The 72,089-nt window shown below is 34.2% G+C and overlaps 1 protein-coding gene across 1 annotated transcript; it reads right to left on the reverse strand.

Annotated features, from left to right (window-relative positions):
- Positions 1-26,190: 26,190 nt before the first annotated feature.
- Positions 26,191-28,265, reverse strand: LOC132363548 (interleukin-1 receptor-associated kinase-like 2). The gene has a single exon (XM_059919230.1). The coding sequence runs from the start codon at positions 28,242-28,244 to the stop codon at positions 27,090-27,092; it is 1,155 nt and encodes a 384-aa protein (XP_059775213.1). The 5' UTR covers positions 28,245-28,265; the 3' UTR covers positions 26,191-27,089.
- Positions 28,266-72,089: the final 43,824 nt, after the last annotated feature.

Below are 72,089 nucleotides of genomic sequence, written 5' to 3' on the forward strand. Positions count from 1 at the left end.
GACTTTTTAAAAAATCATTTAAAATTATTACATAAATATGCTACAGTAATGTTACTGTCTTATAAACAAAATTCTGAATTAGTGTTTCTTAAGCTGTGCTATCCAAAAGCAAAGGATGAAATTTAACTAAAATTTTAATATTGAAACATTCCAACATTTATCATTGACTATACACCATTTTCTTAGTGCACGTTAATTTTGTATCCTTTATATTTGAATGTCACATGATAGAAAATAAAAATAAGACAAAAAGGAGACCTTCAAGATGGCAGAGGGGTAAGATGTGGAGATTACCTTCCTCCCCACAAATACATCAAAAATACATCTACATGTGGAACAACTCTTACAGAACACCTACTGAACCCTGGCAGAAGACCTCAGACTTCTCAAAAGGCAAGAAACTCCCCACGTACCAGGCCATGTGGCTGACAGGGTCTTGGTGGTCCAGCCAGGTGTCAGGCCTGAGCCTCTGAATGTGGGAGAGCTGAGTTCAGCACATTGGACCACCAGAGACCTCCCAGCCCCACGTTAATATCAATCAGCAAGAGCTCTCCCAGAGATCTCCGTCTCAAAGCTAAGACCCAGCTCCACTCATTGACCAGCAAGCTCCAGTGCTGCACACCCCATGACATACAACTAGCAAGACAGGAATACAACCCCACCCATTAGCAGAGAGGCTGCCTAAAATCATAATAAGGTCACAGAAACCCAAAAAAACACCACCAGACGTGGTCCTGCCCACCAGAAAGTGCATCCACAAGAACACATGCACAAGTCCCCTCCACCAGGAAGCCTACACAACCCACTAAACCAACCTTAGCCACTGGGGACAGACACCAAAAGTAACAGGAACTACGAACCTGCAGCCTGCGAAAAGGAGACCACAAACACAGCAAGTTAAGCAAAATGAGAAGACACAGAAACACACAGCACATGAAGAAGCAAGGTAAATAACCACCAAACCAAATAAATGAAGAGGAAATAGGCAGTCTACCTGAAAAAGAATTCAGAGTAATGATAGTAAAGATGATCCAAAATCTTGGAAATAGAATGGAGAAAATACAAGAAACGTTTAACAAGGACCTAGAGAACTAAAGAGCAAACAAACAATGATGAACAACACAATAAATGAAATTAAAAATTCTCTAGAAGGAATCAATAGCAGAATGACTGAGGCAGAAGAATGGATAAGTGACCTTGAAGATAAAATATTGGAAATAACTACCACAGAGCAGAAGAAAAAAAAAAAAAAAGACTGAAAAGAACTGAGGACAGGCTCAGAGACATCTGGGCCAACATTAAACACACCCACATTCTAATTATAGGGGTCCCAGAAGAAGAAGAGAAAAAGAAAGGACTGAGAAAATATTTGAAGAGATTATAGTTGAAAATTTCCCTAATATGGGAAAGGAAATAGTCGATCAAGTCCAGGAAGTGCAGAGAGTCCCATACAGGATAAATCCAGGGAGAAACAGGCCTACATGTATTAATCAAACTATTAAAAATTAAATACAAAGAAAAAATATTAAAAGGAGCAAGTGAAAAGCAACAAATAACATACAAGGGAATCCCTACAAGGTTAAGAGCTGATCTTTCAGCAGAAATTCTGCAAATGAGAAGGGAGTGGCAGGACATATTTAAAGTAATGAAAGGGAAAAACTTACAACAAAGATTATTCTACCCAGCAAGGATCTCATTCATATTTGACAGAGAAATTAAAACCTTTACAGACAAGCAAAAGCTAAGAGAATTCAGCACAACCAAACCAGCTTTACAAAAAATGCTAAAGGAGTTTCTCTAGTCAGGACACAAGAGAAGGAGAAGACCTACAATAACAAAGCCAAAACAATTAAGAAAATGGTAATAGGAACATACATATCGATAATTACCCTAAATGTAAATGGATTAAATGCTCCAACCAAAAGACATAGACTGGCTGAATGGATATAAAAACAAGACCCGTATATATACTGTCTACAAGAGACCCACTTCAGACGTAGGCACACATAGTGACTGAAAGTGAGGGATGAAAAAAGATATTCCATGCAAATGGAAATCAGAAAAGAGCTGGAGTAGCAATTCTCATATCAGAAATAATAGATTTGAAAGAAAGACTATTACAAGAGAGAAAGAAGGACATTACATAATGATCAAGGGATCAATCCAAGAAGAAGGTAGAACAATTGTAAATATTTATACACCCAACATAGGAGCAACTCAATAAATTAGGCAAATGCTAACAGCCATAAAAGGGGAAATCAACAGTAACACAATAATAGTACAGGACTTTAACACCACACTTTCACCAATGGACAAATCAACCGAAAGGAAAATAAATAAGGGAATACAAGCTTTAAATAATACATTAAACAAGATAGACTTAATTGATATTTATAGGACATTCCATACAAAAACAACAGAATACACTTTCTTCTCAAGTGCTGATGAAACATTCTCCAGGATAGATCATATCTTGGGTCACAAATCATGCCTCAGGGAATTTAAGAAAATTGAAATCATATCAAGTATCTTTTCTGACTACAACGTTATGAGACTAGATATCAATTACAGGAAAAGACTGTAAAACATTCAAACACATGGAGGCTAAACAATCCACTACTAAATAACCAAGAGATCATTGAAGAACTCAAAGAGGAAATCAAAAAATACCTAGAAACAAATGACAATGAAAACATGATGACCCAAAACCTATGGGATGCAGCAAAAGCAGGTCTAAGAGGGAAGTTTATAGCAATACAATCCCACCTCAAGAAACAAGAAACATCTCAAATAAACAACCTAACCTTAAACCTAAAGCAATTAGAGAAAGAACAAAAAAACCCAAAGTTAGCAGAAGGAAAGAAATCATAAAGATCAGATCAGAAATAAATGAAAAAGAAATGAAGCAAACGATGGCAAAGATCAATAAAACTAAAAGCTGGTTCTTTGAGAAGATAAACAAAATTGAAAACCATTACCTAGACTCATCAAGTGAAAAGAGAAGAAGACTCAAAACAACAGATTTAGAAATGAGAAAGGAGAAGTAAGAATTGACAGTGCAGAAATTCAAAGGATCATGAAAGATTACTACATGCCAAGAAAATGGACAACCTGGAGGAAATGGACAAATTCTTAGAAAAGCACAACCTTCTGAGACTGAACCAGGAAGAAATAGAAAATATGAACAGACCAATCACAAGCACTGAAATTGAAACTGTGACTAAAAATCTTCCAACAAACAAAAGCCCAGGAACAGATGGATTCACAGGTGAATTCTATCAAACATTTAGAGAGCTAACACCTATCGTTTTGAAACTCTTCCAAAATACAGCAGAGGGAAGACACTTCCAAACTCATTCTACAAGGCCACCATCACCCTGATAACAAAACCAGACAAAGATGTTACAAAAAAAGAAAACTACAAGCCAATGTCACTTATGAACATAGATGCAAAAATCCTCACTAAAATACTAGCAAACAGAATTCAGCAACACATTAAAAGGATCATACACCATGATCAAGTGGGGATTACCCAATGAATGCAAGGATTCTTCAATATATGCAAATTAATCACTGTGATACACCATAATAACAAATTGAAGGATAAAACCATATGATCATCTCAATAGATGTAGAAAAAGCTTTCGACAAAATTCAACCCCTTTTTATGATAAAAACCCTCCAGAAAGTAGGCAAAGAGGGAACTTACCTCAACATAATAAAGGCCATATATGAAAAATCCACAGCCAACATCGTTCTCAATGGTGAAAAACTGAAACCATTTCCACTAAGATCAGGAACAAGTTGCCCACTTTCACCACTATTATCCAACATAGTTTTGGAAGTTTTAGCCACAGCAATCAGAGAGGGAAAAGAAATAAAAGGAATCCAAATTGGAAAAGAAGAAGTAAAACTGTCACTGTTTGCAGATGACAGGATATTATACATAGAGAATTCTAAAGATGCTACCAGAAAACTACTAGAGCTAATCAATGAATTTGGCAAAGTAGCAGGATACAAAATTAATACACAGAAATTTCTTGCATTCCTATACACTAATGATGAAAAATCTGAAAGAGAAATTAAGGAAACACTCCCATTTACCATTGCTACAAAACGAATAAAATACCTAGGAATAAACCTGCCTAAGGAGACAAAAGACCTGTATGCAGAAAACTATAAGACACTGATGAAAGAAATTAAAGATGATACAGTTATGTGGAGAGATATACCATGTTCTTGGATTGGAAGAATCAGCATTGTGAAAATGACTATACTACCCAAAGCAATCTACAGATTCAATGCAATCCTTATCAAACGACCAATGGCATTTTTCACAGAACTAGAACAAAAAATTTCACAATTTGTATGGAAACACAAAAGACCCCAAATAGCCAAAGCAGTCTTGAGAAAGAAAACCAGAGCTGGAGGAATCAGGCCTCCTGACTTCAGACTATACTACAAAGCTACAATAATCAAGACAGCATGGTACTGACACAAAAACAGAAATATAGATCAATGGAACAGGATAGAAAGCCCAGAGATAAATCTGCACACATATGGTCACCTTATTTTGATAAAGGAGGCAAGAATATACAATGGAGAAAAGACAGCCTCTTCAATAAGTGGTGCTCAGAAAACTGGACAGCTACACATAAAAGAATGAAATTAGAACACTCCCTAACACCATACACAAAAATAAACTCAAAATGGATTAAAGACCTAAATGTAAAGCCAGACACTATAAAACTCTTAGAGGAAAACATAGGCAGAACACTCTATGACATAAATCTCAGCAAGGTCTTTTTTGGACCCACCTCCTAGAGAAATGAAAATAAAAACAAAAATACACAAATGGGACCTAATGAAACTTAAAGCTTTTGCACAGCAAAGGAAACCATAAACAAGACAAAAAACAACCCTCAGAATGAGAGAAAATATTTACAAATGAAGCAACTGACAAAGGATTAATCTCCAAAATATACAAGCAGCTGAAGCAGCTCAATATCAAAAAAAAAAGCCCAATCCAAAAATGGGCAGAAGACCTAAATAGACATTTCTCCAAAGAAGATATCCAGATTGCCAACAAACACATGAAAGGATGCTCAACATCACTAATTATTAGAGAAATGCAAATCAAAACTACAATGAGGTATCACTTCACACCCATGAGAATGGCTCTCATCAAAAAATCTACAAACAATAAATGCTGGAGATGGTGTGGAGAAAAGGGAACTCTCTTGCACTGTTGGTGGGAATGTAAATTGATACAGCCACTATGGAGAACAGTATGGAGATTCCTTTAAAAACTAAAAATAGAACTACCATATGACCCAGCAGTCCCCCTACTGGGGATATACCCTGAGAAAATCATAATTCAAAAAGAGTCATGTACCACAGTGTTCATTACAGCACTATTTACAATAGCCTGGACATGGAAGCAACCTAAGTATCCATTGACAGATGAATGAATAAAGAAGATGTGGCACATATATACAATGGAATGTTAGTCGGCCATAAAAAGAAACGAAATTGAGTTATTTGTAGTGAGGTGGATGGACCTAGAGTCTGTCCTACAGAGTGAAGTAAGTCAGAAAGAGAAAAGCAAATACCGTATGCTAACACATATACATGGAATCTAAAAAAAAAAAAAGGGTTCTGAAGAAACTAGCGGCAGGACAGGGATAAAGACGCAGACCTACTAGAGAATGGACTTGAGGACACGGGGAGGGGGAAGGGTAAGCTGGGAAGAAGTGAGAGAGTGACATGGACATATATACACTACCAAATGTAAAATAGATAGCTAGTGGGAAGCAGCCACATAGCACAGGCGGATCAGCTCGGTGCTTTGTGACCACCTAGAGGGGTGGGATAGGGAGGGTGGGAGGGAGACGCAAGAGGGCAGGGATATGGGGATATATGTATACGTATAACTGATTCACTTTGTTATATAGCAGCAACTAATACAACAATGTAAAGCAATTATACTCCAATAAAGATGTTTTAAAAAAAAGGACAAAGTGTAGAAAAGGCTTACCATTTTAAAAAATATGAAAATAAATAATTTTGAAAACAAAATAGATAAAGTAATATTTAGCTGCTATTTGTCACCCAAGTGTATCGCTCTGATCAATGTTTCTATGGCCATCCCACCACCCACTGAATTAAAAAAGGAAAAAAATACAAAACAAGTTTTTATTTTCAACAAATGAAGGAAACAGAAGTATTGTTTAGCTTACTATTCATTAAACCTTAAAATCTTATATGGACTTTCAAGGTGCATCTCCAACATATCAACTCCTATTTATCCCATGTTTAAATGCTAAATCCAATGTAAAGTTTAGAGGATGTGGTTGGTCTTTACCTTTTACAATAATCCTACCTTGGAAAACCTTTGCATACTTTGCCTGTTGTAATTCTGCTCTTTGAATTCACTAAAACACCTCATTTAAACATCATTCAAGAAGAATTAACTTTTTCTGTTTCTGTGCTCTGAAATTATTATTTTCCTATCTTTAGTAGAACATTGGTCTTTATACCAATGTGGAATCTATATTGTCTGTGTACATTTTCACCACTTGCTTTAGATTATAAGCTATTCAGTAGTTGGTTCGGTATTGTATGTAAACTTTGGATTATCCCTATCACCTCAATTATAATTACTATTTAGTAATATAAAAACAAAGAGTTAAAGTATAACATGTCTTTGCATCACACTAAAAGGTGGACATATCCGTTGCCCCAGTTACATTTATAAACCTCAAGAGAGACATACTTTTGTACAAGTGGTTTTTTTTTTAGTGTGCAGGGTATAACATGAAATAGTCATTAATTTTATTAAGGCATATAAAGGGAAGCTGTAACATAGCAAAGAGTTAGTTTTTAATAAAGTTCTGTTGATTCTAAGGCTCAATGATTTTTCTTTTAAATATGATATAAATATTGTCACATTGTATTCACAATCAAAAATTGAAAATTCTCTATTTTCATGAAAATTTTGTCACATAGGAAAATAAAGCAAATATAATGTGTCCTTTATCTAAAACATTCCCGTTTTTAAACAATTGACTAGTGTGATTTGTTGCAAAGACCAGGATTAGGATTCTTTCTATTCCCTCATGTAGTAGAATTCCATGAAATTTATAAGCACTGAATATGTGAATCCATGCTGACATTCAAACGTCTGGCAGGTTTTTTTTTTTTAAATGTTTTAGTAAACATTAATCTGGCCCTATTTTAGATATATATGATGTAAAGATGAAAAACATAAATTTTGTTTTATAGGAGTTTGTATAATAATGAGAAAACAACCACAAACAGAAGTAACCATAATACAGTGAGATTAAGTGTATAATAAATGAGTAAACTATCTGCTGGAGTAGAGAGTTTGAATACCAAATCCCCAGTGGACATACTGCTTAAATTACCTTTTAAGTGGAATGTGCAAGGTGACCATGGGATAAAATCTGGGGCAAAGTAGGTTGGAGAGGTCAGCAGTTGGTCTGATTCCACAAGCCCTGTGTTCTAAGCCAAGGAGCACAATGTCCTACTCTGGTGAATTATTAATAAATTTAAAGCAAGGGACTGGCATAATAAGCTTTGAATTTTCGGACAGTTCTTAGAGAAGCTACTAAAAAGGTGTGATAGTAAAAACCAAGGAATAATTATCCAATGCTTCAGTTTAGGAAATAGTATTGAATGGCTGAAGATATGATGTTAAGAATATGTTGGGGGTTGTATTGAAAGAAATTGGATAGCCTTTCTCTCACATGCAAGCACACACTGGAAGAGCCTATAAGTTTGAAGTTGGTTGTGTGATTTCAAGGCATTAAGAAGAGATTATCTATTCTGCTATTCTCTACTGTAATATCCTATGTGAGTCTCAAATTTGTTCACTTTTCATGCCTTGTCATTATCTGTATGTATCCCCATATCACTGCTTTTACACAGTTGACCCTTGAACAATGCAGGGGTTAGGGTGCTGGCCCTCCACACAGTCAAAATCCAAGTACAACTTATAGTGGGCCTTCCGTATCCATGGTTCTGCATCCATGGATTCAACCAGCTGAGGATCATGTAGTACTCTAATATTTGCTATTGAAAAAAATCCACGTAGAAGTAGACTTGTGCAGTTCAAACTCATTTTGTTCAAGGGCCAGCTGTATAACATGTCCTTATGATGCAGTGAGATTAAAAGCACATGTTTTTTCAGTAAAATTTTAAGATACAGTAATCTCCCCTTATCTGCGGTTTCACTTTCTGCAGTTTTAGCTACCCGGTCAAACATAATCCTAAAATATTAAGTGGAAAATTCCAGAAATAAACAATTCATAAGTTTTAAATTATACCCCTTTCTGAGTAGCTGGATGAAATCTCACACAGTCTGCTCCTTCCCACCCGGGAAGTAAGTGATTCCTTTTTGCAGCATATCCTGCCCATTCGTCACTTAGTAGCTGCCTCGGTCATAGGATCAACTGTCTCAGTATTGTACTGCTTGTGTTCAAGTAACCCTTATTTTACTTAATGGACCCCAAGTGCAAAAGTAGTTACGCTGGCAATTCAGATATGCCAAAGAGAAGCCATAAAGTTTTTCCTTTTAGTGAATGGTGAAATTTCTCCACTTATTAAAGAAAGAAAAAAATCGTATGGTGAGGTTGCTAAGACCTAAGGTAAGAACAAATCCATGTGTGAAATTATAAAGAAGGAAAAAGAAATATGTGCTAGTTTTGCTGTCAAACCTCAGATTGCAAAAGTTATAGCCACAGTGCATGATAGTGCTTAGTTAAGATGGAAAAGGCATTAAATTTGTGCAAGATATTTTGAGAGAGAGCACATTCACATAACTTTTGTAACAGTATATTGTTATAATTGTTCTATTTTATTATTAGTTATTTTTGTTATAATCTTACTGTGTCTAATTTATAAATTAAACTTTATCATACGTATGTATATATAGGAAAAACCAGAATATATAGGGTTCGGTACAGTCTGCAGTTTCAGGCATCCGCTGAGGGTCTTGAAACATATCCCCTCTGGATAAAGGAGTACTATGGTAACTCATCTGTCCCTTGACATTCTGTCGAATATAAAGATCTGGGTCAGCTGTCTCATTATACAGCTCCTGTATTGTTGCCTGACCATGTTGGTGAGGTGGGAAAAATATGGAACCATTCTAATTTCTTTAGCACGCAGTTGTCTTTTTCCCACAGAACCCTAACTCCCTGGTAAAAGTGTGGGTTCTTTCTCAGAGTATTTCATTAATCTCTTACTTTTTTCCTTCCTTTCTTCTAATCTAGCGTGTAATATCTTATGTCTTTTTTGGGCCATGAATTTGGTCCTTCTGAAACCTATAATCACCCACCCCCCCACACACAAATGTCTTATGACTCTACTACTGCTTTTGTAATCAAAAGTCAGAATTTTAGATGCCTTTTCTGGTTCTCATGTGACAGTCTGTCATGTGGGGACATGACAGATCTTAGTGTTGTGGTCAAAATAGGAGAATATAAAAACTTGCATAAATTGATATTTATAATGACATTTATAATGCATAATACCAAAATTATTAACTAGTTTTTATTTCTAGTCAGATAACAAATTTGTTGAAGTCATATTTTTCACGTCCCCAAATGCTTGCTTTGCATTTAATTCCCCGAAGTCACACAGTCAATAAACTGTAGAAGTTAGAAACAGAACAATCAATATTAACCAAGGAGTGAAACTGAAGATGGAAAAATATACACCTTTCCATGCAAATGACTGAAGACCACTAAAATACCTTCTTTTTATTCTATGCCACACTATCCCTCAAAAATCAATGGTGCAGTGCTGTCTGGACACCAAAATCACCCTCCACTACCATGCATCTTGATGAAGTCTTCATGATTCCACTGATAGGCTTAACATTCTGCTCTTTTATTAAACATCACAATAACTGTGTATATTATGTTGTCTCTCTTTTCAGTCATTCTCTTTAGCTCACTCAATTCTCACTCCTCTTTCCCCCAAGATTCCCAGTTTGACTTATGAAAATTTGGCCTAAAGATCAATAAAAACTTTCCCCAATCTCTCTCTCTACCCACTTATCTTAACTGAAAAATGATTCTACCCAGAGGACAATATTGCCCCTGTAAATCCCAGTTAAAGTTTTCTTTTTTGTTTTACAGTTGCTTTGTAGTTCTGATAAGCCTTGAGCTTGAAGTTAGTGTAGGGCTCCTTCTTTCTCCTTAATGTTATTTCCATAACATTCTTTCTCTTTCTCATTATACAATTATACAAACAGAGAGTGAGAAACACAGCACAAACAAAACACCACAGCTTTAAATTGCATGCCATGGAATGCCCTGATCTTCTCCCTCGTCCTTTTAATTTTTAATATACCAAACTCTTATCTCTGTCAGTCTTGGACAATAATAACAATTGACTTACAGACTTCTTCTATATCTAAAATCATGCCATTATTCCCAGACAATTACATGGGTATATCCATATGGATGGACATTGATATATCCACCCAAGCTGCTTCTTGAACTGCATACCACTAATGATATTTTCTCTGTTCACTATAAACACAGATTCCTATGAGTATGCCCTACTCTTGCTGATGTTAGAAATATCACTTAAAAATTAGTAATTAAAACATCTCCTCAACTGTTCTCCTCATACCAACCAACCATTCTCATGGCACTCTTTTAATCATTAATTCTTCCTACTGTTTTCACGTTCCTCCTGGTCTGGCAGAGATCCTTTGGTCCACAGATATTATGACAAATTTCCAAATACCCTGAACTGACTTGCTATATTTTACCAAACAAAACAAAACAGTTATTTGGACTCTCCTTACTTACAATTTTCCAATGGTACCACTATATTTTGAGTGTGAAAAACAAGGACCTTTTTCTTTCTTACTTAGAATAATATGCCACTTATAAATGAACTTGGACTAAAAAATTTCAGTTGGGTTTTACAGAATTTTGATTCAAGGTATTGTATTGTAGACACACACACATATATATGTGTGTGTGTGTGTGTGTGTGTGAATAAATATATATATATATACTAATTTAAATTAATATAAAAATTATACCTAAATAGGAAAGAACATTCTGGACTTGCACCAATTGTAAACTTACTGGATATTACAATATGTAATGTCAGTAAACAGAACAAGATAGATCTTTAAATTACTTAGTAAATAATTATTACCAGTATAGCCTTTAGAAGCATTAAGCAAACAAATCATCTGCATTTTAGGTAAAATTGTTGATTATATGATGTCAAGAAATATTAGTATTTCAAATGAAGAGTTTATTATGTAAACATGATCAATCTTGATGATTTTTGTTTGTGTTCTAGAAACGTTTTGTTTTACTGCTTCATATATGTCATGAAACTATGTTGTTTTATGGTTAATGCCCCCTCCCCATTTTCTTTCCTCTATAGCCAATTCTCTCATTCATACACATAATTATATATTGAAAAATTCCAAGCCATAACGAGTGTAAGATTATTAAACTATGCATATGAGGTTTAAAAAATACTCTAGATTGGCCAATTTGTCAAACAGTCACCACTACTTTCCCATTTGCAGATCTCAGCAAAACAATATGCAAATAAGAAATCATCCATTTTCATGAGTAAATAACAAATGCAATGTAATCTCTTAGTTTCATTACTCGATCCCCTCCTCATCACCTCAGTGTTATCCTTCAGTATTTCAAAGCTTGAAAAATAAATTTATTTTTGATCACAGAGCTTGCATCACAGAAAAATAGCTAAAGTCTAGAGCAGAATAGAAATGAGCCGCAGTCAATGCCAAAGCTGGTCTGTAAGCATTGTTTTCAGATTTCACTACCTGTCATTCTCCATTTTAAAAAAAAAACTTTTTTGAATTGAGGCACTGTCTCCAGAGGTTGCTACTAAAATGCACAAATGACACCTAGACTGCCTAGATAATATTACATGTTTTAAACATATATTAATTGATTTAATATATGCAAAACACTAAAGAGCACATATGTATAAATAAAGCCTGCTATACTAGTCGGAGGTTTTCAATTTTTCAAATAATCAACTTGTTCATTGTTTCATTCTTTAACTAAAAAAGTTTTGTATAAATATACATGCTTGCCATTACTCTCTGCTGTGCTGACACCAAAATAAACAAGCTATGAACTCTACCTTCAAGGAGTTGACAATCTGGAGAGAGAGATGGACACAGAGACAGATATTCCTGGCACAAATAATTATCACAACAAAATAAGCATGGATGCTTTCCTTGAGTCAATCATTGTTTGCTTTATCTTTACAATAGTACTTTAATTTAGGTTCAATTCTCATTGTCATGTATCAGAAAATGAAATTGAGGAATAGAGATTTATCTTGCCCTAGGTCATACAACTGCAGAATAAAAATGTGTGATTGCAATGCAATTCAAGTAGGATTTTTAAAATGCACACACAGTCAATACCTATATATATAATAACAAGGTGGTATTGAGTGTATGAAGAACTACCTACCTGGAGAGCTCATGGTGAATGAGGTTAAGTTAGGACATATCCTCTGAAATGTCATAAAGTTAGACAGTTAAGGAAGGGAAGAGAGTGGGAGAAGGGCTCCCAAGTTGTAGAAATGGCATGAGGAATGCTGTTGTAGAGAATGTCAAGCAGTTCAGAATTCTGGAGTATGAAAGTGGAGCAGTGGTATGAAGGGATAAGAAAGGGGAAAATTCTGCAGAAGCAGATCTTGGAGGTTCCATCTGCCAGATCAAAGAGGTCATATTCAACCTTCAAGAAAATAGGGAGCCCTGAGGTATTTTGTCTCAAGGGGTGACACTGTCACATTAGTGTTTTAGATGTTCAACCTGGCATCTTTTGTGAGATATTTTGAGGAGGCCAAGATGAGAGAATAAAGGAAAACCTTTTGTACATTGTTGTGGTAGCACTGTTGAATTGCAATACAACATGAATGTGTGAACTGGTAATAGAATATAGTGAAAAGAATGAAATGTAGATAAATTTGTGGGCGGAAATTGGAAAATTTAATTGAATATATGTGTTCACGTTCAGAGACTAGTGCTTGAGGATACTTTCTAGGTTTTGTTTTTTCCCATGAGTCATTGCTAAATCCTTCAACTGAAATTAAGACTAAAAGAGAGGTATGTAATATGGAGTTATGAGAAGGAAAAATATTTCCTTCTGATATGGAAAAGTAAAGAAAGTAGTGGCATTTAAGGAAAAGAATAAATCACCTGCAGGAAGAAATGGTGATATTATTGTGGGCAAAGGGAATACCATATTTTAACAAACACAGGAAGATGTCTTCTTCATTCAGGCAAGAGCAAGTAAACAAGGTTAGAGTAATGGAAAAGAGAAATGAAGAAGTGGTGGAAATAATGCTATAAGATAATTTGAGTAGGAGTAATGAAGATTTACATAGCTGTGTAGGAAATGTTTATATTTAGTTGTTTTTTTCACCAGAGTGTGTATTTTCTAATAACTAATGGTTAGTCTTTGGAAATGTTTAACTTTTAAGCCTAACTATAACATGAAAGCAGTAATCTAAAGTTTCTTAGGATTTAAGGATAACCACAATAAGGATAACCAAAATATTATTTGCATTCTATGTGGCAAGCTTCATATTTACTATTGATGCAATAAAATACTGAACAAGAGAGAGTATATAAATCAAGGAAAATTAGGGCTTAGGCTGTAAACAAGTAGGCAAATTTTTGTTTATGTACATCTATCTATATCTGTAGGTATAAAAGCACAGTTTGTGATAGAAATGTGTAATACACACACTGATGGGAACAGGCTGTTATGATAGAGAATAACAAAATGTAAGGGGTCTTCAGATTTTGGCAGCCAGGGAACCCACTGAGATACATTGTTAACTAATTGTCCAACTAAGAATTTGACATCTAAACTGAACAAGGGAGAATAAGTAGGTTTCAGTCACATGAAAAGTAGAGAGTACCTTCAAGAAGCCATAAAAGCATGTGCAAAGGCACTAAAGTAGGAAAGAGGTTAGTTTGCTTATGGGATAGCAAGCAGCCAACTGAGCTCGGCGCACAGTACCAGACAAGGTTAGAAAAATGGGCAGGGTAGGGATGATGTAAAACCTATATCTTATGTAACAGTCAAGTTTATGACATAAGATATGAGGAGGAGTAAGGCTCCCAGGAATAATATATTAGATTTGGAAATAGTAAAAGACAGAATAAGGATGTCTATAGACACAAAGGGCCTAAGAAATATAGCCATATCATGAAAGTGCTAAAGGCAGACATTTTCAACATGATCTGTACTTTTCACTTTGAAAGCATTATCCTTTTTACTTTTAAAAGATTATTTTTCTTTATTTTTAGGAATTGCATGTCACATTATCTCCCAAGGTGTGACTATTACCCATCACTGGCCTCCGGCAGGTAACATTTAAATGCATTGCTACAACAATGATTCTTGGCAGGAAAATTCAAAAGCAATGAGCTTCAGCTGGAAAATGTGACGGAGATATATATCATTTTCACATCTTGAAATTACTGAATGGTACTTCTACTGAAACCAAGGATGAATGAACATTATAGATATTGCCATTATTCCTCCAAAGTAATATTTTCTCAAAATATTGTTTTAAAGTTGGATGGGCTCTGTTAAAATTGCCGAAAGCTACATTTCAAAATCAATATATGCTCATAATCTAAAACTTAATAATAACATATTCTCTTCATCAAATTTCTCTTTACAGATGATGAGCTTTTTGCAGTTTAAAACAGCTCTAATTAAATCTCACTTCTCTAATGCGTATTGGCTCTATGAAATTCTACTGCTGGGTATGACAGCTAAGGAATAATTTTAATTTCTTAAAATAGTTTAAATATAATGTTTTCTGTGTTTTATTGGAGTTCCAAGCTTGCAAAACTGGAGTGAATATTTTCTTTAAATAAAATTACATTAAAATAACACTTTACATTTTAATGACACAATCTTAAATATATTTTATTCTCATCGATAATGGTCCTTTTTTCTTTAAAGACAACATATTTCATATAGTTGGGTATAATCAATGTGAAAGGCTTATTATGTATGTGCCAATTACATTAAGTTTAATTCTAAGTGTGATGAGATAACAAATTCTATCAAGCAAGCACAGTTTGACGGCAATCAGCTAGCTTTATAAGAGAAAAAGCCATGTTGTATATGTGGCTATTATATATTCTTCTGTTAGCCATATTTCATTCAACCATCAGCACTTTTCTAATTAGCATATTGGATAAAAAAGTTTTATATTGGTTAAACAGTGTCTTATTGATTAGCATAACAAATATTAGAAATGGGCTTAAGGTTCAATTAAAAGTATTCAGGAGTTTGGATTAGCTAAAATAGTTTAAAGATACTCTTCTAACTTTCAAGAATAGAATATAAAAATCCACCCAGATCTACTTCCTGAACATTTAAGGCAAGTACCTTCACTGGTTCTTTAACAAGTATTTTGTTTAAAAGGATTTCAGATTCTTGTATTAAGAGTTTGAAACCATACTTTCATGCTAGAATTCTAATCTGAACACCTAGTTATCCTATCTTGAGGAAATCACTCATTAAAGAATTTAGAACAGTTATTGGCAAAGCAATAAATATTAAAGTTCTCCTTTGATATTATAATAAATTCTTTGTAGTAATCATTAAAACTAAACTGAATATCACCATGAACTGTCATTATATAGTGACAGTCTTACTAAAAATAATTAGAATTTTAATGCAAAAACCAGTAATCGAGTATTCAAATTATGAAAACACATATAACCTACTTTGAAACTTCTCTTTCCTACCTGTACAATTTTGCATTTAGCACATGCCTTTAATTTGCTTTATATTCTACTCTCATTCTGCTTTTTTCACTTACTGTTTTCAAGGAAATAATCAACTGTATGCCTAAAACAGCATGAGCCAAAATGTTGTAGGATGGAATTATTTGACTTACCTATACTAAATTTAAAAACTGCAAACAATGTAAAACAAACAACATAAAAAACAAAATTAAAACTCAGGACACTGTTTTGTTTTTGCCACATATATAAATTTGAAAAAACAGCAAGACTAATCTAGGCTGTTAGAAGTCAGAATAGTAGTTACCCTTGAGGCAGTGGGTTATGAATGAAAGGTGACCTTGGGGGCTTCTGGATTTCAGTTAATGTTCTGTTTCTTGATTTGGTGCTGGTTACATGCATGTGTTCTTTTTGTGAAAATTCACTAATTTGTATCCTTAGGATTTTTTATATGTACTTAACATTCAATCAATGTTTTAAATTGAGAAAAAATGATGAAGATAGAAAATTAATTTCAGAAAAAATAAGAATGAATTATAAAATATGGGAAAAATAGAGTTGTTTGCAGGATAACAAAATGGAAATCTTTAGGAAAAACGGGTGTGTGTGTGTGTGTGTGTGTGTGTGTGTGTGTGTGTATGAATGTGCATGCACATATAGGACAATGATCCCAAAAGTCCGAGAAATCCAAATTTTAGTTTTTACCTCCTTTGCCATTACCTTTCTTAACCAATCTACATACAAGTTTCTCTTATTTTCATCCTTAATATTTCTTTATATATCTCTGCCCACTTTTCCCTACCCCATATCATTTCTCAAGTATGCTACTGCAACTGTATAAGAATCGGATTTGGAATTGTCTGGGAATAGAAATATTTCTAACCATCTCCTTTTTTTTTTGCCTCCTGCTGACTCATTCTGAATACCCAAACCACAATGACAAAGTGGAAGTCTGATCACACTGCTAAAATATATTCAGTCATACTTACAGCTGTTAGTGTAAAGCTATAGTCTTAATGCTAAGCCACAGGTCCTTCTCCCCTTTCACAAAACCATTTTCTTTCCCTGTTCCAATAGCACTGTCCTTGTTTCATTCTCTAGAAGTTACTGCTTTACCAATTGCTGTTCCAAATTCTTTAATGAGTGGTTTCCTCCAGATTGGATGCCTCCTATTACTTTTCTTGCCCATACTCTGATTGGGAAATTTGATGTTCCCTGAATTTCTCACTTCAAAACTCCTACTCACTCCTCATATGGGAACTCAGTCACTTCTTCAGTGGATTATCTTCCTAACTTCCCTGACTCTTGGACTGAGAAAGAGAGCAGATCTTGATGGTTTCTGACCCAGAATATTCTAACTTCATACTCAGAAATTGGGGGACTAATCAGAATGGGCTCTGGCTTCTCTTGGGTAACCATTAATGTGACTGAGATCAAAATGTTATTAGTCATCAGAATGTGATGTCTCCTTTAAATCATTGGGCTGCAAAGATATTGTAGGATTCTGGAAATTAATGATGATTTACAGCTAGTATATAAGAATTCCAGAAATTTTTGAGTTTTTCTTTCTTCAGTAGATATTTAAATGGCATTGCAAGAGATCCTTTTAGATAAGGCTATGATAAATATACCCATCAATATTGTCTGAGTTGTTACTGCATATCACTTTCTCAAATATACTTGAACTTCTTTCTGAATCCATCAAACTTTACTAGGTTATGCTTCATTAACATACAAATCCAAAAGCTAAGCAGTATTCACAACTAAAATTTATTTTATTTTTCTCACATTACATGTTGGCTGTGTCTCTGCTTCATCTGTTTTCTTCATTTTGGGATACATCTTAAAGAAGCAACACATTTTGAGAATATGCCATTTTTAGGGCCAGGAAAAAAGAGCCATAATCATAATGCCTTTTAAACCTTTTACTTGGAAACGGAAAATACCACTTCTGTCAATATGTCACTGGCCAAGCCTCTATAGTCTTCCCACAGAGAAGATAGACGAGAGAGGCCATATAGTATGCACGGGGCGAATTAGAGAGGAACAGCAAATATATTGACAGAATAATGCAACCCAACATATGTTATTCCTCAAGCTTTGCATCTCTGATTTGACTCAGAGATGACTGGAGGAGGAAATCACAATTCTCTATCCTTTTGCTCAGTCATAACCTTTGGTTACTGCCCTGAATTGATTGACTGATTGATTGTTAGATTTTTAATGAGAGATACAAATTTAGTGAAATGCTAATCTATTTAATTCTACGGAAATCCATGACCACACAACCACCCAAAATGTTTATATTACCACCACAGATCCATTGTAATTATTGCAGTTCATTCTAGATTCTCCATCAGAGCGACACACCAGTAAGAGATTTCCATGGATGCGGAAACTTCCCTCATTGGAAGTATGTATCAAACCTTTGGTAATGAGTACTTTTTCTACACTATCTTTAAAGTCATAATTACGGGTTATTTGAACCCAACAAACATGATCCACCATTCCTATCTTCCCAAATATTTATATTCCTTTCCCTCAACATGGGGTGTGGTACTTGTCATACAGGTGTGCTTATATTTTGGTCCCCTTAGTCCTTGTGTAGCTAGGAAGTTCCTGAGCCCTGGATTGGTCTTTCAGAGCTATGAGTAGTCTTTTCTACTTAGCGTGAGATGCCATATAAATACTAATAATTATTTTTTGACATGAATTGAAAGTTATTGAGAAACATTGTTCTTGATTATGCCAAGGCATTTCCATCATCTTTATTTATTTAGACTGTATATATTAAAACCAGGCTTGGATTAACCAGTGGAAGTTCTAAGTTGACAACCTACCATGCAAAAGTCTGAGTGTGGCTTCCAGTTATCTCAGTCCTGAAGAAGTTAGAAGTGTTGAATTTGTTTCTCTACTGCCATAGAATATTTCTGAGTTTAGTTCTGATTTAAGCTAAGAAAGTTGAAGTGTGTGTGTGTGTGTGCGCGCGCGCGCGCGTGCGCACGTGCATGCATGTATGCGTTTGTTCTTGAGTTTTCTCTAGCCTGTCAAACACTGTCAAAAGCAGACACTTCCATTCAGGACTCTTGAATTCTTCCTACAATGCACTCTGCAAAAGCTATCCTCAGTGAGCGCTTGGTTCCAAATGATCACAGCCAATAAGTTGAAATTTCTTTCACTCTTGTGTGTCATGGTCAGCTAGTTTACCATCTAGGCATAACAATATGTTTTTATAGCCTTCCGCCTTGTCTGAGCCATTTAATTATTTCTAAATCCCCACATTTTCCTACAGTTCTCTTGCCTACAGCCCACTGTTTAATAGCAATTCATCTACCAGGCACGGTTATGGATTACAAGTGATAAAAAGTGATCTCAAATATTTTTAAAGGCATAGAGAGAATTAATTAAAGCAATTGAAAGTAAGTTGAAAGGCCTATTTGGAAATGAGAGTAGGGGAATGGGAAATGAACCAAGGAAATTCCAGAGATACAGACAGTAGCACCACAATAAAATCAGTCAGCCAAATAGGATCAGTGTATACAGATGAAATAGGATTTCATGTATTTGCTGATCATGGGCTGAATTTAACTCATCTTCCTAAATTCCCTATATGATGGCTCCAAAAATACCCCAAATTAAAATTCCTAAAGAGAAAGATTGGATTGGCAAGCCCACGTTACTTACTTGCTCCTAGTTCACCATGGGGTGAAGAGACGAATGATCTAACCACTTGAGCTTATGTAAAGAAAGACTTAGATATGCCTTATGAGAAGAAACACAAAATGAGTATATAAATAAAAATAGGATGGGAAGAAGAATTGAATTCCCAAAAGCATGAATATTACATGTATGCTGAAAAGATTTTTAAGCTATGATTCTTTTCGTGTTTTGGTGTATAAAGCATAGAAAATTAATTGGAAATCATTGTTTTTTAAGGAAAATGTTGAAAAATAGTCAAAGATGAACAATTCATCTAAATCAAGACTGAGTTTATTAGTCTCTTTTGCCAAGAGACCCCATGTTATGCTAGAATAAATAGAGCAGATCTTTCTGAATGTGCCTTCTGAGGGGTAGTTATAATGCAGGAAGGAGGAATTTTATTCTAAATTAGGTTTGTTTCATAAAAGCAGAATTTGATTAGTTACAGAAGGTGATTGAAAAGTCTCTTTTGTGATTGGTCATTATAGTAGCATGATGTTATTTTGGGGGGCATAAAGCCAGGCCTAGTTCTCCCAGAGATGAGTCCTTTAGACTTAAACAGATTTAAGGTCCTCCTGCAGTCAAGCTTTTGTACATATGTATAAGGTTTAAGCAGAAATTTCCTTTATCTCATATGACAAATCAATAGAAAACTAACATATATGTATCTAGGCTTTTCATTCTATAAGACATCAAACCATTTTAATGCTATTTTTTCAATCCATATTTCTCTGTTTTGTGTTTGTGGAAGATATTATGTACATAGAAAATGAGGAGTAGGTGCACATATTTCAATTCTGGAAGTTGGAGTATTATTGGAAAAATAATTTAAATGGAATCCATCCACTCTGAAATGCATTTCGTGTTCTTAAATGTGTTTCTGTTAACAATCTTAAAACAAGATTATTAGTGCAATATTGCTTAGTAATATCAGTTTAATAGACAAAATTAGAATGTGTAAATAAGCAAACATAAAAATTGAATTTTCCACCACCTATACCCATCATGAACTGCTTTTGTCTAGAGGTATAAGTGTGTATGTGTGTGTTGTATGAATGTGTGTGCATTGTGAGTGTATGAATTTATATCTATGCACTGTCTAGGACCAGAGAGCTAAGACTGTAAGGGACAAAATTCTTGTCTGAGAAGTACGGCTCCTCGTTAAAAACCTATGGGTGATATTTCAGGCTCAACCATAGGTAAGCACAAAGGCTTTACTTGGCAGGCCTCACCAGGTAAGCTGCCCTCCCCACACCAGACTTGGCCCACAACCTCCGAAGGGAGATGCAGTCAAGGACTCAGACACCTATGACTGATCATGCTCTTTGCATATTTGCATTCCTAATACAGGTGGCTCCATACCTAGGTAGCTTTTTCTGAGGCCTTAGGCAGAGGTCTTCACGCAGACCTGTAGGGTCTGGAATGGGGAGAAGAGGGAAACTTTGAAGACATATTAATCCACTGTGACTCAGTACCCAGTGCTTTTCTACTCTTAGCACTCTCCCCTCCCCCTTCACCCAGACCTGGGTCCAATAAACTGCCAGAGACTTTTGTTTGGCGCTCCCTCAATAGTGAGAAACCCCACAACTTTGCAGATACACCTGACTTGCGACCAGGGCACTGTTTCATGGGGAAAAATGAAACAGCAGAGAGGTTGGAACCTTCTCTGGGTTTAGCCTCTTGCTTATACTATCATGATAAGTGATTAAAAGCTTCTTTGTCCACTGTTACTTTCATTTTGACTCAAAGTTTCATCTATTGGTGTTCCAGCACCAGGCAGCTCAGCTCTCTCCTAGCTCAACTGAGTTCCTGACACAGACAGATTCAGGTTTCTTGGCTAATTGCAACAAGGGAGACTATATATCAGAAAAGCAATGCATGTCTCACTCAACAAAGAAAAACAATAGAAATTACAGTAATTGGAGGGAAAAAAACATTTTTGTGAAATTTAGATGAAGCAATGTTTTGATGACCAAAGTAACACAAAGCTATATTTAAAGGGGCCAACATCAGGTCTAGATTGTGAAGTGAATTCAGGGTTCTATATACTTGGAAACTACGAAGTTAAAATAGATGTATAATGTTGTGTCCAGGAACCACTGATTTACATCTGGGATTAAATGGAGGCTGGATCTTAATATTGATATGACCAAGATCCTTCAAGCAAGAGTAGAATGTTTCAGTCATCCTGATAGAAGTTCAAACATCATTTCTGATCGCCTATAAATATATAGAACAAAGTTTCTCAGTGACTAAGAAATAAGTAATCACTCAAAGTCTGGACTTGTTATGACCCCTTATAGCTACAATGTGTCCTGGGAAGAAGTATAGTATGTGTGTGTGTGTGTGTGTCTGTGTGTGTGTGTGTGTGTGTGTGTTTGTGTGTGTGTTACTGTCATGTATATTTGATATAATCAGGAACATCTTTCCATGCCAATAAGTGACCATCACTGTACATTTTCACAGAGTATAATAGTTTATAGATGTCATAATTCTTAAGGTAATTTTCATATTTTTTTCTTTGGTTAAGATTTCTTCCATAAAAAATATTTTATCTTTCCAATTATTGTCTTAGGTGATATTTCTAGAACTAGAATTGGTGGGGAAAGCATTAGAAAGTACTTTTATCTTATGATATACATAATAAAGCATGTACCAATTCATATTTCTTTCAGCACTTTATGAGTATTATTGTTTCCTGTTTTTGAAATATAATAGTAATTTTATTATTGGTTTGATTATTAGTAATCCAAATAATCTACTATATCCAGTATTTATTTTATATCTTTTTGGTGAAGTCTTTTTTTCATAGATTGAGGATATTTTCCTATTGGGATAAGAATTTCTGATCATAAGAATCACATTTTTCAGATTTTGTGTAATCAAAAGCCTATATTTATTGAATATGGTTTATGTTTGAGTCTTCCAGCACAATATTTGTATCCATCTGAAGAATAAAAATACATACCTATTCTGTCTTCTTCCACGGTGTCTTAGTTTGGTCTTTTTGCTTATTTGTTTTTATATGCCCACCCCGGCCCCTGCAAAAGATGTCCACATCCTATTTCCCGAAACCTGTGAATATGGTTACCTTACACGGTGAAAGGGATATTGCAGATGTGACTAAGTTAATGATTTTGAGATGGGGATATTATCCTGAATCATCTGGGTAGGGCTGATACAATTAAAAGGGTATCTGAAAGAGGGAAGCAGGAATTTCAGAGTCAGAAGAAGAGATATGATGACCAAAGTAGATATCAGAAAGATGCAGACCCAGGAGCCAAAGAACATTGACAACCTCGAAAACCTGGTAAAAGGCTAAGAAACAAGATTCTTCCCTGCTGCTTCCTGAAGTGACATAGCCCTGCCCACCCACTTTAGATCCCTGAAAGCTAACACTCTAAAATAATAAATGTGTGTTGTTTGAAGTTACTATTTGTCGTATTTTTTTATAGCAACAATAGGAAGTTGACATGACATGTAAATTTACAGTATAACTAGAAATTATTTTGTTTCTGGCTTTTTAAAAATTACTTTGCCAACTGAGTTTATGTCAGTTATTTTACCTGTGTAATAAATTCTCAGTGCTTGATATGCCATCTAGAAATGTGGGTATATATGCACATTTTGACATGCTTTTCTACTTTCCCACCATATTTTGTAATAAATCCTACAATGTAACCTGTATTTCACACTCTTTCTTCTTTTCTCATGGAAAAATACATACTTCCTATTGGGTAAGGTCATCTTTCTAACTGCATTCAGAATCATCTCCCCCCTTGGTCAACTTCAGACCTTGTATTATCACTCTTCTTTTGCCCACTGTCACTATCTCATCAGAGTATAAACTTCTGTAACTCTATTTTCTGTTCCCTAATGGCTATTAAAATCAGATATATTTAAAATGTTATTTTTGAATTTTTATTTACTCAAATAATAATTAGAAATGATTATGGGAGAATTTATGATGTAATATTAAATCTTACTCTAGAAATGATTCTCTTGGATTTTAGGGAAAAATCATATTGCACTTGGATATGGCATTATCACCTCCTTTCTGATACTTCTATCTTGTATTCAATGTTGTAATCTGCATGGGATTGAATAATAAGATGGCAGTAACTTTGATCTTTGCTTTGATCTTCATTTAATGGGAATACTCCTATCAACAGTGTGATTCGGCTGTTGGCTTCAGCTGAAGATGTGATAAAGCATATATTCTTGTATTGTGATTTACTTTTAGGAAAAGAATTTTATTCAATTCAGAAATAACTTTTTCATATCTAGATATTGTCTCATTATTGTTTTTTTTTTTCTAATTTAAACTATTAATGTGAAGACATTTTAAAGAGATTAAGTATTTGTTTTTCAACATCAGGAATAAAGCATATTTAGTCCTTGTATATTATTCTTTTAATGTATTTATAGGTTATATTTGTTTTCTTTATTTAACATCTATATTTATGAGTGAGATTGTTTAGTTTTGATAAGCAGCACTACTGTTTTCATCTTTTCTAAAAAGCCAAATATTATTTATCTTGTTTAGACACAAAAAGATTGTGCCATAGATATATCAATCTTTTAATCAATTAATTATTTTAGTTAAATGCAGTATAATCTTAAAATGTGATCGAAATTTAATTATTAATTTTGCATTTTGTGAGGTGGCTTCATTATCAGTGTACTATAAAATTTTAATCTATTTAGGTTGTCTTGGTGATGTAAAAGCTAATCATGTTTAAATGTTCCACTTTGTACTTCATGGTGTGTAATATGTAAAATGTGTCAAATTAACTTTATTAAGTATACAAACTGTGTCTGACTTATTTTTGGGGGCACATCTACTTTGTCAAACATTGAGAATTTTAAAAAAATTCTCTGGCTGTTGTAGTTTTATAATTAAATTTCCATTTAATTTTAATTTTTCTTTTTTTGAAAGAAAATTTATACAGTGATTCAGAACATATACTCTTGAGCTGAGTGTTGGAATGTTAACACCACCACCAATATTCACCAGCTGTAAGAATTTGGGGCCTTTTTTTTAACTCTTTGATATTGTTTCTCAACTTTGTACTAGAAGTGTATACACGCACACATATACTCTGAAATATATGTGTGTGTATATGTATAGTATATATATAAAATACATAATTCCAATAGATACGTGTATATATCAGAAATAGTGTTTATGTGTATGTGAATATATATGTATGTATAATATATTCACATGTATGAACATACATCAGGAGTTATATTGATGCTTTTATTAGTCTAATTTAATCCAATATTGTTCCTCCTTGCCTTTCACTATTGATATTTCCCTCCTTCAGTGAGAAACCCAGCTCTAGACAAAAATATATTTACTTATTGTGTTACCAAACTCAGGTTCAGCTACTTGCCACTCTCAAGCGAATAATTTGAGAGGCAAGTGTCAGTAGAAAGGAATGGTGCTTTAATCAGAAAAACCAGCAATCCAGGGAGATGGTAGACTCATGTCCAGAGACCAACTCCTAAGATTCTGCTCAGCCGTGACAGTTTAAAAAAAAAAAAAAATGGGGGAAGAATCTCAGTGAATCATCGAGGCAGAAGGTTGGGTTCTGCATCATTCTCCATCGTGTGCAGACTGGCTGACTCTCTCTTCAGATGTCTTCTTGCCCACATGATCTGCCTGCAGGATTCTTTAGGGGGCTTTGGGAGGTAGAGAGCCAATCATTCTTTAACTACTTAATTCGTCATTCTTTTTTTTATCTAGGAAAAGAATCAACAGGTTAGACAAGGCATAGTGTGCATTCAAGAGAGCATAGGTCAGGAGTTAGTTTCAATTACTTAGTGATCTCATTCCTATAATTAGGTTTTTAAGGTTAGAGGGGGACAGAAATGGGTAAACAAGGAAGGGGCAAAAGAGCTGCTTTCAATTGCTCAACCCTAAAATTACATAGTAATGTTTCAAAAAAGTCCTAAATGCCCATCATTACCACTAAAAAGAATACCAAGCATTCAGTAGATGTGTGCACTCCTGTGTATGTGTATGTGTGTGTTTTTGTGTATGTGTTTTACCTGAGGGTGTATAAGAAAGTATTATGTTCAAATTTCACTTGGAGAAATTATTTTTGTTATTCTTGTTACATTTGATTATATTTTTCATCTGAAATACACTTTGATTCTTTTGCCCAGTTTGCTTTCTATTTGGGATTATTTTTTCTTATCCCTTTTATCACATGCCACTCAACCCATGTTAATCACTGATTTCATTTGTATCTGGCTTATTCTTTTTGCAGAAAAAAATAGGTTGACACAAAATCTTTCTTACACAAAATCTAGAATGTTTTCCAGGTTCCCAATATTTTCTAATTATTTTCAAAGCATGGCTTTCTGTATAAGTATTTTCATAATATTAGACGTGTATTTCTAAGGTAAATTCCTTGAATTAGAATTGCTGTGTGAAAGGATAAAGGTAAAATGTAAAAATTTTTAGATGTACTAAAGTAATCTCTCTAGAGACTGGGTTTTTTTCCCCTCCTTCCAGTAATCCATGCGAATGTCTGTTTCACAATAGTTTCATTAAGAGTATACACAGCTTTCATGTTGACAATTTAATGCATTAGGAAAGCTTTTTTGTAGTATGTATTTTATGGAAATTTTCTTTTTTTTTTTTTTTTTTTTTTTTTTCTTTTTAAAAATTTATTTAATAAAACAGGACAAGTGCATTTTCAAAGTACTTCTGTAGCCATGTCTCACCCGTTCCTCCCCAACAGCCCAGGGAGGGAGGATGATTGCATGTTACTTACAAGGAAACTGAGGTTCCAGAAATTAAACTAGCAGCAGAATCAAACATGAACCTAGTTCTCCTGGCTCTTCATCCAGCCATAAATAATACATATTCTCTAAATAAAAACTCCATTTAAAATATTAGCGTTAGTGGGATGGGAGGATAAAGGTGCAGAGTGGGCATTAAATAAATATCTGTGGGTTGCAAGATTTCTGAAAGAGAAAGCAGAAAATCTCCAGAGCCTTCTGCCAGGTGTCTGGCATTCGTAAAACTTGAGACCTTGAGGAGGGAGTGAAGAACCGAAATGGGACACAAGTTGAAAGTCTTTCATGTAAAGGTCATGGAAGTTTGCAGGCAGTTGGTGACAAATGTTACCCAGAGATGTTAGCTTTGGAAAGTGCCATCAGCGCTCAGAATGCTCAGTCGGCTGTCGAGGGTGAGAGCCAGGCAATGGCATCTGTTGGGGTGGTTATCGTCACACGCTCCCCGGAACCACAAAATCGCCCACATCCTGGGCTCTTGTATCAGGGTTTCCCCTTCAGTCTCCTGATAACCCAGAGCTCTGATTGACAAATCTCAGAAAGGAAGAGGACTTCATGGATTTTTGTGTCTCTGAAAGCTGAGGTCCCGTCTCCCCTAACTCACTCTGGTAAAATGGAAGTGTCTCTGCCGCCACCCAAGGGAAGCTGATGTTTGGTGTTTCCTGGGAGATCTTGATTCTTCCTTAGATCTTTTTCTCGAATTGACGTTCATTTTTCCAATGGAGGACGAGGGTCCTCAGCTGTGGTCAAGTCATCAGGGGCCAAAAAGCTCAATGCTATCCAGTTTCTCTTCTTTGTAGAGCTGGATATTCTCCATCAGTTTCTTTTTGGCCTCATTGATCTCAATTTTCCACGAAGTCTCTGTAGCATCCTGAGGAGGTTCTGGACTGGCGCGGGCCTCAGAGGAGGAGTCAGCTTCCACTGCCCCACCAGCCGGCAGCTCGCTTTCTCCATCCGCTGGGGGGGGACGCGAGGCGGCAGCCCCGGCCCAGGGTGCCTCCCTCATGGAGCAGGACGCTTCGAAGCTGGAATTGTCCACGTCGTCCGTTTCTTCCGGAGTATTGGAGGAAGAGCCTGTGTGCTCGGAAAGACCACTCCAAGGGAGCGACGTCTCCTGGCCTCTCAGCTGCTCTTCCACAGCAGCCACAGAGCCACACACCTCCGCCAGGCTGGCGCTGCGCCTCCGCAGGCAGAGGCAGGCGGCCGTGGCCAAGGCCTCGGCGCAGGCCTCCGGCAGCCTCCCTGCTCTTTTCTCCAGGTACTTCTGGCAGATCTCCTTGGCCATCACTTTCTCCACACCTGTCTTCCTGGAGCAGAGCCATGTGGTGCTGCTGGGAATTTCACTGAGGAGTAAATCCTTCAAGTAAACTGGGCTCCGGTCCTTGTCCATCGCAGGGATGCCAGTGAGGACCTCAGCTAACACTATTCCACAGCCGAATATGTCCACTCGCTTTGTCAGCTGTCCCACCCTGATGAAATCTTCTGGAAGATATGCAGCGGAGGCCTGGAAAAGGCAGGTCTTCATCGCAGTGTATTTTGACTTTTTGTTGACAGGACACCAGTGAGCCATCGAATGAGCCAGCTTGGGGGTGAAGTTTTGGTCTAGCAAAACATTGGAGCTCTTGACGTTGCCATGGATGATCTCCAGGCCATGCAGATGCTCCACGGCATGAAGCAGCCCTGAGCAGATGATGACACGCTGGGGCCAGGGGAGGGGGTCCGAGCCACCCTGACCCTGGAGTCTGTCCTGTAAAGAACCATTTGCCATGTACGGGTAAATCAAGCTGTAAAACTGTTTTCCAGTGCAGAGGCCCAGCAGAGGTAAGACATTGGGGTGGCAGCATCTATGACAAATTTGTACCTCTGCCTGGAAGAAGTTTTCAATTGATCCTGGACCTGAACAGGCCATCTGTGGGAAAAGACACTGAAACATGAAAATCTAGCCTCACCATGTTATGGAAATTTTCTAATCAGATTTTTCTATAGAAAAGTTTGTGGAAAATTCTGTAAATTACAATGTTGTATACCATGGAAAGACATGCATTTTAAACATACAAAAACTCTGAATGATAGAACAGCAAAATACACCTCTGAAGGAGGCATGCTCTTAAAGCTATAGGAATTATGTTGCAAAATAAACTGACTAACAGGAAAAGAAAATGTAGAATATTAAAGATTTTGGCAATCTGATAATTAAGAAATTATATCTCGGTGTATACTTACATATGCATTTATTTTATTAAAACTGGATTTGAATTTATTTTTCTATATTTAAGAGCCATTTTGTATCTTTTTTGTGAAATATGTGTTCATATCTTTCATCTATTTTTCTCTCATGCTTTTGGTCTTTATATCCTTCATTTTTAAGCATCATTTATTAGACACTTTTTTATATCTGATGATATATTTGGTAACTACGTTCTTCCACATATATTTTAGTCAGATTTATTAATCTTTTCTATTACTGCATCTGGATTTTCAGTCATAATTAGAAAACCTTCCTCTACACCAACGTTATAGAGGAATCTACCCTTGTTTTCCTCTAGTGCTTATTTGATTACATTTTACATTTATATTTATGATCAATTTAAAGTTCATTATTTTGTATTGTTTGAGGAATGTCTCTATTTGTTTTCTTCACATCACTCTCCAGTTGTCCCAAGGCAATTTAGTTAAAAGTTGATGTTTTTGTTAGTGATTTAAGATACCATCTTTCACAAGTACTAATTTCTTAAGTTCTTAACTTATTTCTGGATCTTTTATCTTATACCATCAGTCTATCTATTTACGTGTCAATACTGCAGGTTTTTAAAAAAAGTAGTTAAATTGTAGTATGCTGAAATATCTCATAGGACTGGTTACACTTTCAGTTCTGTTTTCCTACCAATTCCTTGTAGGTTTATTTCTCAACATGAAATTTAGTATTACATTCTTTATCACCAGAATAAGTAGGTTGTTAGTTTTATTGCAATCACATTACTTTTATAAATTTATTTAAAGGCAACTGACATGTTGATGAGGTTGAGACATGCTATCCAAGAGCACGGAATGTCTTTCCATTTGTTCAACTTTACTCGCAAGTCTTTTAAGAGTGTATTATGGATTATAAATATGTTTATAGGTCTACCCTACTGATTATGTTGTTAAATCTTTTAAAATCATACTTATTCTTTGTTGATACGTCCTATTTTTAACTTGAGTGTGTTCTATTTTCAGTGCTTTTTTGAAATATATCGCTACATAATTTCTATAGATTACCGTTTATGTAGGTGTTTACTATGTTATTAGAATAACAGATATTAATATTTTTTGCCTTTTAGCACTAAAAAATGTTTCTTGTTAATGTTTTTGATAAGAATTCTACTTTTTATATTCATATTACAACCCTTACTTTATTAATATTTTTATTATTAATATTTCCTTTTCCCTATGTGTGTGTGTGTGTGTGTACTTGGCCATCCTTTTATTTTCAACTTCTATTAATCATTTGGTTCTAAATGTCTCTTTTCAGAGAATAGAGCTGAGTATTACTTTATGATTCAATATGAAGTTTTCTTTTTTATTAGTGAGTAAAACCCACTCAGATTTCTGATATGCTTGGTATATTACCCAGCGACACTGTCATATTATTTTATTTTTAGAATTACTGTGTTTATATGTTATATTTACTATACTTCTTTCTCATTGTATGCATCTTTATTTTGTAATGCTTGTGGTATTTAGAATGATTAGAGTATTTATTTTACCTTTTGTTTGTATTTTTATAATGTTCTTAATCTTCTTTAACTATTCTTTAAGTATCTAGCTTGTCAAGTTTAGATGATATGATTTGCTTCCTACCTATTACCTACACAACCATGAACGACATTATTTAATTCTCTCCTTTGTTTCTCCATTATCCTTTCCACCTTGTCCGAACACTGCTCTTCCTCCGTGATCCCTCACCGGCAGTCCTTTTGCCGGTTTCTTCAATCATTTCTTGGTTGAATGAAGTTCATTCTTTACTTAAGAGATTCATGGAAAGGGTTTGTGAGAACAGTTTTTCCTGCGCAGTCAGAATTTGTGCATATTAACAGCTCTGTCTTGTTAATTGAAGGATACTTTGACTGAATATAAAATCAATTTTTTCCATCCATTAAAAAAAGTCTCGACACTTGTTTTATGTTACATGTTGCTCTAGAGAAGCCAGATGTAGATACTATCCTTTTTTCATATCCTTATTACCAAGTGGGTCTTTTTCCTGGGTGACCTGAGGCTTGTTTCCCATCCATTGGCTTTAAAACCTAATAACTTTTGTAAATTAATTGGTCTCAGTCATTTTTCCCAAGCACACATTGAATACTTTCACTATAATGATTTTGGTTTTGTGTATTATAATTTTAATATTAATTTGGTTCTATTATTTTGTTTTTATTCTCTAAGACCCCCATTCATACACATACATATAGAGATTGGTTCTTCTTTGCCTGCCTTTTATGTGAAACATTTTCCTTTGATATTTTTTATTATCTCATTTTTATTCTCTTGGTTTTGATCATGCCATTTTTCAATGGCCCTTTTAAAATTATCATTTTAAATTAAAACTAATATTTTTAATTTAATATTTGTTCATTAAAATTTATTTAAATTTTATTATAAATTAAACATTAAATTTAAGTGTATTTTAATTTAAACTTGTAGCTTAGTCTTCATTTCTGATATGGCTTATTTTTTTTCTAAGTTCAGTTCTTTCTAAGTTCTTTCTTAAGTTCAGTTAAGTTTCACTGCATTTTTTTCTTGGGTTTGGTCCATTTATTTTAAATTAAAAAAAATTGTATTGAAGTACAGTTGATTTACAATGTTGTGTTAATTTCTGCTGCACAGCAAAGAGACTCAATTATACATATATATTCTTTTTCATATTCTTTTTCATTATGGTTTACCACAAGATATCAAATATAATTCCTTGTGCTATACAGTAGGACCTTGTTGTCTATCCATTGTATATATAATAGCTTGCATCTGCTAATCCCAAACTCCCAGTACTTCCCACCCCCACCCCTCCCCCTTGGCAACCACAAGTCTGTTCTCTATGTCTGTAAGTCTCTTTCTGTTTCATAGATATGTTCATTTGTGTTGTATTTTAGATTCCACATGTAGGTGATATTGTGGTATCTGTCAGGTTTGGTTCATTTCTATTCTTAGGTTTTATTTTACTTTTTAGATGTGTTTTTTAATAAAATTTCCAAATACTTATTTGTTGATATTGACTTTATCTTGGATTATTGGATTATTGCACAAAATTTCAAATTGGAAAATTTCTAGAAACTGAAATATTTTAATTTCAAATTTTCTATTTTTCAAAGTGGATCTGATTTTTCCTATTCTAAGGAATTTCTTAGATGTGTTTCTAGTTAAAGATTGTTTTTTTTTTTTTCTGTCATGTTAAAATATAAACTGAGGCATATTAAAAAAATTTAAGAGTTTTTGAGAGAAAATCAGTTTGAATTGGGCAGCACCAAACTGGAAGTGATTAGGACCACTCCACCTGACAGTAGCTCAGGAAGACACTTGCATAAAGAAAGGCAGAAGCAAAGAAGGAAATTATTGATTGTATTTAGCTTAAAGCCCAGTTGCTCTTTGTGATTTGTTGTCCTTGGGTTTCAGTATCATAACCTTGAGGCATTTACAGGCTTCGATTTTGCTTTGCTTACATAGGCCACCTCAGCATTGGAGCCACTTCAGCCTAATGGCCTCTGTTTAATTAATTTAACAGTCAGCATAGTGAGGTGCAGTTTTTGTTTGTTTGTTTGTTTTTAATGGATACAGTCTTTATGGGTGATATCCATGGGGAAAAGGGAAGAGTTGATATGTCCCGAAGATCTCTTTCAATTTGCAGAACGCTACATTTTCACTAGTCACTTCCTTCCACTCAGTGTCATGGTAACTCCAGTTCTCCATCTTCTTTTCCTCCAGAAGTAATTGTTTCCCAATGCTGCTACCTCTGGTCTTACTCCTTTTCCAACACCTTCTTTGCTGGGGGCAGTGAACTATAAAGTACCTGACTTGTGCTCAAAATTGTTGCACTTAAAGTTGAACATTTTTCTCAAAGTCATTTTGCCGGTTTTGTCTAAGTCTTCTGCTTCGCTATCTTCTTTTTCACTGACTTTTAAAGATTATCTTCCCCTACTCTCAATATCCACAGACTTACAGAAATGGCTCAAGTTTCAATGGTGTTTGTGTTGGAATTTGGTATGTATTTTTATGCTTATTAGTAATTTGAAAGTCAGGGTATTCCCTGTCCCCATGTAATGATGAAAGTTTGGATAATGTTTGATTATATTTCTATGCCTTGTTGATCTTACACTTTTTCTTTTTAATTTTAGAGGTCACATGGAGGGATTTAAATCAATAGGTCTCCATTTTCCTGGAGCAATAGGAACGTTCAATTTTAGAAGATTCAAGTTTTTTTTTTTTAGACTAACAGTGCATAAATTTCCAAGATACTAATATTCTCTAGTTTTTTATGTCTCAAAATTATGAATTTTATATCTATACCCCTTATGAAAGCAATAACTATAGCATATTATATTAATTCCTTTTACTTTAACTCCACCCAAACACAGTTATTCCCATGTTTAATCCAACATACATAATGGCTTTCGATTTTTGTGCAGGGAAGTAAAATTTTGGAATTAACTATTGTACTTTTAAAACAACTTATCTTCTCTTTTTGGATTTGCTTGTTTTACTTTAAAACATCTACACTTATTTTTTTACGTAAGATTGAAGAATATATTAGTTCATTTTTGGATAAATTGAATTTGATGTACCTACAATTTTCATGTCACTAAATTTAATTAATAGATTTAAGTCTTTATAGTGCTTGACATCTTCAGATCATTTGAAATTGCTTAGCATTATCAAACGTTTATATTTTTATGGCTTCCTTGATACCCAACTATGCCATCTCCACTCTATGTTTTGATCAATAATACAGTAGTCTTTTGCAGTCTTACCTTTTTGCTGACATCAAAATGTCTAAATTATACAAGGATCAATTTCCAAGCTGTCAGCTCTTCTCTAGTACTTTCTTCTCCTTGAATAATTCCATACTCTTTCATGACATTAATTACAATGGATATGGTAAGGACTTCACAACTCTACTGAAGTTGGATCTATTTTCCAAGTTCCATACTAATACATCTTACAACTTACTTGATAATTGCTACACTATCTTGAATAATTTGTGGAAAATATCAATTTTTGGTTAATTAAAAATGAAATAATATCTGATCTGTTATATTGATATAACAATAGATTAAATTATGTACTTCAAGCATCTGCTAATAGTAGGTGATATGATTTGCTGCTGGTAATAGAAATTTAATAGGCATGTTTGGAAAGGAAATGAAAGGCAATTGAGTGATAATAGACTAAGGGAAGAGACATAGTTGAGAACATGCAAGGCATAGTTGAAGAAAACATAAGCAATGTTTTGTGTAGAGAGAACTCAACTCCAAGCTTTGCCTCTAGCTTTCTCTCTGGTCTTTAAATCTGTTACACTAATGATTTCTAATATTACACTAATGAACAGTGGAATCTCAACAGTAGTAACTTGAAGACACATAGATTAAAGGAACCACCATAGCTAATTCTGGGTAAGAGACTCATACTATTTAATCATATTCTTAGATGCTTCCAAGATTTCCAGGTTCCCTCCCTACTGTCACATGAGCATTCTTGAACTGAAGTCTTAAATCCAGCTGTGGAAAACAGGAGACGACTGACTTGAAAGCTCCTCCCTTTGGATTGTGTTGTTCTTACCACATAACATTGCAGAAACTGAGAAGCTCACTAAGGCATGGGTCAATTAATTTGTGCTCGACCAGGAGGAGGATGAGATAGGAACATTCCTCATTATCCCAGGGTAGCTAAAATGTGTAGTGGTTTTATTTCTAAGGAAGCTATTCCATATGATCTAGTTATATCCTTTCTGATTTCGTTACTCTAGTTATCTCAAGTATATTAGAGATCATTTGCACCCTTAGTTCTCACTTATTCAAAAGTCATTTGAAACAAAACAGTGCCTATGTTGGATTTCCGTTAGATCATTGTATTTATTTTTGTGACAATATATTGGAATTTGGACACTGTATGGGTGAGTTCTTGAGATTTTCAAATAGGTGATTAATGTGATCTCAAAATCATTCAGAACGATTGAAAATGCACCAGTCTGAGTTGGTAATATGAATCAAAGATCAATTATAATACCCATAATAAAATAGTACAAAATTGAATAAATAAAATATAGAAATAGTTTTGACCATAGAAGTCAATATGATATGATGGTTAAGATAGTAATTTGGGAGTGAAACTGTGACACTTTGGTGATTCTTTGAACAGAAGTAGTGATGTTTGAATCAGGACTGAAACCGAGGTTTCATTTTAGAAATATAGAAACATGATTGTGGATTTAACAATAAGACAGAGATTAAGAGGAAGTATATTCAAGTTCTTTAATTGGGAGAAAAATAATGCCACCAAAAAATCTTTTATTTCATAGCATACCAGGTAAAATAATGGAAGTTTAAAACACATTTTGTTTTAGAGATGCCTGAGAGTTTAAAAATGAAGATAAAATGCAATATGCTTTCTATTTTTCCAAACCTCAAAGGCTTTCTGTAAGGAAGAAGGCTGGCAATTGGTTCCCAACAATGTGTCAGGGAAGTAATTAATTCATAGGACCTTTGGACCACATAGTATTACCATCTACAACAAGAGCAACAGGAGACCTTCTGTTGAGAAGATCTTTGTTGTTTTCTTGTGCCTCTTGATTGATTTTATCTCAAGGGTTAAAATTTTATTTGAACCTGACCATTTGTTGTCCTTGCACTCCTATATGAATTCTCCACAGGAAAATAAAACAAATGGTAGGGGCTTCCCTGGTGGCGCAGTGGTTGAGAATCTGCCTGCTAATGCAGGGGACACGGGTTCGAGCCCTGGTCTGGGAAGATCCCACATGCCACGGAGCAGCTGGGCCCGTGAGCCACAACTACTGAGCCTGCGCGTCTGGAGCCTGTGCCCCGCGACGGGAGGGGCCGCGATAGTGAAAGGCCCGCGCATCGCGATGAAGAGCGGTCCCTGCACCGCGATGAAGAGTGGCCCCCACTTGCCTCAACTAGAGAAAGCCCTCGCATGAACCGAAGACCCAACACAGCCAAAAATAAAATAAAATAAATAAATAAAAAGTAGCTATATAAAAAAAAAAAAAAAAAAAAAAAAAAAAAAACAAATGGTAGCATAGTATCAAACCACTATTGCTCTTTTTTTTTCCTATTTTCCTTCAAAAGTGTGAATTCTATATTCACTCTATATGCACGTTGCAGGTGTTAATTAATTTTCCTAAGAAATCACTAGCAAAAAATTTTGTAGATTTATAAAATTTATAATTGAATATTCATAAGGATAATAGAGTTTATCTAACCCAAATAAGCAAGAAGAAATAAAGTTGAGAAATGAAGATAAAGAAGAAAAGGCGGGGCTTCCCCGGTGGCGCAGTGGTTGAGAATCTGCCTGCCAATGCAGGGGACACGGGTTCCAGCCCTGGTCTGGGAAGATCCCACATGCCGCGGAGCAACTGGGCCCGTGAGCCACAATTACTGAGCCTGCGCGTCTGGAGCCTGTGCTCCGCAACAAAACAGGCCGCGATAGTGAGAGGCCCGCGCACCGCGATGAAGAGTGGCCCCCACTTGCCGCAACTGGAGAAAGCCCTCGCACAGAAACGAAGACCCAACACAGCCATAAATAAATAAATAAATAATTAAAAAAAAAAAAAAGAAGAAAAGGCATTTCATCAAAAATAAGAAGCAAGAATTAAAAATTGGCTTAAGTAGCAATATAGTTCATTGTTACCTAAGTAACCTATTCTTGATTAGAATCACTGAATTTGTCAACTAAGAATATGGTGTCATTAGGGGGAAATAAAATGATTAATGCTACTTCAAAAAATTCTTAAATCTGTAATTTAACTTGAGTTCTGGGCAAAAGAGGCTAATTGAAAATCATCAAATCATTAATTAACAAAAGAGCCTGGGACAAATAAAATTTATATAAAATTTGACCACACATGATACTGAAATTTTCTTTGTTTTCTGTCAAAACACGGTTAAGTGGTGATATTGAGATAGTGTTTCTCCAGGAAGCCTATGATGATGGGAATTCTTTCTACTCCCAGCCACCATATCCAGAAAGTTTCCAAATACCATGTATGAGAAGTATAGAATGACTGGGAAGCTAATTACCTTTATTATTATGATGGTTTGCATCAAAATGCCAATATTAATTTAAGCTAAACCACATCATCACCTTTTCTTTTTCTGGACCGAACGCCAGACTAGGCCCCAAAAGCAAACAGTCAGACTTCCTTTGTATCCTTTTAAAAGGCTAACATGTTAATATATTATTTGACTACTGATAATAAGTAATAAAAATGAACTAAGAAATACTTTTTGATGAAATTCCTACATGTTGATCTTGTCTAGGACTCTTCCTCAAGTATTCTTCAGGTAGAGTCTCCAGTCCCTGTGTCAGTTAGCTTCTGTGCTTTGAAACAATACATGCAACGAATGGGGAAAAGAACTTGACTGGGTCTTCTTCCTATGGGAAACACCTTCAATTCCCATACCCCTCGGGCTGTGTGGAACCCATAGAATGAAAAGAACCCAGTACAAACTATGTTTAGTCTTCCTACTAAATCCTACTCTAAAAGCAAAAAACAAAAAAACATGGCTGTATCTACGTCAGCAATCCCTACTATCACTCCTCATTCCTGGGAGATAATTGGATAAATAGGAGACTAGAAATCATGGTAGATTCCAGGAGCACCTAATACCTGAAAGGGATCATGAAGGATGCCTGGTAAACTTAGCATATTTCCCAAGTGCATTTTTTTCTCTCATTTTTCAAGTTACTTTAAAGTTTACCATACTCCTTTAACTTAGGAAGAATTGACTATGTTCCAGGCAAAGGTAAATTCTTCCTCTTGGTAAATAAAACCTACCCACTACCCACACTACAACTGCACTGTCAATTCTATCCGTATCTGTTGAATCAGTCCCATTTCTTCTTAAAAAGCTGTAGTTTCATTAAACTCTATGTTGATGCCACTTTCTCCTCCAACTATTGCACAATTTTTATCTTCTATTTAGAGTTAAGTATCTTGAAAAAAAAGCATCGTCTATACTAAACTTTTCCTCATCCCATACACTTTGAACCCATTCCAAATAGACTCTTACTCTCTCAATATTCCCTCAGCAAGCATGCTAATGCCCTACTTGTTGCAAAACATATTAGTCATTTCTCAGTCCCTCTTGTATTTGCCCATTTTTCTTTTTTTCCATATGTATATATATATTAACTTAGATTTCAGGACAGGATACCTTAAATTTTTTTTCTCCTATATTATTGGTTCTTCCTTTAAAGTTTCCTCCTTGATTAATTGTGTCTTAATGTTGGAAGGTCCCAAATTCAGTAATTAGAAAACTTACCTTTTCTATCTGCAACTAATGCCTTTTTAGTCTCATCCAATGTATAGCCTTTGTGTACCATGTGTTCACAGAAAAATTCCAAATATATATTCCAGAGTTCCATTCAGCAGTCTCCCATTAGCTCCCAAATGATATATCTAATTGCCTTCTCTATGTCTCCTATTAGCTTCTTAGTCATCTCAAAATTATGTCCAAAAATTTTTGTATTATACAGAAAACCTGCCCTTCCTGCAGTCTTTCTGATCACAGTAAATGGCAAGTTCACCTTCCCCCGTTACACAGATTATAGAAACTCGGAATCGAGGATTTGTGCACCATTATATATGACAACCAGCAAAGCCTCTTGTCTCTACTTTCAAAATATCCAAAACCCAACTAGTTCTTATACATCCACTGACTGACAGTTTAGTGCAAGCCATCATCATCATTCTATTGGATGATTACAATAGACAGTCTCCCTGCTTTTACATGTGTTCCCTTTTATCTGTTGCTAACCCAACAGCTAGAAGATATTGTTAAAATAGAGGTCAGATCATGCTAAACACTGCTCAAAATCCTCCACTCTATTCCCATCTCATTCATAGTAAAAAACAAAATCCTTAAAATCATCTGTAATACACAATACATTACTTAATAGTTGTTCCTTAGGCACTGCATAGATGTGCTTCCCTCAAGGGCTATATTTCTGTTCTCTTTTGGCCTGAGGGAATCCTTCCTCAATATTGTACATTGCTCATTTATGCACTTCTTTCAAGTTTTTATTCAAATGCCACATTCCCCAAAGTAACATATATTCTTCTGCTTTTTATTTACCTACTGAATGTACCACCATATAACATACCAGATTTTACTAATTATTTTTAAATCTCTTTCTCCAATAAAACATAAACTTCAAGAAGGAAGATTTTTTTAAATGTTGTGTTCCATAGTATATATAACATTTTCTATCATCTAACAGACGTTCAGTCTATTTTGCTGAATGAATGAGTGAATTTCTGGCACTTCATGTTTCCCCTTACCTCAAGCTAGGAACAAAATGATATAGTTTTAGTTTGAGTGCAGAGGCTTAAAAGCAGGAGAGAAGGTGGTATAAATTCTAGTCTGAAGGCAAGAGAAGACCAATGTCCAGCTCAAAGACAGGCAGAGAGAGTAAATTCTCTCTTATTCCTGTTTTTGTTCTACTTAGGCCTTGGATGGATTGGATGAGACTCACCTACTTTGGGGAGGACAATCTGATTTACTCAGTAAATGTTATTCTCATCCAGAAATACCCTCACAAACACAGAATAATGTTTAACCCAATACCTGGGCACCCCACACTCCACACCCCAGTTAACACATAAAATTTACCATCACAGACATTAAAATAAAATGTTATATCAGTGTTATGATTAATTTATAATTAAATAGCTCATTGAAACACTTTAACTTTTCTCTAACTCTTTAAAGACAATTGTGATATTCTTCAAAGCATTGGAAAGACATTTTGCAAAATTTTATTCATGTTTTATTTTCTACTTTGTGAAAGTTTTTGTGTTAAATGAATGACATTTTGTAGAGTTTCAACAACAAAAGGAAAAAAATTACACACAGAATAATTTCCCCTGTTGTGCTCATCACTAAGAAAAAAATGAAATGGTAATTGTGCTTTCTTAATACAAAAAAAAGCCTTAAAAAGTAAGAGTCCTGACATTTAAAAGCAGCTGAAAATGAGTAGCTTACTGCTTGCAATATGCCTCTAATATTGTAGCATTGCACGCTGAAACTATAAAAAAATCTTTATTTAGATATACATTTAAACATTTCCCAATACTTTATTTTGAGAATTAATATAAATTGAGAGAAAAATGATTTTTATGCCAAATTTAAAGTAAAATAAAGAATGACATAAATTTTTTCCCAAGTAGAGCTTTATTAGAATAAACAGTATTGTTCCAGAATTATTTCCATTGGATAATTCAAATTAGCACAAATGTTAGGACAATAATTATATTAATGAGTAGAAAATGTGTCTTTCCTTTATAAAACATTGATCTGAGGTTTTATTAACTACTTATTTCAAAGTATATTTTTCAAATCAAAATATTAAAAACTGATAATCAGGAAAACAATGTAAGCTAGTTTCACAATTATAAAAATATCACACCTTAGCTTATTCCCTGAAGAAAAAAATAGAAATGGAGTCTTTGGTGACATTTAGTAATCTTTGACACCGTCCACATTCAAACCATCTAGAAGTTCTCTTGAATTCATCTTCAAAATATATACCAAATATGTTCTTTTCTCCATTTCTAATATTAGAGCCTTAATTCATGCCAAAATCCTCACTGACGTCCACTCTCATAATAGTTTTCTAACTATCCTCCTTGGTAACCCCGTTTCCCTGAAACACTGAGCTATTAATGAGAAACAGTCTGCCCTAAAACCTGGTGGCTTAAAGAAAGAATGGTTTTTGATTGCTCATAAGTCTACAGAAGAGCTAGATGCTTCTGATGATCTAGACTGGGGTTAGCAGAGAGTTCTGGGCTTGGCGGGGAAGTTCTGGGCTTGGCTTAGGCACACTCACATGTTTGTCAGTCATTAGTCGTTGGCTGATGCAGGATAACTTCTGCTTAGACTACTGGCTCTGTTTCAGGCATCTTTTCATGCAGCAGCCTAGCCTGGGCATCTTTTCATGATGATCCAAGTGAGAGAACAGAAGTGTTCAATGCCTTGTGAGACTTAGGCTCAGATCTGAAACACTGCACTCCTGTCACATTCTATTGGCTCAAAGTGGCAAGTCCAAGACAGATTTAAAAGATGGAGAAACAGAAATGATGAGAGTTGCTTCAAAGACACATTGCAAGGATTGCAAAGATTGCTTCAAAGACACATTGCAAGGATTATAGATGTGATACAGGGGTTGGGAGAGTGTGGACAATTGGAGTTACATTACAGTCAATTTACCAAAAACACTAAAATCTATTTTCAAAATAGTATGCAGATTTATACTTCCAGAATATAAGTCAATATACTGCCCCAAACCTTTAATAACTTATTATTATATTTATAATACATTCCAAACTCCTAATCACAACTTACGATACCCTGTATGGTTTCTGCCTTCTCTGATCTCATCTTTTACTCTACTCAGCAGGGAGATTTCCTGTGAGTTCATCTGTATATTCCCAGACTGTCAATAAAAAGCCCAACGTATAGTAAACAGTCATTGAATACTTGCTAAATAAATGAATGGATTAATTAATATGCAAGTATTTTATACAAGGAGTCATCAACACGTTTGTTGAGAAAACAAGTATAGCATTGGGAGAAATCCAAGAGATAGATATCATGTTACTTCATTTTTCTTGTTTATTTTCCTGTTATCCTTGATAAATATTAGGGGAAAAATATAACAGAGTTGAATTTAATCACATTCCACTTCGTTGATTTCTGTCCCTCACGCTGCTAAGATCCATACATACCTGAATGTCCTAACACAAACACCTACGCTATTGGAAAACTTTTTGCCATAGCAAGAGCAAGCTCTTCCTACATCCAAGCATTTGAGCACTTCACATTGAGTTTCAAACCTCCATTTGTCTCTATCAATATTATAGTACATTCTGCAATACAAAATTTTAGACTGAGGCCAACAATCGAAGAAAAAAATACTGTAAAGAATATTGTTGGTTCAAATGACAAAATTGTATGATGAAAAGTAAATTAGGTAAAATATTACTTGTAAATGTACTGAGGTTGATAACTATAGTGTAAATTTCCCCATTGTTAGAAAACACTTATGTTTTATGGTTAGAGGGCCACAATGTATTCAGCTTTTCAAATTGTTCAAAAATCATTTGTGTGTGCCTGTGTGTATGTGTGTGTGTGTGGGTGTGTGTGTGCGTGTGGAGAGAGAGATATTGAGGGAGCACATGATAAAGTGCATGTATAGATGGGTGAGATAGTAATGAGCTGGGTAAAAGCTTATATTATGTTCTTTGCAATATTTTTCCTCTCTGTTCTCAAAATATTCTTTGCTCCAAAATTCTAGAATTTTTATGTATTTTATTCAAAATAAAAGTTATTATATTATATACTACAATAATGAATCTAGACAAAATGTCTACCACTGTACATTTGGTGTCCCCCCCCATTCCCCGCAATCTTTTATGCATTGCATATCATTTTGTTTTCTTCATGCCTTTTGCAGACTGTTCACACATATTAAAGCCTAATTAAAGAGCTATTATTTGAGCAGGACTTACTCTTTGGATTTTCTTTATATCAATGTGTATCAATAAAGACTAGGAAGGGAAAACTGAGTCATTGAATTTTTCAATTACTGCTACAGTAGTAATTTATAGCCAGACACTATGAGACACAAGAACTTGGTATTCGGGCACCTGGAATTGGAATTTAGATCTTTTCTTTCTTTGCTCTACCATATACCAAATTGTAGCGAATGCCCTGTCTCATCTCATTGGCATACCCTGTGCTGCTTCTTCCTTTGCTGCCAGAAAAACCACTTCATTTGACGTTTCCCTGGATTTTTCACTCGTTGTCTTCTTTATAATATTTTTGTTTCCCAGTGGGAGTGCATTTCCATAGCGATGCTGCAGTACATATACCTGGCCAGGTTGTAACCACTGCCTTATAGCTATCTGTACATCCAGTTAGATCTCACCGGGGTAACAGAGCCTAAAGTGATGCAAAACATGCTTCAAAAGTTTAATAAGCTCCAAGGCTTGAGCTGACTTTCCTTACTAATAGAACACCAGTATCAATATACAAGGGCAAATATAAATGTTGGAGTCTTTGAGGAAGTGCTTATTACCATTTTTGAGTGGTCTTGTTGATTTCTTACTCAAATAAAATATGTATAAAGTATGTACTTTTGGGGCCCACAAATGTAACAGCAATAGCATCCTATAATATGTGACTTTGAATCGAAACCAATCCATATAAGCTTAGTTTTTCTTTAATCTTCCTGGGGACTAGAGGGTAGCTGTAGAGCACTTAAACTTTGAGGTCTTATTTACTATTTATCATCAGACCCTTCTTTGGACCTCAATCCAGCCTCTGGCTTCTTTTTGTTTTCCTGGCCACTTGCTTCAATAACATCATTATCCATCGCTGGCTATCTTCTTTCTTCATTTTGTCCAGGTATATCTTTGTCAGAGAATTGCTTAACCTTCATCATATGAACATCAGTTCTTTTCATCATAAGTTTTCTACTACTTGCACACTATACCCCAAGTATACCTTTACAGAAGGAAAAGTTGGAAAACACAGCTGGGAAACAGAAAGCCATGTATTGTTGGCCAAGTTTTTTCTATAGGTGATTAGAGCTAACAGCATGACATAAATATCCTCTCTATAAGACAATTAAATAGAAACATTTTTTTTTTGATCCTCAACTGAAGGAACCAGAACAGAAAAGATGAAGTGGTTAGTTTTCATGCCAAATCAAGATGATCTATGGCTAAGTCAATAATAGAATTGCTGGTATGTAGCATATGTGCCCAAGGCATCTTCTGACCCATAAGAAAAGTTTGTCTATGACTCTTATAGTAAAGCTAGCCATGAGGTGTGTTGAAATTACACAATTGACCTGTTTAGAACAGGAAGTGACCTTATAAATCCTTAATATATTTATTCTAGATATTCAACTGTTGAACATTGGCTAAATAGAGCTTAGATCAAAGAAAAAAGCAACTGTTTGATTCTTAATGGAGTGTTCTTTCAATGTTTCAATATTTTGGTGTACAAAATGTATAATTTAATATTAGCATGTAAACATAGATTGTTTCCTCTGTAATGTTGCAGCTTTAGTAAGAAATATGTTTTTAAGAAGACAGGTAAAATTGACAGTATATGTTTTAATTGGATTTCTTTATTCCTATAATCTTGATGCCTTGACTTTGGATATATTTGATATATGTTTATACCATTAAATTGAATTCAACATTTCAATCCTGTAAATTGCATAATCAAAGATTTTAGTTTTCCAAATGGTAACTACTTCTAAATGTTGAGATGCACAATTGCAATTATAAAAGCATTGAAAAACTAACCAGCCTCTGGAAAAAGGGAACATATGTTCTGCAATTTTAACTATAATTTCAAAACACAATGTTATATTTAATTCTTAAGCAAATAGCTACTGAGAACTCACTATATTCAGGATTCTATTTGGTTCTATGACATTGTGGAATTTTACAAAGATTATTAAAAGATAATCAACATGGAGAGATGTTTCATAAAATATACTCAATGGCAATGACACTTTAACAAAAGCTAATTCTTTACAACTATTTGAACCTGAGCTAACAATTCTAGGATCCCACAAAACATACCTAGGATGCCAATGGATAAGAAAAATGTAGGCCATAATAGTGAGTGTTCTGGATCCATAGTTACAAAAATGGTATTTTCTTTAGTAAGAGTTGGAGAATTTGGAATGATGTATTCATATTCTATTCTTATATTGGCTGGAACGTGACTGCTGGACTCTCTATTGGGAGTCACGGTAGATAGCCAATTTAGTCATAAGGTTAGTCTGGGTTTAGGATTGTAAACATCACCATCATCATCAACACCTGTGTGCCTCTCCTTTCAGGAAGCACAGGAGCCTACGCTTCCCAGACCTCTTGTACTTAGGTAGAATCTAGTTCTTCCTAAAGAGCTTCAAACAGGAATGATATGCATGACTCCTGGGCTGAGTTATATTTTTCTTTCTCTTTCCATGCTTATGTGTGTTAGAAGCCACATCTTGACATGATCATGCCATACACTGCAAATGGACTGGATCCATGGGTCTCTGAAGAGTCAGCAGACTGCAGCAGACTTTGGCAGATCAACAAATAATCTTTTGTTGTGTTAAATCACCGGGGTTTCTGGATTTTATGGTACTTCTAGTTTAGAATAACTAATCTTGAATAATATAAAGATTTAAATTTAGTAGATAGCATTTAAGAAGGTGGAGTAAGTTATGAACTAGGGAAAATATTTGAAAGTTGGGAAGTAAGACTTTGGTCCTATGGAGACACACAAAATCAAAAGGCAGATAAGTCTAAAGTAAAAAAAAAAAAAAAACAAATGTCAATACTTCTTGATGTTTGGACATGACAAACAGATGTTTTGTTTTTCAGAAATAATTAGATAAGAAAATAAAAAGTATTATTATCTGACAAAACAATGTTGCTTATTCCACAAGCATCCTATAGATTTGATCAAAAATTATGAAAATGTGCTGTTTTTCTTCATAGGTCTGATCACTAAAGTTCTTTTAAAAATTTCTTAAAATAAGAGTCTCTAAATCCTTTGGAAGAATTCACTTTAGATATTTACTATATACTCACTATATATGTTTACTTATATGTTTGAAAATATATGCATTTCTATATTTCCCTATCTTAAAATGGGAATATTATTTTTTCTCATATTAGAGATTTGTTTAGTATTAAACAAATTATTACACATATTACTGGTTGGGTGCTTCTGATGGCAAACTCTTGGAGAAAATTTAGCTGACATGATGTTTTCAGTACTCTTAGCATCAACATCTGTGCAAGGAAGGGGAGGAAGTGAAAATGGGCCAAGGGAATAGTTCAGCTGCAATACAGGCATGGCAACAATCTCAACTGATCACTTGAAGGAACCCTGGATTGAGAATGGTCTTTCAAAGTTATACATAGTTGAGCTGAAATGTCCAGGCTTTTACACCTCACAAGAATCCATCATTGGATGTGACCTACCAGGGAAGGGAAAATAGCAGGTGGGACCACATGATTTTCACTGTTCACCACAATAGGAACAGACCTAACCATATTGTTGTAAATGCTTGTCAATTTTTTATAATATAACAGCAAAATCTATATTCCCTAGTTAATACATTAATTACATTTGAGAGTATACATTAAAATTAGACAAAATTGCTATACAGGTAAATTAGTTGTATTTTTAAAAAATATCATCTATTACTGGTTCCAAAATCTGATAATTCTCGCTGTGAATGAGAAGTCTATAGTGGAGAAGGTAGATGTTATAGCTGGCTTCTTTTCTCTTTGAAATTCCCCACTCTCCTGATCTCAATAATTACTTTTATGGCTCTACTTGTGTTGGGGCCAGGAAAAAAAGTATTTCAAAAGAAAAGAGAAAAAAAATTGTGCACAGCTTATTTACTTCAGATCTGACTTCAGGGAGTCTGAGGCTGGTTTTGTCACCTGTGGAGTTTTGGTGCTCATTGATTGATTCAAATCTTTGGGGTCAATCACTGGCAGTGCTCAAGTCAGGATATGTCTTGTGTAGATGGCAATTCCTATTATCAATATGCCTTTACCCCTGTTTCTAGCAGCTTATATCACAGAGACTTTCTCTGAGCATTAATCTTGCACTTTCAGGCAAGCCATTATGACTTGGTACATTTAAAATGTACTCAATCCAGTGGATTTCCAAAGATTGGTCATTGGGAAAACTCAAGCATCCTTGTGCTGAAAAGCATGAAAGGACAAATCCTAATCCAGTTCTCTCTCTCTCTTGCTCTTCTGTGTCAGCTCCAGTCAGCCACTCTCCTTTGGAACTTGTCAGTTGTAAGGTTTCAGAAAAGTTTCTAAGGCTTTCTTAGGTAAACCTTACCTTCTAAGGTTTTCTAAGGTAAAGTTTCTAAGGTTTCAGAGATAATGTCCCCCACAGTCATTGGAGGATGTGGCAGTGTGGTCCTGTGTTCATGTGGTCAGGTGGTCACAGTGATCACCTGGTCATGTATCAGTGGTCAAGAGACATCATCTTCACTGCGCTTAGAGTTGTGGGATGCAAACTCCACCCTCCTCATAGGACCATAGTATCAGGAGGATCCTGACAACTCTAATAAAGCAAATATCTTGTTTATTGATTTCTCACCTCTTTTATATCAAGTTTGAAAATGACTTAAGGGTGGTAAAATCACTTTGGAGATTCTTCATGAACAGTTTAGTTACTTATATTAAAACTGGGCGAAGGTGGGGGGGATTATAAGACATCACTTTTTTCAACTCTGTGTCCTCAGTTGAAACATCAAAAGAGGAAGAATCCTACTTAACATTCTGTCATAGATTTTGTTTCATTTCATAGGCCATGTTTGAAAGACTGATAGCATAAAATATTTGGTTTATCATTGCAATCTGGAAAACACACAAAGTTTCTGAGAATCAGACATTCTTAAATCTAGTGCAAATCAAGTGAACCACATTACTGAGCACCTTATTAAATTTAAATGTATATAGACTTTGATCTAGTAATTCTATTTTTATGAGTTTATCCTATAGAAATACTCAAATTTACAGGGAATTTTCAAAACGGAATTTTTTTTGGTAAAAAGGTAGAGACAAATTAATTGTTTCTCAGAATGGGAGATTTATTTATCTAATATACTCTAAATGGAACATTATTTTGTACATAAGACAATATATTAGATATCTATGATGCTGAAATGTGATTGTTAGGTGAGGCAAGATTAAAAATTACAAGGTATAATAGAATATTTCATTTATTTATAAGTTTAGATACATATGCTTATATACATGTATGTATTATACATGTATTTGCATATAAATGAAAATTTTGAGAATATCAATAAGTAATTGTTAAACAGTAGATAAATCTAAGCAGATAACTCTTATTTGTAATTGAAAGGAAAATATCTTTCATGTTATATATAACAGAAGTATTTTAATATAATTTAAATAATTCATATGAGTATAGTGAATTATTAATCTTTGCTCAATAATTTATAAAGTTATGAATATCAAATCATTCAATAAATATGAATTTAAAATACTGATTAAATAAACAAATATAAAAACTTCCAAAAGATATAACCAAAAAATATTAAGGACTGAGATTGACAGCTTGCAAAGAGCTTCCTTAGTCTTCTTTCTTTTTTTAAACATAATTGAATAAAATTTGTGATAAAATACAAACCATAAAATTTAAACATATTAAAATGTAAGTCAGCCTATATTATCTTTTGAGTGAAACAATTAGAGAATTATGGAAACAGGTATTTGAAGAAACTTATCTGGTATTCCTGACATTCAAAGTAGAAAGAAGTAAATTTTGATCCCCTAATTCTGACACTCAAAAGCAAGAATGAAACATTCTTTGTAGAAAAGTTGCCAGAAAGACAAAGACAACTGCTTAAGAGGCAAAGAAACTGAATAGACATTTTTCCAAAGAAGATACACAAATAACCAACAGGTACATGAAAAGGTGCTCAACATTACTAACCATCAGGGAAATGCAAATCAAAAGCACAATGAGATATCACCTCAACCTGTTAGAATAGCTATTACTAAAAAACACCAAATAAACAAACCAACAACAACATAAAAACAAGAGACAATAAGTGCTGGCAAGAATATGGAGGAAAGGGAATGCTTGTGCACTGCTCATGGGAATGTAGATTACTACAGCTGCTGTGGAAAACTGTAGGGAGTTTCCTCAAAAATTAAAAAGAGATCTATCATATGATCCAGCAATCCCACTTCTCATTATATATCCAAAGAAAATGAAAACAGGATCTTGAAGAGATATCTGCACTCCCATGTTCATTGCAGCATTATTCACAATATCTAAGATATGGATAACCTAAGTGTCCATCAATGGAAAAATGGATAAGGAAGATGTGGTTTATATATACAATGAGAAAGAAGGAAATTCTGCCATTTGTGACAGCAAGGATGGCACTGAGGGCATTAGGATAAATGAGATAAGTCAGAGAAAGACAAATACTATATGATATCACTTACATGTGGAATCTAAAAAAGCTGAACTCAGAAACACAGAGTAGAATAGTGGTTACCAGGAGCTGGGAGGTGGAGGAAATGGGGGGATGTTGGTCAAAGGGTACAATCTTCTAGTTAGATGAATAAGTTCTGGGGATATAATGCACAACAGCATGATTACACTTAACAAAATTAGTATATACTTGAAATTTGCTAAGAGAGTAGATCTTTAATATTCTCACCATAAAAAAGAAATGGTAATTATGTGATGTGGTGGAGGTGTTAGCTAATACTGTGGTGATGATTACTTTGTAATATATAAGTGTATTAAATTAAGACATTGTATACTTTAAACTTATATGTGTTATATATCACTTGTATATAGCTGGGAAAGCATAAATGAAGGAAGTTGTTTCACTTTTCCTTTTCTTTCCCAAACTTTTCTCTTTAGTTTGTCTTTGGCATAAACTTGTCTACATTTTTAAGGATAGTGAACTCTGTCTTTTTCCTAGAGTACAGCAGTTAAGAAGGCAGTAGAACAGAAAAAAAAAAAAAGAAAAGGGAGGGGGTAAAAAATGAGATTACTTATGTGCATTTTAGAATACCATTGAATTGAAATTATAATTTAATTGTTTCCTTGAAGCAATAAAAGTACTGTGAGAAGTCAATGAGTTTTCCCTGATCTCTTCAAGAACAAACCATAGGAAAAAGTGTTCAGTACAACCAAATACACTACCAGGATTAAGAATTTTATATATATATATACACACACACACACACACACACACACACACGAAAAAGAGAATCAAAGAAAAAATATTCAGTTTTGGTAAATCTAAAACACAATTTCATAGAAAAATATCTGGAAATAAATAGACATCAATCTTTTTTGGATAGCAGAATATAGAAGTTAATAGTAAAATTAATATTATCTATTTAAAAAATCTTAACATATTATTTACTTGTAATTAGAAATTAAATCAGTATGTGTACTACATGCAATTTTATCTTACTTTAACTGTGTCTAAACATGACTGTTTTATTTCCCATCTATACCTCCAACCACACATTTAAATAAGTTAGGATGTGATAAATATTTGTTGATTTGGGGAGGACCTTATTTTAACAATTTCTTTCTTTGAAAAAGGTATCCAGATTTTTTTTGAGAATTAATTCTCTTCTATTGTTTTAAGATTTTTGTGTGAGCATATAGTATGGGATCATATCTCCATTTATCCCCAGATCTTTATTTTTTTCTTTTCTTCCTTTTTATTTCTTTTTCCTCCTCTGCTCTTCTCTTCCCTTCCCTTACTTTCACTTAACTTCTCTGTGCATTAATACTCTCTCTCACACACACAGTTATGAAGATGAAGTATACATTCATATCTACCACTGAAGTTAAGCTGATCTCTAGAATTCAGTACTAGAACAACAACAACAAAAAATCTGTAAATAAGCATTCACTCTAGTAACTTCATTCAGATAGGATTGTGGAATAGTTATAGTTCTTAAGACCCCAGAGCCCATGTCCCTTTACTTGTTCTTTCAGCCTTCCCTTCAATTCTGTGAGTTAGTATCTTTACAGAAAATCTCAAACACTTAAAAAAATTTAAGCATTGATTTTTACTTTCATCCAAAATAGAGAAATACATACAGTATATGAAAAAAATGCCCCAATACATTGGGCATTAGGTAATGAAGGATAATAATCCCTGAGAGAAGGGAAATAAGTAAGATAATCCTATGATTTCCCCAGTTTAATGCCTGTAGAGAGTTGCTAGGTCACACGCAGAGAAAGGAAATGCAGATTGAGTCAGCCTGTCTCCCTAGATGAGGAGACAGAGCTGGGAGTCTCTGGAGGTCAAAGAAGCCTGATATTATGAAAGAGAGTACTGATGATGAGAGAGCTGAAACAGAGAGAATCCAGATATCTCTAGAGAGGCCCTCACTTGAATTTTCAGCTGGTATTAATCAGTGCCTGGATTTGAGGACATTGTCCAAGGATAAGAAAGAACCACCTTAAAGGAACAAGAAGATCAATCCCCATGCTCACCCAGGGCCAGAAATAGTTCCTGTTCCTCCAAACAAAAATGCATAAACTTATAAAAAGAGAATTGAGTAGAATACTCATAAGAGTTTTGTGTCAATAGTGGGCAGAATTAACTCTAAAATAAACACTACTCTCATCCCAGATAATAAAGCAAAAAATAAAAATAACAAACTATTTTCAAGAAACAATTTTGTCCCAGAAAACAGCAAGGTATATAAGAATATCAAAATATCAACAACAAGATAAAATTCACAATGTCAGATATCCACTTAAAAGTTACCAGGCACACAAGAAAAGAAATATAAGCAAAATGAAAAGAAACATTAACCTCTAGAAACGTATTTGTAAGTGACACAGATTACACAGTACTAAAAAAGGACATTAAAAGTTATTATAAATGAATTTTCTGTTTTCAAAAAGTCAAGATAAAGATGAACATTTTTAGAAACTCAGAAGATTAAAAAAAATAGGACTTCTGCTTCATGAAAACTATAGTGTTTACAAGGAAAAACAAATTGATGCAATTAGACATTACAGTAGTAGAAGCTAGTGAACTTGATGACATAGCAATAGAAACTACCTAAAATAAAGCACAGAGAGAAAAAAAAGGCAAAAATAAACAGTCTCAGTGAGCTGTGGACAATTTCAAGCAGACTAAGGTATATGTCATTAAAATCATTGAAGGAGATCAGTAAGAAGCAGGTTCAGAAAAATATATTTCAAGACAAAGTATACAAAAGCCACAAATTTGATAAAAAGTATAAACCCACATATCAAAAAGCTTAAAGAACCCCAAGAACAAGAAATATGTCACCAAGGCATATAATAATTAAATTGCTTGAAAACACCGTCAAAGCAAAAACAAAAAACAAAACACAAAAATTGAGGGGAAAAGGACACAACAGGTACAAATGGGAGGAGGGGGAAACCCCATGAGATTGACAGCAGATTTCTCTTCAAAAATAATGCAAGATAGGGACTTCCCTGGTGGTCCAGGGGTTAAGAATCTGCCTTCCAAAGCAGGATACACGGGTTCAATCCCTGGTCGGGGAACTAAGATCCCACATGCTGTGGGGCAACTAAGACTGCACGCTCTAGAGCCCACATACCACAACTACTGAGCCCATGCGCTCTGTAGCCAGCACACTACAACTAGAGAGAGAAGCCTGCATGCTTCAACAAAGAGCCTGTGCGCCACAACTAAAGATCCTGTATGCTGCAACTAAGACCTGAAACACACAAATTAAAAAAAAAAAAAAAATGCAAGCTAGAAGTCAGTGTAGCATCACCTTTAAAGTACTGGAAGGAAAAATTTGTCAACCCAAGATTATTTACTTCATGAAAAAACATATTTAAAAAAGTAAGGCATTAAAAAACATTACAAGCATAGAAAATTTGAAAAATTCATCATCCAAAGAATTGAAATATAAGGTAGTCCTTCAAGCATAAGGAAAATAATACCAATAGGAATTCCTGATCTTCATGAAGGAATGAAGAACACTTGAAATTTATGTAGGTGAAGATAACTTTTTTTTATTATTTTAATCTATTCATATATCATCAGGTCTGAGAAATTGTCACCGTCAAGAAAAGAACAGGAGACATGACTAGTTAATGTAAGGTAGTCTCCTGAATGATATCATGTAACAGAAAAAGGACATTAGGTAAAAACTAAGAAAATCTGAACAAATATCGACTTTAGTTAATAACAATGTATCAATATTGGTTCACTTATTGCTACAAACACACCATACAAATATAAAGTATTGATAATAGAAGATACTAAAGACAACATATTGATAATATTGATAATAGAAGATAATATTGATAATAGAAGATACAGGGTGGGGACTCTCAGCACTATCGTCTCAATTTTTCTGTAACACTAAAACTGTTCTGAAAATAAAGAGTATTTGAAATTAAAAAAGAAAATTGCACCCAGATGGTAAAAGAAGAAATCTATCTCTATGTTCTGATGCCATTTTTGTTTTGTTTTGTTTTGTTTTTTGGCCCCACTGTGCAGCACACATATCTTAGTTCCCTGACCAGGGATCAGACCTGTGCCCCCTGCAATGGAAGTGCAGAGTCTTAACCACTGGACCACCAGGAAAGTCCCTGACACCATGATTTTTGATGTAAAACATCAATGCAATCTACAACGAAGCTGAGAGAGAGAGAGAGAGAGGGAGAGGGAGAGATGAAGCTACTAGTGAAGTTTTAGGATACAAGATTAATACATACAAACCATTAATTTCTCCATACACTAACAACCATAACTTAAAAAATAAAATTCAGAAAACAATGACATTAACAACACCATAAAAATATTTAGGAAACAACTTGTCAATTTTTTGCAAGAACTGTTTTCTGAGAAAATGTAAAACATTACCTATAAAGAGGACCTAGATAAATGGAGAGAGATATCATGTTCATGCAATGGAAACAATAATTTAAGATATCAATTTTTTCTAAACCACGCGTAGATGTAGTGCAATCATAACCAAATACCAGCTAGCTTATTTGTAGAAACTGAAAGTGTGACTCTAACGTTCAGTTAAATACAAAGTCACTACAGTGACCAAAACAATTTGAAAAAGAAGTAGGAAGAGATGCATTTCCTTGCTTTAGGAGTTACTAAATGGCTACAATATTCAAGATTGTGCCTTACTGTCATCAGCTTAGACCCATCACTCAATGAATAAGGATAGTGAGCCAACTCTCTTATTTTCAACAAAGGTGCAAAGGCAGTACAGTGGAAAGAGTATATATTCTTAAGAAATGGCACTGGAACAACTGGATATCCATATGCCAAACAGTGAATTTCGATCCATACCTTAGACTATTTACAAAAATAAACTAGAATGTATTGTGGTTCTAAGTACTCCTGGAAGCAAAAATAGAGAAAAAGAATTGTGACCTTGGATTAATGAAGGATTTCTTAGGTACAGTACCAAAAGCACAATCTATAAATATAATTTACACATTAGACTTCATACAAATTGAGACTATCTACTCTTTGAAAGACACTGTTAAGAGAATGAAAAAACAATGTAAGACTGGGAAAGATATTTGCAAGTCATATTTCTGATAATGAAATTGTATTCACAACACATAAAGAATTCTCAATACTTAATAATAAAGGAAACAGCTCAAATAAAAAAATAGGTAGAAGATTTAAATAGACACTTAGCAAAGATGTATAGATGACAAATAAGCATATGGAAAGATACCACCATTAAACATTAGGGACATGAAAATTAACACTACAATGAAAAGATATTACATACTTATTAGAATCTTCTAGAAGCAAAGGCACCCCATCCATATAGACTCACTTTTTCTTGGATTCCTCACAGCAAGGTGGCTTCTTACATTGTAGCTCAGTATTCTGAGTGAGCATGTTCCAGAAAACTAGGGAAAAGCTGGGTCACCTTTTATGATATGGATTTGGCAGTCACACAGTGTAACCATCACCATAGTTTATTAGTAAAAGCAGTACCTATTGATGAAAGAATGGCCAGGGCACAATGTAAAAAAGCACGTGGGACCAGAGATACTGCCGCATCAATCTCTGGGAAACATAATGTCTTCCACAATGGGATCCACATATTCATAGAGTTTCTAAGAATTTCCCCACAAACTACTCATAATTGTAAAGGAAAAGAAAAGTGCCCATACACTATCAAGATTAAGAGATGCCTACCAATGAGGAGCGATTAGAATGCTAGCCTCCACTACGTAGTTAGGTCCAGTTCACCTAGATAAGATCATCCCTCCTAATTATGCAAATATGGGAAGATGGAAAGATATTATCCCAGGATTACGATGTTACTAAGGGATTAAATCTTCTGTTCTTTTATATATCTGGTATGGAAAGCTTGTCCTTGCAGAAGACACGTACCAATTTAAAAGGGCTATCTTAAAATGTTCAAAGCTGACTCCCTACAAATTTCCATTCTCTCATTCCCTAGTATCACAGTATTTTCACTTTATGGTGCATATATATAAGATATAAAGTAATATATTACTGCTTCTCCCCTTGAATTTACAATGTTATCTCTTTATTTGAGACAAGCATCCAGTTTCTTCCCTCTTGTTGCAAGTGCATATTGTTACTATAGTTCTTTAGATAATTGTCTTTCCTTTTTATTACCCTGTTTTTGGCTAACTTCCACATCACAGCTACTATAAGACAATATGAATGACTCCTAAGTAAAAGATAGTCTTGAGCCTGCTGACCAGAAAAATCTACATCTCTACAGGAGTTAGAGATTCAGCAATACATTTAGGATCTCTTTCGAGAAAGTGAAAAGTGGCAAATTGTGCCTGGTTATTTGGTACATTTTTAAACCCTAAGTTATATTTGTCATCATGTCAGGAGTTAGAAAGGGATCCTGCTCTATCTTTGTATGATAATCAAAATATTAATTCTGTCATAGGGCTATATAATTTTAAGAACTTGGTTTCTAGTCAATCTGGCATCAAAATAAGTTAAAAGTATCTTTGTAATTTTGCCTTTCCTCTGAATAGGGTTACTATGACTATCTAAATGTAAACATTTTGTTTACAAATCCAGGTCAGAGCAGAATACAAACATCTTAAATAAATTTGAAAATTGAAGATAGTATATTATGTAAAAATAAAATTATATGTGGCTAAAATGCAAGATTTGTTCTTCTATACTCAGGGAGTGGTAGTAAAAAGAGGTGAAGAAGTAAGAAATATACCTTTTTTCATTAAATATGTGGAAAATAAAAAGATAATCTTCTGTCCTGTCTAGGATTTTTGAAAATATATCTCTTTGAATGTCACTACTGTAGAAAGTTTTGGTGATAGGTGAAACATATTCTCTGAGAAAAAAAATTGTTACAGTAACATTTACATCTTTAATTGGAATAAGCAATGTGAATCCGTATCTTTTATAATATATTTTCCCCAACTCTGTCCATATTATACATGGCTGAAGAATATCAGAGAATTCTTGCTTACTACCCACTCTGTTCATCCCCAGTATTTTAATTACATCTCTTACTACTGTCCTCTAAGGGGACATCTTGAATGTCACTGATCTTCCATGGCCCTAGGATGCAAGGAAAATGTCAGGTTGGATCTGGTAACACTGTTGTTGTTAGAAACCATGGGTGCTGTAAAAGATGATAGGTGCAGAATAAAAGAGATAGCTTAAGTGACTCTCATTACCCAATATTTGAAAACATCAGCTGTAACAATGATATAAGTAGTAATAATAATTGCCACTGTTGAGTCTGTAAAAGACTAGGATTCCCTGGTGATGTTCAAATGAGAAAAGTCAATGTAAAATGCATAAGAAGAAAAATATATTACTGAAGAAACATAACTAGAATAAAAAGAATTTGTAATTTTTAAAAAATTTTAATGAGAGGTTCAAAGTATTTAAATGTTTGTTTTCTCTTTTTAACAGAATATTAGCTTGCAAAATATGAACATATATATCATACATGTAACAGGGTTAGCTTTATGGGCCTATGACTTGTGCAGTTGTACAGAACCCAGTGTTTATCCAGCCACTATGCTTGGTTTAATGCTCTGATGTCACCATCTTGAAATTCTTAATAATTTTATCTTTGAAATTGTGTTTGGCAAGCAAAGTCTGACAAGACCATTGAGCATGCAAGTGAGCAGAGGAAATACCCACAGTATGCATGTCCTAGTTCCTTGATACCCTATTTGTATATCCAATGAGCACAGGATTCTGGGGAAACCACAATGCATGGTAGTTCAGTGAGAGTCAAAGAAAATGCAAGGTAAACCTGTTATGGTACCATACCTTGTGTTCACTTTTAGTCTTTCTGAACTACAGTGCATTGGGGGCCATGGGGATTCTGTGCTCATTTCATCAATAGCTATAACTGAATAAACCAGCTCACCTAAAGCCCTAAGAGCCTGAACTTTCCAGGTGCACTTTTTTGTATTGACCAACCACTAATACTGAATATCATGGCAAAAAAAAATAAAGGGAAAAATAAAACAACCCGTGGTTTCTTTTTCTTTCAGTCCATTCATACCCATCGGTAAGCAAAGGTAGAGAGTTTTGGTAGTATGTATAATATCAAAAGGTGAAATAGCCTTAGTTGAGTTAGATTTGTGCAGTGTTTCCATTTTCTCCTAAGAATGAAATGCATATGCATGTACAAGCCACAAAATACAAAGCGTGTAATTCTGGTGATTCCATGAGTGCTTGTGTATCTGCATTTAAAACTGGCATTGCACAACGTAAGTATAAATGATAATAGCCATGAAAATAATTTAAAATTTTAGTTTTTCTTTATGTCTAACAACATTAAGTGGCAAAGAAAAAAAACACCATAATACATATATTAAGAGAGGTGCAGAAGAAAGAGAACAACTATATAATTTAGTTCCTTAACAGGGACTCTTTTCCTGCTTTTTTTAACGAGAGATCCCATGTTATCATTTTGCACTGGATGCCACAAATTACACAGCTGGCACTGAATGCAGTAAATATAAACGTTAAAATATGTTGTGATTAAGTGTTGTTCATTCAAGCAATACAGGATTTAATATTCAATAATTAATTGTGGTCATTCATAATATAAAAAGACTTTTAAAAACATCATTTTCTTTTGAGCCATGTGGCAGGCAGGGCCTTGATGCTCCAGCCAAGTATCAGGCGTGTGCCTCTGAAGTGAGAGAGCCGAGTTCAGTATATTGGTCCACCAGAGACCTCCCGGCTCTACATAATATCAAATGAGGAAAGCTCTCCCAGAGATCTCTATTTCAACAGTAACACCCAGCTCCACTCAACTACCAGCAAGCTACAGTGCTGGACACCCTATGCCAAACGACTAGCAAGACAGGAACACAACCCCACCCATTAGCAGAGAGGCTGCCTAAAATCATAATAAGGTCACAGGCACCCCAAAACACACCACCGGTCCTGCCCACCAGAAAGACAAGATCCAGCCTCATCCACCAGAACACAGGCACCAGTCCCTTCCACCAGGAAGCCTACACAACCCACTGAACCAAACTTACCCACTGGTAGAAGACACCAAAAACAACAGGAACTACGAACCTGCAGCCTGTGAAAAGGAGACCCAAAACACAGCAAGTTAAGCAAAATGAGAAGACAGAGAAACACACAGCAGTTGAAGGAGCAAGTTAAAAACCCATCACACCAAACAAATGAAGAGGAAATAAGCAGTCAGCTTGGAAAATAATTCAGAGTAATGATAGTAAAGATGATCCAAAATCTTACAAATAGAATGGAGAAAATACAAGAAACGTTTAAAAAGGACCTAGAAGAACTAAAGAGCAAACAAACAATGATGAACAACACAATAAATGAAATTAAAAATTCTCTAGAAGGAATCAATAGCAGAATAACTGAAGCAGAAGAATGGATAAGTGACCTGGAAGATAAAATATTGGAAATAACTACTGCAGAGCAGAATAAAGAAAAAAGAATGAAAATAATTGAGGACAGTCTCAGAGACCTCTGGGACAACATTAAACACACCAACATTTGAATTATAGGGGTCCCAGCAGAAGAAGAGGAAAAGAAAAGGACTGAGAAAATATTTAAGAGATTATAGTCGAAAACTTCCCTAATATGGAAAAAGAAATAGTCAATCAAGTCCAGGAAGTCCCATACAGGATAAATCCAAGGAGAAAGATGCCAAGACATATATTAATCAAACTATCAAAAATTAAATACAAAGAAAAAATATTAAAAGCAGCAAGGGAAAAACAACAAATAACATACAAGGGAATCCCCATGAGGTTAATAGCTGATCTTTCAGCAGAAACTCTGCAAGTCAGAAAGGAGTTGCAGGACATATTTAAAGTGATGGTGATATATGTATAGCTGATTCACTTTGTTATAAAACAGAAACTAACACACCACTGTAAAGCAATTATACTCCAATAAAGATGTTAAAAAAAGAAAAGAAATTTATGATCAAGGTGTCAGTCCTACCTCCGATCACTTTTATTTTCTTAATAAAAACAATAACTGATTTATTTATTTCATTTTGGCAGTTTTATTCACGGGAATTTTTCAATGAAATGTGTCTTCTAGCCCCCAAATAATTTGAACCAAGAACTTAACTACCTTATATATTCTTGGGAGAATCTAAAATATAGCTTTTAAAAATGACTATGAAATTGTCATTATTATAAGTTTATATTTTTAATATTCACTATTCTAAGGTAAAATAAATAACAGTGTTAAAGTAGCAGCATTTTACTTTGTTTCTAGATATCAAATATACTTATATATATCCGAAAAAATCAGCATTTGGAAGAAATGGAAGGTCTTTTCTTATAAATATATTCAGCAGCAAACAAAGTACACCTTTGGTATAATTGTCAGAGATTTGCATACTGCCCTAAATTTTGAGTATCATTTCTGAGCTAGAAATCTTAAGGACAAAGGCATATCTATGAATAATGGGAAACAAAGCTACACACATGAATTATGGTTTAAACCTTGTCATGTTAATAAAAGGTGACAGGAGCGTATTATGCTGCTAGATGAAGTTTCAGCCTTTATTACATGATTTGATTTCACTGAGATCCATGGAGATAAACTGAAATATTTAGTGACAGTCCATTTTTTAAGCCATCTCCTCCTCAGAACCAGATCAAAGAATGTAGACATATAGTTTATTATACCTGGCAGTCTAATAAAAATTCTGAATACTTGCACATTTGAATCAGTTCTCAGTTCCTTATCAATCAAAATTAGCAATTCATATACCTAGATAAACAAAACTTCTTACAAATACATAAATATCCTTTTAGTTATAAAGGATAATGAGCATGACATTGAAAAGTAAGTAGAACAAATACTTTAATATGTACTGCCTCTAGCACAAATGGAGTTAATAGTCTGTCAATATGTCCATTTTACTGTACTTGTAATTTAGCTGTAAAAGATCATTCAAGCAGAAGCATGCTATTGAGGTCATATTGTTTCCCTACTTTTACCTTGCACTCTTTTATGCTATTTCAGCTATTTATATTTCAATATACATTTAGTTTATATTTATATTCATATCTAGAAATATCCCTTCAGTGTTCCCAGAAAAAATAACAAGGTTGATAGTATATAATATTTTTCGTGTTCAGAGAAATATTTCAAAACTTTTTTTTAGAATTTAGTATATATGGGCCAAGACCTTCCTTCCTCAAATTTGTGTTCTTATAATTCTGGATATAATATTGATTTACAGAATATGCAGCATAATATTTAGAAAAAGTTGGCTCCAAGAGTAGATAGTAAACTTCACTTCCAAACTCATAAAATCCAACATCTTCTTTTACTCCTTTCTACCCTAGTGTGCCCATATCAGGCACTCAACAGTGTGATTTTTCTCTTCCAGCAATCCATTTATTTTAAAATTTCTTCGTGATCTTTCTGGTTTCTTTGGAAAAATATTCTATTTTAATTCCTTGTGATATTAGATTCCCTAGGTTTTCAGATATGCTCAAGGTCTTGATCAGCACATTACTACGGAAAAGAAAGGATATCCTTTGACATATGGGAAATTATGGTATTGATCAAAATTAGTTTTGCATGTCTAGGTTTCTGGCAAAATTAACTGGAACATCTGAAGTAGAACAGACATATTCTTTCTTGGTGGAGTTGAGGAGCTAGTGTTGTGAACTAACACTAGGGTGAGCTCACACGTTCTTAGTGCTTCACGTGCTATGCATGTGCTATTACTTAGGGCAAGCTCATTTCTGATTTTCATACTCTACTACAAATCAAAGAGAGCATGTAAAAATTGTACCATACTTCATTCCCATAAATACAACCCCTGTTCTTCCTCTTTTTGTTCATGAGGTCACTATGCCATTGGTGTTTCAAACAAAGAATTACAAGCATCATCAATTATTACTCCATCCTCTCTCCTAAGTCCATTTTTTCATTTTCTTGAGGTTTTATCTAGAATTGAGCAGGAATTGAAAAAATGATGAATTAATCAATTTGTGCTTGTAGTGTTTTGTGATGTTTTTAGTATGCCAGAATAAACTTTGTAAACCCCAGATCTGGTAGGGAGATAATACAAAGGGATCTTGACCTTTGATTCATCCAATCTCACCCTAAGTATTCAGGAGTGTGATGGATCTGTTAGCACTCACTTGCACATTCCTAGTGGGTTTGCCAGCACACAGCGAATGTTTCAGAAACCATTGAAAGGGACTAAGAAGATATAAAACACTCATGATAACGCACAAGGGGTCACCTTATGTGACCTAAATCAGGTGATACCTTTGGCATCCAGGACCCTTCATTGGGAATTGAAAGTCAGGGAAGCATGCACCAGTACCACCGAGATAAACCTTTGTGCAGAAGACTTCTGCCAATAGTGAGCTGTATCCTCACCAACTAAAAAAGAACTTATATGCCATGATTCCTTCTGTTGCTATTCAACAGTCACTCTCAACCATTCACTAAGTATGTGAAAATCAGCAATTAAACTCTCTGGGTCTTTTTATTTTTCATCCATTTTGTTGATTAAATACTAGAATTAAATAAAAGCAATTAAGTTGATGCCTAGATTGGTACTCTTGTATGGGTTTCTTCTTGCCTTTCTCTTTCAAGAATTATTTTTTATAAGATGCAATATAGAGCCAAGCATATCCAATTTTTTTTAAGTCAACAATATTTGGAATCACATGGTAGCATGGATAATACTTAAGATAATGCTTTACCCTCATAAGGCAGATTATATTTTCCAAAAGCTTATGAAAAGTTTTGTTTGGAATCAAACAAAATTCTTTTCAGAATTTTGCTACTCTACTATTGAATGGTAGAACATATGTCCCTTCATATTGAACAATGGCAGAAGTGATAAAATATGATTTCTGAAACAAAAAGACAAGGTAGCTTTTCCTGGTTCTCTCTCAGTATGCTCACTTTTGGAACCAAATCACCAGGTTGTGATAAAGCAAAGCAGCCACATGGGAGTGTTCTTGCTGAAAGCCCTTTTGTGAGGCTCCAGCTAAGAGCTAACATCAAACCATTGGACATATGGGTGCATGAGAATTCAAATAATTCCATGCCCCTGCTGTCCTTTGAATCACCCCAAAGGATGCCATGTAGAATGGAGCAGGACTTTCCCTACCAATTCCTGCCAGAATTGTAGATCCATGAATTAATAAAAGATTGTCATTGGCTTAAGATACTACATTTTATAGTGATTTGTTATAAAGTGGCAGGTAGTACACTTATAGGGTAATGTTTTGACACAGTGCCTCTCACACCCTTCTATGTCCCCCTGGGTTTATATAATGCATTCTTTACTGAAGTCAATTGTATGGTTATTCCAGTTTTTGTTGTTCTGCATCATTTTGTAGTTCTCCCTCTTCTTCCACCACTATAAACAAAAAGTGACCCAAAAAAGTTTGCCTTTAACAAACACTGCCAGGATTGTTATTTTTCTTTCTTGTGTGGTAAGCCTGACTGCTAAAAAAATGAGGATGGATATAATGTTCAGTAGATCTCTTTATTAGGCACATAATGCTTTTAAGCATTAGCGTACTTTGATAAGAAACTTTGAAAAACATGTAAGGGTGGATGTTGGAGAGACATTTAAGTAGCACATGTTTATGTTCCTTGGGAAATAGCAAACCATGACACAAAATAATGGCTATATAGTTTGATAGTTCCTTAAATTTTTGTCTGTTACAATCCATTTTTACTGCACTTGTTTATCCCAACATAGGTATAGCATTCAGATCTACTCTTGATCCAAAATATATCTCAATCTTCATGCTAATTCTCAGTTTTAATGTTCCAATATGTTGACTTCTCTCAGAAGTCTCAGGAGTCTATTTGCAAATATGGCTCATGAGAACTGGCTTTAATGTTCCAGAAATTTCAGGGTAGTCATAGAGTTTTACTCCTTTCAATTGCACACAATTTAACCCTCATCATCTACTAGTACAGTGGTTGGCAAACTTTTTCTGTAAAGGGTCAGATAGAAAATATTTTCAGCTTTGCAGGCCATGTGTCTTTGTTGCAATGATTCAACTCTCCTGTTATAACACAAACGCAGCCATAGACAATACATAAACTAATGGGTCTGGCTGTGAGCCAGTAAAACATCATTAACGAAAACAGGTGGCAGACTGGATTTGGACCATAGGTAGTAGTTTGCCAAACCTTCTACTGAAATAGGAACACTGTAGAAATGTTTCCATTTAATATTTGACATCTCCACAAAGCCTATTTTCATTTATTATCTAAGCATTCTTCTTTCTACAAAATGGTTAAGAATAAATATTAATGTTAATCAATACATTTAAAAGGTTTTAACAAGATGGAAATTATATATTTTAAAGTTTAGTAAGCATCACAAATATACTTTTAACTTGCAACAAAAGATTTAAAATCCTTAGAATTAAAAAAATGGTTGATGATGACAATTTGAAGATTATCCCATGAGTGATCTAATGAAAGTCACTTAAACTAAACACCTGGATTCATTAGAGAAAACAGTAGCTTCTTTTGGCAGGCACAAAAAATATTTCTTTGGGTTTTGTTGTAAATAGAAAAAAACTGTTTTGGAATTGAAGGCATAAAGAAGCATACCCTTACTTTCTAGTCTATAAATAAATAGTAAGCTAAAGTTCAAAATAAAGTTAACAGTAATTAAAAAGCTTATTTCTTTGTTTAAAAATATAGTTCAAATTCACAATGAAATAGTAGCCATAACACATTATTTAATTAATCCAGTTAAAAATAGTTCTGGTTCACTGTTTACAAATCACATATAGGATAAGGAACCAACCAAACAAAAAGTATTTCCTTTATGAAGCTTGTTTTCTGCTAGGGGATATACCTAATAATCGAGATAAATATATGGCATGTGGGGATGATTATAAAACATAAAATAAAAGGATAAGCCTCTAAGGATTATAGGGAGGAAGGGTACAATTTTATATATTCCAAGAGTCATTAATGAGAAGGTTTAATTTGACAAAAGACCAGAAAGAATTGTTGCCTAGTTGTAGCTATATGGGAAAAAAGATTTGCAGGCGGAAGGTATTGCAACTGTAAATGCACTGACATAGGAGTTTGCCTGATGTATTTAAGGAACACCTAGGAAGTCTGCCCATGAGATGAGAGTGGAGAGAAAAGTGAGGATGTAGTGAGGGCTAAGTTCAGAAGAATAAAGAGGGGCTCAGATCCTATGAGACCCTCCAGGCCTTTCAAAGGACTTTGGTATTTACTTTGAATTGGGAAGATATTGGAGAGTTTTGAGCTGACATTCACATGAACTGATTTTAAAGATTCTCTGGCAAAGCTAGAAAAAAGGAAATCAGTTAAGAAGCTATGAGTATTTAACGAGGATGTTACCAGTGGAGTGGTAGGAAATGATCAGATTCTTTGATGAGTAAGATGCACGATAAACCACACAACACATGAAAAACAGTACCAGTAATAATAAGGTTAATTGATAAAAGCACCTTAAAGTGGCAAGCACAGGAATTGCTCTTCATACCTATCTCATTGTGGCTGTTCTCTCTTCTCCCAAAGGCTATTATGCTAAGTGAAGTAGGCCAGTCACAAAAGGACATAGGCTATGGTTCCACTTTCGTGAAATATCTAAAGTAGTCAAACTCATAGAAGCAGAGAGTAGAATGTTTGTTGCCAGGAGCTCGGAAGAGGTGGAAATGGGGAGTGAATGGTCAAAGGGTACAAAGTTTCAGTTATACAAGATACGTAAGTTCTGGAAAGCCTATACAGCATAGTGCCTAGCACTAACAACACTGTATTATAATAAAAATTTACTAAGATGTAGATCTTATGTTACACGTTCTTATCAGACACACACACCACACAAGCCACTAATAATAACAGTAAAATAATATTAATAATGAAGACAGGAGGAAACTTTGAGAGGTGATAGCTATGTCTATGGACTTGATGCTGGTGATGGGTTCACAGGTGTCTACTTATTCCCAAGCTCATCAAGTTGTATCTACTAAATATGTACAGCTTTTCACATGTCAATCATACCTCAGTGAAATGGTTTCTTTTTTTTTACAGGACATTAGCAGGAAATGTGATAAATCCAAATAAGTTCTGTATTTTAGTTAACAGTATTGTACTAAGGATGATTTCTTAAATTTCATAAATGTTTTATAGTTATGTAAAATATTAAAATAGAGGGAGGCTCTATGAAGTGTTACCAGAACTCTGTACTAGTTTTGTAAATCTATAAATCTGACACTATCTCAAAAGTTTTTAAATGACTACTAAAAAAGATAAACATTGCATTGCAGATACACCTTTTATGAAGAGATAGGTCTGGTGATTTAAATAATGTTTCATGTTTATTTTTTCATGAGTCCCATAACAAAAAAATATATATTACCCAAATATAAATTTACATTGACAATACTAACTTTGATAATAGTAAAGTAGACACAAAGTAAGACCTGGATTTAAAGATATTCCCTATGGTTCAAAGTTAATCTAGTAAAATACCAAGAAATATAAGAGTTTTATCACTCTTCTATTTTTATTAACATCTGAAATTCAAGTTTGCCAACAGGGAGGGGCATTGTGGTATTTGATGTTCAGAGAGTAATTTTTAGCAAAATATTATTCTAGAAATATAGTTGACTCTCTTTTATGGAGAAGAATGTGAGTGCAGCTCAAATATAAATATTATCAGTACATGCTAAAAGGGCAATTAGTATGTAGCGATTCCTAAAAGGATAAATTAATAATAGATATATAATATAATAAAGATTCAAAGTGTTGGCTATCTCATCTAGTTAGTTTTTTAACTCTCCATACAAGACTCAACTGTTCTTTAAAGCTGACTTTCACATTTTATTTTTAAGTGGCATGAATCCTCAGATAACAATATGGATAACACGACCTCATGATTTTTCCATTTTAGAAACATCACAGAGATTACCAGGGGAGAATCCACAAGCTTGTTAAAATTTATTCAGTCTACAAATCACTACCTATAAAAACTGTGTTAAGTCATTATTCATCCTCTTCAGTGATTTCAGTTATTCTCAGTTGCTGAATGCAGAATTATTGTCTATTTCAACCACCTTTCTTGTCAATTTTGTTGTTTTCCCTGCTCAGCATCATGGTTTAAACTAGGCATTTTTTTCAACATTCAAATTTTCCTGCAAATCCTTCTACTCCACACTTTATATTTTCGAAGGTTTCTATAAATATTTTCTGCATGGCTGTGAAGAAAATGGAAGAGCACAATAAACTTACGTTTATCTGCTTTCACTGTGGTTAGGCAACTAGGAGCACCACTGAGCACATCTGCCTTATACAAACAGGAAAAATATAATTGAACATATGTATTTTCAAAGAATAACAGAAGTTTTGTGGATGGAGCCTATGCTTAGTGTTTTTTAAATGTTCCCTGCGAGATTTTCACATGCAGCTAGGATTAGTTCCATTGGTATATTTATGCTTTGACATGTGTCAGCAGGGCTCAAACTCTTTGGTCTCAGGACCCCTTTGAATTCTTAAAAATTATTGAGAACCCCAAAGGACTTTCATTTCAATGAGTTATATGGGTCAGTATTTACTGTATTAGAAATTAAAACTGGGAAAACTTAAAGCTATTTATTTATTCATTTAAAAATAGCAGTAATAAACTCATTGTACACTAACAAAATAGCATTTTAAGAAAGCTAACTATAATTTACAATCCAGTAGAAATAATGAGAAAAGTAGGCTGGTTTAAGTTTTTTTTTTCAAATCTCCTGAATGACTGACAATTAGAAGACAGCTGGATTTCTATATTTGCGTTCACATTTAATCTGTTGAGGAGTAGTCTCTGGTAAACTCCACTATGTATTCTTTAGATAATTTGGGGGGAAAAAGCACAGCAATTATTCTTATTTTTAAGGAGATAATTTTGACCCTACACATAGCTGGTAGTTCAATGTACAAAGTGTTGCCAGAGCATGTCAAACAGTTATTGAATAAATATACTCTTGTTATTATTTTAGTTAATTGCCAGTGTAATACTTGAAAAGTAGTTATTGGGCAGCATTTTTGGAAATATATTTATTGTATAAAGAGAGATAACTTTATTCTTTATTATTACTTTATATACATATATTTTAATATTTAGCTTTAAATAATCTCAGTTCACATGTAAAAGAAGATTTATTGTGTTTATTGCATCAGATACTGTACTAAAGAGTTAATGGAGTTAATGGACCCTCAAAGGAAGGGTCCCATGACAATTAAAGGAGATTGCTTAGACTGCTGGGATGGATCTTAAAGAATGAATAAAATTTAATGAGGGAAAGGAAAGTGTAAAGGCTTCTAGGAAGAAAAAATAGAAAATTAAGTCTTGGTTATAAGAAAAAATATTATATTTGTGAAAATAATTACTTTAACATTCCTGATGTGGCAAGAGCTAGTAAGAAGACACAGTAGAACATATTCCATGCCCAAAACACAATGGAGCACTAGAGAAGGGACTGAAGTGGGAGGGGATATTAATGGTTTTGCCTTAGAGAAAAGCAGGGACAGAAGAATTTTTGATAAATTTAAGAAGGGAAAATTATGAAAATGTTCACCTAAGACAGTGTCTGTAAGGATGCTCTTTTAGTTTACTATTCCTGCCCTAACAGATTACCACAAACTGAGTGCCTTGAAACAACACAAATTTATTATCTTAAAGATCTGTGGTAGAAGTACCTAAAATACATCAGCAGGGCTCCATTCTTTTTGGAGGCTCTAGGCGGAAATTCATTTCCTTGCCTTTTCCAGGTTTTAGAGGCGGCCTGAATTCCTTGACTCATGGTCTCTTTCTCCATCTTTAAAGCTCATCTCACTAATCTCTGCTTCCTTGTACATGTCCACTATGACTCTGAACTTCCTGCCTTCCTCTTACAGACCAGGATAATTTTCTCATCTCAGGATTCTTAATTACATCTGGAAAGTCCATTTTGTCATGGGAAGTAACATATTCACAAGTTTGAGGGATTAGGACAAGGACATCTTTGGAGGACATTGTTCTGCTTACTATCATTCCAAGCAAAAAAATTTTATGTATTCTTATTAATTCAAAATATAAAATTACCAAATACTTATTATTAGTAAATAACCAAGTATTATCAATGATGTCTACTTGGGCTTTAAAATCTAAATCTGATATTATTCCAAAGTAAAGTCTTATTTATATAAATAAATTAAAGGAATAACCAGTACTTTGTTTGAATTCAGAATGATGTCTTTTCCCACCCCAAAACACATATGTAGTGAAACATCCTCATTGTATGAACATAAAATTAATGAGATGTATCAGCTAATTTCATTGACTTTTACCACACTGCATTTGATGCATGACTAGCTGCAAACATGTGCATTTTCAGTTTTATTTGCCATTTGTCAAAATTATATTACGTGCAACAATAAGTTGAGGATATTATCAATACATAAAAAATAAAAGGCAATTTATAAGAGGCCTGAATTTATAATTTAAAAATTTAGAAGAAATTTGATTAGAGAAAAACTTAAGAGAAATATATGAACAAAATATTTTAGTTACAAAATAAATCCGTGAATAAAATATAGGCAAAGCAGAAAATATACCGTGGAGTATTAAACACAAGTCCTTGGTGGGTGACATCTTCAAACCTCTTCCTTATTAGAAAATTATTCTTTTATATAAATGAACAAAAGTATTTCCTTTCCCCAGAAAAATGTGTATTATAGGTGGGTGGTAGGCAGTAGGGTGTAGAGTGACAAAATAAAAATGGAGAAGGCATGTAGAGGTTCATTTGCTTTTCCTCATATTATTGTTTGTTAATGGAAAAATATCCATTTTAAATAACATAGGTAAGAGTCATAATGCATAGATGTTATATGCATAGATAATGTGACAGCAATTTGTCTAATATGATTCAATATTTTTATAGATTATGCTCTAAATTTATTGTAAAATATTGGCTATATGTCCTGTGTTGTACAATATATCCTTGAGCTTATTTATCTTATACATAGTAGGTTGTATTTCATAAGCCTGTAGTCCTATCTTGCCCCTCCTCCTTTCCTCTTCCTGCTGGTAATCTCCAGTTTGTTCTCTATATCTGTGAGTCCATTTCTATTTTGTTATATTCATTTTTTTGTCTTATTTTTTGATTCCACATATAAGTGATAACATTCAGTACTTGTCTTTCTCTTTCTGACTTATTTCACTAAGCATAGCACCCTCCAAGTCCATCCATGCTGTTGCAAATGGCAGAACTTCATTCTTTTTTTATGACTGAGTAATATTCATATATATATATGCCATATCTTATTTATCCACTCATCTGCTGATAGACACTTAGATTGCTTCTATATTTCTTATTAGTGTAAATTAGTGTAAATAACACTGCAATGAACATTGGGGTGCATGTATCTTTTCTAATTAGTGTTTTTATTTTCTTTGAATATATACCCAGGAGTGGAATTGCTAAATCATACGGTAGTTCTATTTTTAGTCCTTTGAGGAATCTCCATACTAAACAAATATCTCTTTATTTGCACAAAGTAAAAGTTTGTTTGCTATAATTTTGATTATTTAGTATGTTAAATTAGATCAGTTCTATGTAGTGTTTCATTTAAAATATTTAATTATAGATTAAATATGAATGAACATAACTAGGTGAAAGGCAGCTTAATATTACTATGAAATACACTTCAGTAAATCTGAAAACAAGTGCATTACAAGCCCATTATTATTCTTTCAATAAGTAAAATTATTGCCAGAAATATTGAACTCTGAGAAGACAAATGCAGCAATGATTAATTAAATGGAATCATATTCTAAAATTGTAAAAATTGGTAGTGATTATATTATTAAATATTTTGATTTATTAGGCTATATCTAAACAATATCATTTTAACATATAGGTGTGATAAAATGTTTACTAATGAAAAAATGTTTAACAGGAAAATTTATATACTCAAATGCCTGTAGACATGGATATTAATTCTGTCATCTATGCTGTGATAAAACAAAATAGGAGTTAATTTTTGAGTTCTTAGTGATTTTGATCCTATTTACCATTTGCCAACTCTATCACTTTAACTGCTGCTATTTTTCCATTAGTGGTAATGTTGCGGACAGACTGGGGCCACTTCCTTTTATCCATCTCATTCTTGGAAGACTCTAAAATTGACTTTGGCCCCAAACATTTTAGAAGATGGCTTGTTTGAATGAATTCTTATGATAACCAGCAACCTGGGATCACTGTTTACATAATAAATCCAGAGGTACACTTTTGAATGAGAACATTTTGAGATCAGAGGCAAGTACACAGCCCAGATAATCTAGTATGTGTTTTTAAGTATCCACATGAATGTAAGGACAGTCTATGAGTCTTACTTTCATTCATATGTAAAGAAATATATTAATTTAATCTATTAATAAAATTCAGGGACTCAGCTTTTGATTAATTGCGTATGTAATATATTTACTTGGTAAGAAAGCTTATCTACAAATTAGATATGCAGTGTCTTCATTTATTTAAATCTTAATGCATATAAGAGTAGCAGATACTTATTTCAGTTACAAATTTAAGTGTGCAAGAAATATACAATTCTATTTTTCTATAACTAAGTGTATCCCCTTTTTCTCCTGAATTCAACAGGGGAACAAAATGTAATTTGCTCTGATGTTTCATTTATGTTCTATGACCAATGACAGTAATACTTAAGTGCCAAGTCGTGGGTGTGGGGTAGAAATAAATGACTTTTTATTTTTTTACTAAATATTTGGTTTTTATATAAATAAAGGTCATAACCACACTGTTGACATATATGGCTGTTATAATGCAACAGTTCATCTTGTGAGTCTACAACAGAAGTCATCTGTCGTGGAACAGGAAACAAAGTTGAAAAAGACCATATTAAAACAAAACTACGGGACTATCAGGTCGGGATTGTTAGTAGCAACAGACATATTCACTCAGCTCCTGAGTATTTCAGGTTTTATAGTACACATTAAAATGATTTCTTCCATCAACACTATAAATTCAAACTGTCATATGTTTATGCATTTTGCAAGTTACATTGATTGAATGGGTATATGGGAGCGAAGCTCAGAACATATCCCAGTTTGAAGTTTACATTACTCACATGCTAACACAAACACAACGTGTTCCGTTTCCTTCCCCTGATAACATTTATAGGTTATCTTTTCAGTTTTTTTCAGCTTCTTACCCTAAATATGTTAATTTAAAACATTTTTCAAATTTAGAATTATAGAATTATGTGAAAGCTGAAAAAATTTGGTTCAATCAGAATTTTTATCTGTTGAGGAAGCCAATACCCATAGAGGGAAACTCATTTGCCTTGGATACATTATTCTAACCTTCTTAGATCGTCAGTTACTGACAAAACAGCTATTGGGTTGTTTTCAGTGACAGGTTTTTGCATTTTTTAGTCATTTATTACATGTAGAGAAATTTATGACTTTCAATTTTCGCTTGTAAAACTCATACATAGTTTGCATATACAGAGTCCTTAAGAGTAATTGAGCATGGTATCACGGGTATATGCATATGTCCAAACTCATCAAGTTGTATACTTTAAATATGTGTAGATTTTTGTAGTACAATTATACCTTAATAAGGCTGTAAAAAAAGAGTAATTAAGCATGAATGATTCATTGCTTTTTTTCACTGAGTAATATTGATGGTGGTGTGATGTTTATATTTATAATTAATATTCATTAATTATAATGTGGGATTAATTTCATTAATAACAATAAAAACTAAATTTATGTTAAAACAGACACATTTAAGTTACTTTATTTCATTTCCTCTGATACCATTTAGTTTTAAGTAATCATTGAGTTTGGTTTATTTGCTCAAAAATAATGTTTGTGTTTTAAGCATACCATAAGTTGCTTGAATTTTATAAATTAATGAAAAAATATTAAAATTGAATGTAATGTGTCCATGCTACTTTATTTTACATGAAAATAAAACTGCACAATTATTCAAAGAGCCACCTTTTAAAAATGTATGGCTCTTATATTATCATCGTCTGCTTTTTTAAGTCTACAAAATCTGAAATCCAATACTTTTATAAATTATGCTTGGAAAGTTGAACTGAACCGATTCAAAATATTCTTTTATGCTTTCTTCAGAGTTTAGTCACTGTTAAGTGAAAACTGTTTCTCTAATAGAGACATTGAAAGTAAAGACTTGTATTTTTTTATTGTAATCAAGTTAACTATTCATTTTTAGGCACTCAAATTTACTTTTTCTAATTTAATAAAATTTTTTAATGATGAGCTAATTCCCTGAGGTGCCAATGTCAGACTCCTAATGAAATAAGAATAAAATTAGGCTCACATATCTTCTCAAACTGTAAGGTATGCAATACCTATGCAAGTGCCTGGCATAAAAGATATGTTTTA

This window comes from Balaenoptera ricei, chromosome 3, assembly GCF_028023285.1.
Source record: "Balaenoptera ricei isolate mBalRic1 chromosome 3, mBalRic1.hap2, whole genome shotgun sequence".
Lineage (NCBI taxonomy): Eukaryota > Metazoa > Chordata > Mammalia > Artiodactyla > Balaenopteridae > Balaenoptera > Balaenoptera ricei.

Bases quoted from the DNA above. Each gene is read 5' to 3' on its own strand.
- LOC132363548 (XM_059919230.1), bottom strand. From the start codon at position 28,244: ATGGCCTGTTCAGGTCCAGGATCAATTGAAAACTTCTTCCAGGCAGAG.